Below are 72089 nucleotides of genomic sequence, written 5' to 3'. Positions count from 1 at the left end.
GAGCAGGATCAAGAAAGAAGAGACTCACACCAACTGGGTTCTGGGCCTAGCGATATTCCACAATCTTTCATGATGCAGGTCCCAAGCAGAAGAGGACAGTCACATTACTTAGAAGATGGGCCCAGTAATATGTAACAATGCCCACTGTGGGCAAGGCCCAGGCAAGAGAGGATTGTTGCATTATCCTGGTTTCAGCAATATGTTGTAATTCTCACGGTTAGCAGGGCTTAGCAAAAGAAGTGAGTCACAAAATTTATGTGCTAGTTTAAGCAATAGTTTAAAATTCCTTCTGTTGGCAGGGGCCAGGCAGCAGAGAAGACTCAAATTACCTAGGTGCCAGTTATGCATAAATTTTATAAACCTCTGTGACCTTTCTAAACGTAGGTGATCCAGGACTCTACCCACTGTCCAAAGTCTAGCTAAGAGAGTCAAAATTACTCTTATTGACTGGGTTCCCATATAAGCTTGACTATAATGTCTAAGAGCTTGAAAATACATATGTCTAAATTTAACCTGTGTGAATGGACCAGGCAAGGGATTCAGATCACCTGAATGCTGCACCAAAAATATGTCAATGTCCACTCTATGGGCAGGGCTGTGGCAGTAAAGTCACATAACCTGGGTACTGGGCCCAGGATTATTTCACAGTGCCTTCTGTGGGCAGGGTTCAGGCAGGAAAGTCACATTATCTGCATGCAGGACACAGCAATATGTCACAATCCACCCTGTGTAAAGGGCCCAGGCAGGAGAGAATATATAACCTAGGCAATGGGTCCAGCAATATGTCACAATTCTCCCTGAGGACAGGGTCTATGCAGGAGAGTAAAATACCTTAGAAGCTTGCACCAGGCATGTGTCACAATTCCATTTTGAGACTTTACGCAGGTAGGGTAGTCAAATCACTCAGGTGCTGGACCAAGGTATATGTTACAATCACGCCTGCAAGCAGGTCCAGAAATGAGATTCAAAATTCCATACATTTTCTGGGTCCAAGTATGAAAGTCAAGACCTCCTTTAAGTTTGGTCCAAGTACATGAGTCACAATCTTAATGGTGGACTGTATTCCTGCATGAAGACACAATTTCAAATGCAAACTGAGTCTCAATATCTGAATCACAGCTTCACAGCTGTGCTGAATCCTGTTCATTGAGTCACCATTCTACCTATGGGCCAGATCCATGTATGAGAGTCACAATCCCAACTTTTGACTACCTGCACGTGGGAGATTCACAGCCTCAACAGTGGATGGTTTCCATTTAGGAGGGTGACAATGTTTAGTGTTGGCTGAGTGTGCATAGGAGAGTCACAGTTTTACCTGTGTTCTCAAAAGTGGGCTCTGTTCATATGTGAGGGTGACAATTCTAATGGTTCACAGAGTGTGCATATGAGAAACACCGTATCACTTGTGTGCCATGCTGGGCCATATGATGACACTTTCTGTACCATCCAACTGCTTTATACCATAAGCAAGAGAGTGGTAATTTGATATTATTTTTATGCAAACAGGAGACCCAGGATCTTACCTGTTTCTCTAAGCCTAGCTAGAAGAGACAGTATATCTCTTATTGGATGGTTTGAGGTATTAGAGTCATTATTGCATCTATGATCTGAACAAAGACATATGTCACAATCCCACCTGTGGATAGGAAGGAAGCAGGAGAGTCACATTACCTGGGTCTTGAGTCAGGAATATATTACAATATTCTCTGAGAGAAGGGACCAGGAAGAAGAGTCACATCATCTGGTTTTCTGCCAGGGATATGTGACTATCCTCTAATGAAAGCAGGGCACAGGCAGCAGAGTCAAATCACTTGGGTGCGGAGTCCAGTGATATGTCACAATTCTCCCTGTGAACAAGGCCTAGGCAGGAGAGACATACCACCTGGTTTGGGGGCCCATCAGTATTTCACAATCTTTCCTATGGGCAGCGTGCAAGCAGAAAAGGGTCACATCTTTTAAGTGACACGTGCAGAGATATGTCACGAGGTCCACTGTGAGCATGGCAGAGGCAGGAGATTTCCAACCCCTAGGTGTTGGGCCCAGCCATATATCAGAATACTAAAAATATGCAGGGGCCGGATAAAATAGGAGAGTCACATCGCCTAGGTGCTTGGTCCAGTGATATGTTACAATCCTCCCTTTTGGCATGGCCCAGGCAGAAAAGGAGAGTCACATAACACAGGTAATAAATGAAAAGACATGTCATAGTACCCTGTATGAAAGCCCCATGCAGAAGAGTCGAATCACCTAGGTGTTTGACCCACACACATGTCACAATACACAATGTATGCAGGGCCTGGGAAAAAGAGGAGAATCACTTCACTTAGGTGTTGACCCTAGTGATACATCACAGTCCCATTTTGCTCAGAGCCCATGCAGTATGGGACAGTCACATCACCTAGATGGTGGGTCCAGCAATATGTTACAACACCCCCTGAAAATAGGTTTTAGGCAGGATAGTTACATATTGTACGTCAGAGGCCAAGAGATATGTTGCAATGCTTTCTGTGGTTAGGACTCACAAAGTAAAAAAGAGTGACATAATTTAAAAACTGGGATCAGCTGTATGTCAAAATCATCCTAGATGACAGGGGTCAGTTATGAGAGGAGTCACATCACCATAGGTGCTGGGCCAAGTGACATATCACAGTCCTCTCTGTCAAAAGGTCCTAGGAAGAAAACTATAGTCATATCACCTAGGTGATGAGTCTAAAGATATGTCATAATAAACCCTGTGAGCAGTGATCAGGAGGAAGAATTACATCACCTGTGTTCTGGGCCCAGTGAAAAGTCACTCTCCCTTTTGTGAGCATGGCCCAGGCAGAAGAGGACAGTCATGTAACCCACGTCATGGAGATATATCACAATCTCTCCTATGCCAAAAGCCCAGGCAAAAGAGTAAAGTTACATCAGATTGTTGATGGACCCAGAGATAAGTCACATTGCCTCCTGTGGGCAGGATTCAGGCAAGAACTGGGCATCACCTTGGTGCTGGGCTCAGCAATACATCACAATGCCTTTCGAGGGCAGGGCCAAAGCAGAAGAAAAACATCACCTTGGTGTTGAGCCCAGTGATATGTCACTATCTCCCCTACAGGCAGGACCTAGAAAGAAGGTCATATCAGCTAGGTGCTAGGCCTAAGAATTAGTCAAAATCCCTCTGGTGTGCAGGGACTATGCAGGAGAAGAGTCACATCCCCTGAGTAATAGATGCAGAGATATGTCACAATTCCCTCTGTAGGCAGAGCTCAGGCAAGAGAGTTACATGACCATAGTGTTGGATGCAGCAATATAGCACAATGGCATATCTGGGCAGGGCACAGGCAGAAGAGTCTCATAACCTGGGTGCTGGGTTCAGTGATACATCACAAAGCCCCACTGCAAACAGCACCAAGGGAGAAAAATATAATTGCGTCACCTAGGTGCTGGGTCCACTGATATGTAACAATCACATCTATGGGCTTGGGTCATGCAGGAAAGTAAAATCACTCAGGTACTGGGCAGAAACATATGCCAAAATTACACCTGCAAGAAAGTCCATAGATATGACTAACAGTCTCCCAAATGTCCTGGATTTAGGTATGAGAATCAACATCTCCTGTATGTCAGATAAAAGTACATGAGCCACAATTTCAATTGTAGACTGGACCCTTGCATGGAAGACTCAATCCCTCCTGCAGACTGCGTCCCCTTGGTGAAGTTGCAGCCTCTAAGGTGTGTCTATCTTGGTCTTAGTCATCAATACACCTGTGGACTGGATCCATGTATGAGAGTCAATTATTCAATTTGTGAGTTCTTCTAGGTGTGAGGTTTAGAACCTCAACTGAGGGCTGTATTCATGTGGAAGGATGACAATTTTTACTGTCATCTGTGTGTGAATATGTGTGTCACAATTTCACCTGTGTGCCGGGCCTTGTTAGGGCAATCTGTGTACCACCTGATGAGTTTATATGATATACATGAAAGTGGCATTCCACTCTGAGACCTTTATGCTGCTATGGACCAATGACAGTACCTGTGAAATTAAGCCCAGGTATGAGAGTCAACATCTCTCCAAGTAACTGGGTTTACATAGAAGAGTTCTCCCCTTCCTATTAGCTAGGTTTAGAAATGAGTAACCATCTCAACTGTGGCTGGATGTTTACATATGACCATCACAATTCCAACTTTGAACTGCATCTGTGTGTGAGATTTAGGACCTCATAAGTGTGCTGTTTATTCATGAAAGTATCAATCCTAATGGTTGGCATGGTGTGCACATGAAAAACACAATCTCACCTGTGTGCTGGGCCCTGTGATGACACTGTATGCCACCCAAAGGCATTATATGACAGGTGAGACAGTGGTACTCATCTACAACCTTTGTATAAAGAAGAGACCAAAGGATTTATCCATTTCCCTTAAGCCTTTCTGTGAGAGATAGTATTTCTTCTATTGGCTAATTCAAGGTATCAATCATAATCATACCTATGAGCTGGGCAAAATACATGTCACAATCCTACCTGTGGTTATAGAGTAAGCAAGAAAGTTTCATCACTTTGGTTTTGGGCTAGCAATATGTCACAATTCTTCCTAAAGGCAGGGTCCAGAAAGGAGAGTCACATCACCTCAGTGATGGGCCCAGCAATGTGTCACAATGCTCCCAGTGGGCAAGGTCCAAGCAGGATAGACACCTCGCCGAATTGCTGGGCCCAGTGATGTCATAATCTTTCTATAGAGAGAGTGCAAGCGGAAGAGGAGAGTCACATCTCATACATAATGAATTCAGAGATATGTCACAAGGGCCACTATAGGCATAGCCTAGGCAGGAGCTTCTTATCTCTTTGGTGTTTGGTGCAGTGATATGTCACAATACCCAAAATATGTAGGGCCCAGGCAGCAGAAGAGAATTACATAACTTAGGTACTGGGTCCAGTGATATTTCACAATTCTCAAATTAGGCAAGGCCAAGGCAGAAGAAGATAGTCACACCACCTAAGTAATAAATAAAAAATGCATCATAATACACCTCTAGGCAGGGCCTTTGTAGGATAATTGCATCACCTAGCTGTTGGATTCAGCCATATTTTCAAATACGCAATGTATGCAGGGCCCAGGAAAAAGAGGAGAGTCAAATCACCCAGGAACTGGGCAGAGAGATATTTCACAATTCCTCATTGGGCACAGCCCAAGCAGTGGAAAATAGCCACATCACCTAGGTGCTGGTTACAGCAGTTATGTCACAATATCCCTTGAAACAAGGGTGAGGCAGGAGAGTCACATCACCCATGTGAGGGAGCCAAAGATATGTCACAGTGTCTTGTGTAGGCAGAGGAAAGGCTGGAGGATCATATCACCTGGGTGCTGGACTCAGCAATATGTCACAATGGCCCATGTGGGCAAAACACAGGCAGGAGAGTCACATAGCCTATGTGCAAGGAGCAGTGATATGTCAAAATTCTCTCTATGGTCAGAACCAAGACAAGAGTGTAGATTCGCATTGACTAAATGCTGGATGCAGCAAGATGTCACTATCCAATCTGTGGGCTGAGCCCAGGCAGGACAGTAAATTTGCTCAAGTGCCAGGCTGAGGTATATGTCACAATCACAGCTGCAGGAAGGTCCAGAGAAGAGATTAACAATCCTGCACATCTTGGTTTTATGTATAAGAGGCGCCACCTCCTATATGTTGGGTCTAAGTGTATAACCCACAATCTCAACAGTTTACTGAATCTGTTCATAAAAGCCTTAATCCCTCCTGCAGACAGTGTCCCTTTAGTGAAGTCAATGCCTCACAGATATGCTGAATCTTGGTCTGAGAGTCACCAACCCATCTGTGAACTGAATCCATTTATGCACCAATTTTTCAATTTCAACTTACTTTGGGTGTGAGATTCAGAACCTAAACAGTGGCCTGTGTTTATCTGGAAGAATGACAATATTTACCGTCAGCTTGGTGTATATATGAGTGTCATAATCTCACCTGCGTGCTGTGCTCTGTTAGGACACCCTCTGTACCACCATAGGGCTTTCTACAATATACATTAAAGTCACAATATGCTCTGAGACATTTGTGCTCATATAGACCCATGATCCTACCTGTGGTCCCAAGCCCAGTAATGAGAGTCAACATCTCTCCAGCTGGATATGTCCAGATAGAAGAGATCTAACATGCCAGAATTAGAAATACATCACCATCCCAGTTGTAGCTGGGTGTTCACATATGACAGTCACAATCTGAACTGTGGGCTGTGTCAACATGTGAAATTCAAGACCTCTCCAATGGGCTCTGTCCTTGTGTGAAGGTGACAGTCTTAACAGTTGATGGGATTTGCATACAAGAAACACAATCTCACCTTTTATTGTGCCCCATGATGACATTTTCTGTACCCCTCGAGAGCTTTATATGATATGTACAAGAACAGTAATCCTTTATGGCCTTTACGCAAAGAGGAGACCCATGATCTTACTCATTTTCCTAAGTCTAGCTATGGGAGGTAGTATCTCTTCTATTAGCTGGTTTGAGGTATGAGGTAACCAATGCACCTGGTAGCTGGCCAAAATATATGTCACAATTCTACCTGTGGCTAGGGAGCAAGAAGGAGAGTCACATCAAGTAGGTTTTTGGCAAGGATATGTCAAAATCTTCCCTGAGGGCAGAAACCACGCGGGAGTCATATCACCTAGGTACTCAGCCACAGATAGTAAAATCCCCTCCTGAAAGCAGAGCACAGGCAGCAGAGTCATATCACCTGGGTGCTGAACTCAGTGATATGTTACAATGCTCCCTCTGGGCACAGCCTTAGCAGGAGAGACACATCACCTGGTGCCTGGGTCCAGCGATACATCACAACATTTTCTGTGGACAGGATGCAGGCAAAAGAGGAAACTCACATATCTTAGGTGTCAGATACAGAAATATTTTACAAGGCCCCTTGTGGGCAAGCCAGAGCATCCCAGCCCAAAGGAATGACACCTAGCAATATGTAACAATACCTAAAATATGTGGAGCTGAGATCACGCCACTGCACTCCAGCCTGGGCGACAGAGCAAGACTCCATCTCAAAAAAACATAATAAAATAAAATAAATGAAAATAAATTATCTGGAAGAGTTGATAAAATAATCTCATTTTATGTTTTGTGAGTGAACATATAAATATCTAGACAATGTAATAAACTAACTTTGATAATACATTTCAAATGCTTTTTTAAATCACTCTCTATTTTAAATCCATCCTTTTTATACATTCTATAAATGAATGGCTGAAGAATACATAGACAGATACTATATAAATCTATGTGTAGATAAATGTAGATGCAAATTCACATCTGTTTGGACAATGCTGCTTTCAAAATCACTGAGAATGGCCACTTTTTTTTTTTTTTTTTTTGAGATGGAGTCTCGCTCTGTCACCCAGGCTGGAGGGCAGTGCCGCAATCTCGGCTCACTGCAAGCTCCGCCTCCCAGATTCGCGCCATTCTGCTTCCTCAGCCTCCCTAGCAGCTGGGACTACAGGCACATGCCGCCATGCCAGGCTAATTTTTTGTATTTTTAGTAGAGACTGGGTTTCGCCGTGTTAGCCAGGATGGTCTTGATCTGCTGACCTCAAGATCCGCCCGCCTTGGTCTCCCAAAGTGCTGGGATTACAGGCGTGAGCCACCGTGCCCAGCCACATTTTTTTTTTTTTTTGAGACAGTCTTGCTCTTGTCACCCAGGATAGAGTGCAACGGCACGATCTCGGCTCACTGCAACCTCTGCCTCCCCGGTTCAAGTGATTCTCCTGCCTCAGCCTCCTGAGGAGCTGTGATTACAGGCATGCACCACCATGCCCAGCTAATTTTGTATTTTTAGTAGAGACCGGGTTTCACAATGTTGGCCAAGCTGATCTTGAACTCCTGACCTCAGGTGATCCGCCTGCCTCAGCCTCCCAAAGTGCTGGGATTACAGGTGTGAGCCACCACGCCCTGCTCACTTTTTAACCTTTTTAAATAAAAAAAAGATTTTCTATTTTTAATTACATTTACAGTTTAATAACACAATACATAAATATACAACATATTATTTTTTAATAAAATTCTGGATTCCATTTAATATTATATTATTAGAACTTCTGTATCTATTCTGACACTTGAGATTAACTTTAAATTTCCTTTTGCTGCTGGGCGGGGTGACTCATGCCTGTAATCCCAGCACTTTGGGAGGCTGAGGCAGGCAGATAACCTGAGGTCAGGAGTTTGAGACCATCCTGGCTAACACGGTGAAATCCCATCTCTACTAAAATACAAAAAATTAGCTGGGCGTGGTGGCGGGTGGCTGTAATCCTAGCTACTTGGGGGGCTGAGGCAGGAGAACTGCTTGAACCCGGGAGGCGGAAGTTGCTGTGAGCCAAGATCACTCCACTGCACTCCAGCCTGGGAGACGAGAGCAAAACTCCATCTCAAAAAAAAAAATTTCCTTTTGCTGAGTTTGCCCAGTTTTTATGTCAAGTAGTACTACATACCTTAGAGGCTTTCTATATTTATATGTTTTGCATCAGTTTCTAAAACCTGGAAATTATCTCGTTTTGAATTTCTTATGGAAATAGAATCTTCTCCACTGAAAATATCCCATTGGTAAACTCCACTTCGAAGTCATGAAAACTAAATGTTTCTCTTTCTGGTCATATTATCTATACAATATTTAGTTATTTTTTATTTATTTTAATTTGCTTTTAATGTTAGTATTTGCTTTTGAAATTACTTTTTAAATTTGCATAATATTCTCTTGGAGTCTATTAATGAACGTCAATGCTCTTTTTTATATTTTGATATAAAAAATAAACCCTCGCTGTGGATGTGATGGCTTATGCCTGTAATTCTAGCATTTTGGGAGGCTGAGGTGGGAGGATTACGTAAACCTAGGAGTTTGAGACCAGACTGGGCTACATACTGTGGCTGCCTGTTGTCTAAGTCATCTGAACTCCCTGGTGGAGGGGCAGCAGCTATCCCTGCAGCTGCTAACTACCAAAGACACTAAGCCCCTGGGGTGTAGGGGAGGGTAGCAGCCATCGCTATAGCTCCAGGCCATGCTATTTCCCTGTTGGAGCCAGGGAGGCTAGACAACTTGGTCCCAATTTGCAGACAATGGCCAGACTGCCTCTTTAGGCCAGACCCTGATCCATCCCTTCTCACTGAGTGGGGCCTCCCTGCAGAAGCTCCAACAAATCCAGCTAGGAGCTCAGGAACAGAACCCTGATCTTCCTGGGCCTGACCCCCTATGGGGAGAGGTTGCCATAGCCTCCATTGACCAGCAAACTTAGTCTTTCCTCTTGCTAGCTCTGCAGAATCCAGGCAGCCCAGACAAATGGGTTTCCCTCCGGCACAGCACACACCTTCCACCAAGGGACAGCCAAAATTCTTCCTTAAATGGTTCCTGGTTCCCATGCCCTCAACTGTGTGAGACCCCCAATGGGAGTCTCCAGATACTTTATACAGGAGCGTTCCTACAGACATTAGGTCACTGTTCCTCGAGATCAGAAATCCCAGAGGAAAGAGGAGGCACCTATCTTTGCTGTTCTCCAGCCTCCTCTGTGGGCATCTCCAGATGCAGGAGTGACCTGGATAAATAGGCCTGAAGTGAACCCCCAACAAACCACAGCAGCCTTACAGAAGAGGAACCTGACTGTTGAAAGAAAAACAAACAGAAGGTAACAGCAACAACATCAACAAAAAAAGTCCTGACAAAAACTTCATCCAAGGGTCAGCAGCCTCAAAGATCAAAACCAGACAAACTCATGAAGATGAGAAAGAATCAACCGAAAAATGCTGAACACACAAAAGGCCAAAGTGCCTCTTCTCCAAATGATCACAACACCTCTCCAGCAAGGGCACAGATCTGAACAGAGAAAAAGATTGATGAATTGACAGAAGTAGGCTTCAGAAGGTGGGTAATAACAAACTTCAAGGAGGTAAAGAAGCATGTTCTAACCCAATGCAAAGAAGCTAAGAACCATGGTAAAAGACTACAGGAGTTGCTAACTACAATAACCAGTTTAGAGAGAAACCTAAATAACCTAATGGAGCTGAAAACACAGCATGAGAAATTTGTGAAGCATACACAGGTATCAGTAGCCAAAGCAATCAAGCAGAAGAAAGAATATCAGAGCTTAAAGACTATCTCACTGAAATAAGGCAGGCAGACAAGATTAGAGAAAAAAGAATAAAAAGGAATGAACAAAACCTTTGAGAACTGTGGGACTATGTAAAAAAGACCAAACCGGCTGGGCGCAGTGGCTCATGCCTGTAATACCAGCACTTTGGGAGGCCGAGGCGGGTAGATCACCTAAGGTTGGGAGTTCGAAACCAGCCTGACCAACATGGTGAAACCCTGTCTTTACTAAAAATACACAAAAAATAGCCGGATGTGGTGATACACACCTGTAGTCCCAGCTACTTGGGAGGCTGAGGCAGGAGAATCGCTTGAACCCGAGAGGCAGAGGTTGCAGTGAGCTGAGATTGCGCTATTGCACTCCAGCCTGGGCAACAAGAGTGAAACTCCATCTACAAAAAAAAAAATCAAACCTATGACTGATTGGAGTTCCTGAAAGAGACAGGGAGAATGAAACCAAGTTGGAAAACACACTTCAGGAGGTCATCCAGGAGAAATTCCCCAAACTAGCAAGACAGGCCAACATTCAAATTCAGAAAATACAGAGAACCTCAGTAAGATACTTTATGAGAAGATCAACCCCAAGACACATAATCATCAGATTCTCCAAGGCTGAAATGAAGAAAGAAATGTTAAGGGCAGCCAGAGAGAAAGGTCAGGTCATTTACAAAGGGAAGCCCATCAGACTAAAAGCAGATCTCTCAGCAGAAATGCTACAAGCAGAAGAAAGTGGGGCCAATATTCAACATTCTGGATTAAAATAATTTTCAACCCAGAATTTTTATCCAGCCAAACTAAGCCTCATACGCAAAGGAGTAATGAAATCCTTTTCAGACAAGCAAATGCTGAGAGAATTCATCACCACAAGGCCTAGACTCATTTCACATGCAAAGACACATTTATGCTCAAAATAAAAAAGATGAAGAAAAATTTACCAAGCAAATGGAAAGCAGAAAAAAAGCAGGGGTTGCAATCCTAGTTTCCTACAAAACAGGCTTTAAACCAGCAAAGATCAAAAAAAGCAAAGAAGGGCATTACATAATGGTAAGGGAATCAATTCAACAAGAAGTCCTAACTATCCTAAATATATATGCACTCAATACAGGAGTACCCAGATTCATAAAACAATTTCTTGGAGGCCTACAAAAAAACTTAGACTTCCACACAATAATACTAGGAGACATTACCACACCACTATCAATATTAGACAGATCAATGAGAAAGAAAATTAATAAAGATATTCAGGGGACGGGCGCAGTGTCTCACACCTGTAATCCCAGCACTTTGAGAGGCCGAGGCAGGTGGATCACGAGGTCAGGAGTTCAAGACCAGCCTGACCAACATGGTGAAACCCCGTCTCTACTAAAAATACAAAAATTAGCCAAGCATAGTGGCATGCACCTGTAATCCCAGCTACTCAGAAGGCTCAGGCAGGAGAATCGCTTGAATCCTGGAAGCGGAGGTTGCAGTGAGCCAAGATTGCACCACTGCACTCCAGCCTGGGTGACAGAGCAAGGCTCCATCTCAAAAGAAAAAAAAAAAAAGATATTCAGGATGGGAACTCAGCTCCGGACCAAGTGAAACTGATAGATATTTACAGAACTCTCCACCCCAAAACAACAGAATATACATTCTTCTCAGTGCCACATGGAACTTACTCTAAAATTGATTGTATAATTGGAAGTAAAACACTCTTCAGCAAATGCAAAAGAACTAAAATTATATCATACTGTCTCTCAGGCCACAGTGCAATCAAATTAAAACTCAAGATTAAGAAACTCACTCAAAACCACACAACTACATGGAAATTGGACAACCTGCTTCTGAATGACTTCTGGGTAAATGATGAAATTAAGGCAGAAATCAAGAAGTTCTTTGAAGTCAGTGAGAGCAAAAAGACAATGTACCAGAATCTTTGGGATGCAGCTACAGCAGTGTTAAGAGGTAAATATATAGCACTAAATGCTTACATTGAAAAGCTAGAAAGATTTCAAATCAGCACCCTAACATTATAACTAAAAGAGCTAGAGATGCAAGAGCAAACAAATTTAAAAGCTGACAGAAGACAAGAAATAATTAAGATCAGGGCAAAACTGAAGGAGATAGAGACACGAAAAATTCTTCAAAAAATCAATAAATTCAGGAGCTGTTTTGTTTGTTTGTTTGTTTTGTTTTTGTTTTTGTTTTGGGATGGAGTCTCACTCTTGTTGCCCAGGCTGGAGTGCAATGGCGAGATCTCGGCTCACTGCAACCTCTGCCTCCCAGGTTTAATCAATTCTCCTGCCTCAGCCTCCTGAGTAGCTGGAATTACAGGAGTGCGCTACCATGCTTGGCTTTTTTTTTTTTTTTTTTGAGATGGATTTTGTTCTTGTTGCCCAGGCTGGAGTGCAATGGCGTGATCTCGGCTCACCACAACCTCCACCTCCCAGGTTCAATTGATTCTCCTCATTCAGCCTCCTGAGTAGCTGGGATTACAGGCATGTGCCACCACTCCTGGCTTATTTTGGGTTTTTAGTAGAGATGAGGTTTCTCCATGTTGGTCAGGCTGGTCTCGAACTCCCAACCTTAGGTGATCCGCCCGCCTCAGCCTCCCAAAGTGCTGGGATGACAGGCATGAGCCACTGCGCCTGGCCCTAATTTTTATATTTTCAGTGGAGACGGGGTATCACCATGTTGGTCAGGCTGGTCTCCAACTCCTGACCTCATGATCCACCCACCTGGGCCTCCAAAAGTGCTGGGATTACAGGCGTGAGCCACCGTGCCTGGCCTAGAATCTGTTCTTTTTAAGAAATTAACAAAATACATACACTAAAGGAGGTGACCACCCCTCATATTGTCTTATGCCCAATTTCTGCCTCCAAAGAAAGAAGAAGTAAAAACTAAAAGGCAGAAATAAAATCCACAGACAGACAGCCCAGCGCCATGCCCTGGGCCTGGTTAAAGATCCACCACTGACCTAACCAGTTATGTTATCTATAGATTCCAGACATTGTATGGAAAAGCATTGTGAAAATCCCTGTCCTGTTCTGTTCCGTTCTGACTTCCTGTGCATGTATCCCCCAGTCATGTACCCCCTGCTTGCTCAACCGATCATGACCTTCTCAGGCAGACTCCCTTAGAGTTGTAAGCCCTCAAAAGGGACAGGAATTGCTCACCTGGGGAGCTCAGTTGTTGGAGATGTGAGTCTTGCTGAAACTCCCAGCCGAATAAAGCCCTTCCTTCTTTAACTTGGTGTCTGAGGGGTTTTGTCTGCGGCTTGTCCTGCTACAACACCACTAGCTAGAGTAATAAAAAAGAAAAGAGAGAAGAATCAAATAGACACAATAAAAAATGATAAACGGGATATCACCAGTGACCCCACAAAAGTACAACCTAACAGAGAATATTATAAACACCTCTACGCAAATACACTAAAAAATCTAGAAAAAATGGATCAATTTCTGGACACATACACCTTCCCAAGGCTAAACCAGGAAGAAGTCGAATGCTTGAACAGACCAATCAAGTTCCGAAATTTAGGCAGTAGTAAATAGCCTACCAACTGAAAAAAAAACAACAAAAAAGGCCCAGGACCAGATGGACTAACAGCCGAATTCTACCAGAGGTAAAAAGAGGAGCTGGTGAAGCAGCATCGTTGTCTGGGGTAAATACCTGGGGTTGATTATCTCATGCTGAGAAGATTAATGACACGGACACACACCCTTGGAGTGGGTTTTAAGAGCAGGAAGTTTAACAGATGAAAGAAAGAAGAGCGGGAGAGAAAGCGGGACGCCCAAGAAGTTTTTCCAGGTTTGGAACAGGATGCAATTGATTTTTTAGAAAGGCTTGAGGAGGGGGTGATTGACTTACATCGGGCTCGAAGGATTGGTTTGACCAGGTGTACTATTTACATAGCCCGCAAAAAAACTGGCCCTCCCATCCCAATCTTTTATTATGCAAATGTGGCCTCTACCTGGCTGGCTCCACGAAACTGCATACGTGGGGACAAAGAAAAGGAAGGGGGAATTGCCATACTGGGTGGTCCTGGCTTTTAGTACAGCTGCCCACATTCATCTATGCAAACTTCCAGCTTGCTTATTAATGCTTGCAGCTTGACTTTTCAGGCTGCTTTATGTTAGAAAAGAAATGGTTTTTGGCTGCTTTCTATTAAAGAAAAAATTCACTGAGAACTTTTTTACCCTTGCTAACTGCCTAAAATAATTTCTTAATAATTCCTATACTACTGGTACCATTTCTTCTGAAACTATTCCAAATAATTGAAAACAAGAGACTCCTCCCTACTCATTTTATGAGGCCAGCATCATCCCGACAACCGAAACCTGGCAGACACAACAAAAAAGAAAACTTCAGGCTAATATCTCTGAAGAACATTGATGTGAATATCCTTAATAAAATACTGGCAAACCGAATCCAGCAGCACATCAAGAAGTTATCCACCACAAACAAGTCACCTTCATCACTGGGATGCAAAGCTCACTTACCATATGCAAATCAATACATGTAATCTATCACATAAACAGAAGCAATGACAAAAAACACATGATTATCTCAATAGATGCAGTAAAAGTCTTCAATAACGGCCGGCTGGTGACTCACGCCTGTAATCCCAGCACTTTGGGAGGCTGAGGTGGGCGAATCACGAGGTCGGGAGTTCGTGACCAGCCTGACCAATATGGTGAAGCCTCATCTCTACTAAAAATACAAAAATTACCTGAGCATGGTGGTGCATGCCTGTAATCCCAGCCACTCGGGAGGCTGAGGCGGGAGAATTGCTTGAACCCGGGAAGTGGAGGTTGTGGTGAGCTGAGATTATGCCACTGCACTCCAGCCTGGGTGACAGAGCGAGACTCTCTCTCTAATAATAATAATAATAATAATAATAAAGTCTTCAATAGAATTCAACATTCCTTGGCCGGGCGTGGTGGCTCATGCCTGTAATCCCAGCACTTTGGGAGGCTGAGGCAGGTGGATCACGAGGTCAGGAGTTTGAGACCAGTGTGATCAACATGGTGAAACCCCGTCTCTACTAAAAATACAAATATTAGCCAGGCGTGGTGGCAGGTGCCTGTAATCCCAGCTACTGGGGAGGCTGAGGCAGGAGAATCCCTTGAAACCAAAAAGCAGAGGTTGCAGTGAGCTGAGACTGTGCCACTACACGCCAGTCTGGGCAACAGAGTGAGACTCTGTCTCAAAAAAACAAACAAAAAACAAAATTCAACACCCCTTCATGTTAATAACTCTCAATAAACTAGGTATTGAAAAACCATACCTTAAAATAATAAGATGTATTTATGACAAATCCACAGCCAATATCATATTGAATAGGCAAAACCTGGCAGCATTCTGGAAAATCAGCACAAGACAAAATGCCCTCTCTCACCACTCCTATTCAACATAGTATTTGAAGTTCTGGCCAGGAAAATCAGGCAAGAGAAAGAAATAAAGGGTGTTCAAGTAGGAAGAGAGGAAGTCAAATAGTCTCTGTAGATGATATGATGCTGTATCTAGAAAATCCCATTGTCTTAGCCCAAAAACTCCTTAAGCTGATAAGCAACTTCAGCAAAGTCTCTGGCTACAAAATCAATGTGCAAAAATTACAAGTATTTTTATACACCAACAGTAAACAAGCAGATTTTGAAATCATGCATGAATTTTCATTCACAATTGCTACAAGAGAATAAAATACCTAGGAATACAGCTAACAAGGGATGTGAAGGACCTCCTCAAAAAGAACCACACACCAGGCTGGGCATGGTGGCTCATGCCTATAACCCCAGCACTTTGGGAAGCCGAGGTGGGCAGATCACCTGAGGTCAGGAGTTCAAGATCAGCCTGACCAACATGGAGAAACCCCGTCTCTACTAAAAATACAAAACTAGCCAGGCGTGGTGGTGCATGCTTGTAATCCCAGCTACTCGAGAGACTGAGGCAGGAAAATCGCTTGAACCCAGGAGGCGGAGGTTGTGGTGAGCTGAGATCGCGCCACTGCACTCCAGCCTGGGCAACAAGAGCGAAACTCTGTCTCAAAAAAAAAAAAAAAAAAAAAGAACTACACACCACTGCTCAAAGATATAAGAGAGGATACAAACAAATGGAAAAACATTTCATCCTCATGGATAGGAAGAATCAATATCATGAAAATGGCCATACTGCCCAAAGTAATTTATACATTCAATGGTATTCCCAACAAACTACCATTGAGATTCTTCACAGAACTAGAAAAAACTACTTTAAAATTCATATGGAACCAAAAAAAGCCTGCATAGCCAAGAAAATTCTAAGTGAAAAGAACAAAGCTGAAGGCATCATGCTACTTGACCTCAAACTATACAAGGCTACAGTAACCAAAACAGCGTGGTACTGACACATTGACCAACGAAACAGAATAGAGACCTCAGAAATAAGAACACACATCTACAACCATCTGATATTTGAGAAACCTGACAGAAACAAGCAATGGGGAAAATATTCCCTATTTAATAAATGATGCTGGAAAAACTGGCTAGCCATATGCAGAGAACTGAAACTGGACCCCTCTCCTACACCTTATACAAAAATTAACTCAAGATGAATTAAAGGCTTAAATGTAAAACCCCAAACCATAAAAACTCTAGAAGAAAATCTAGGCAATACCATTGAAGACATAAGCATGGGTGAAGATTTTATAATGAAATGTCTGAAAGCGATTGCAACAAAAGCAAAAATTTACAAAGAGATCTAGTTAAACAAAAGAGCTTCTGCACAGCAAAAGAAACTATCATCAGGGCGAACAGGCAACTTACAGAATGGGAGAAAATTTTTGCAATCTACCCATTTGACAGCAGTCTAATATCCAGAATGTACAGGAAACTTAAACAAATTTACAAGAAAAAAACAACCCTGTCAAAAAGTGGGCAAAAGACATGAATAGACACTTCTCTAAAGAAGACATTCATTCAGCCAACAAACATATGAAAAAAAGCTCAACATTACTGATCATAAGAGAAATGCGAATCAAAACTACAATGAGATACCATCTTATGTCAGTCAGAATGGTGATTATCAAAAAGTGAAGAAATAACAGATGCTGGTGAGGCTGTGGAGAAATAGGAATGCTTTTACACTGTTGGTAGGAATGTTAATTAGTTAAACCATTGTGGAAGACAGTGTGGTAATTGCTCAAGGATCTAGAACCAGAAATGTCATTTGACCCAGCAATCCCATTACTGGGTATATACTCAAAGGAATATAAATCATTCTATTACAAAGATACATGCACACTTATGTTTATTACAGCACTATTCACAATAGCAAAGACATGGAACCAACCCAAATGCCCATCAATGATAGGCTGGATAAAGAAAATTTGGTACATGTACACTATGGAATACTGTGCAGCCATAAAAAAAGAATGAGATCATGTCCTTTGCAGGAAGATGGATGAAGCTGGAAGCCATCATCCTCAGCAAACTAACACAGGAAAAGAAAACCAAACATTGCATTACTGACTCAGATGTGAGAGCTGAACAATGAGAACACATGGACACAGAAAGAGAAGCAATGCACACCCGGGCCTGTCAGAGGGGCAAGGGGAGGGACAGCATCAGGACAAATAGCTAATTAATGTGGGGCTTAATACTGAGGTGATTGGTGAATAGGTGCAGCAAACCACCATGGTACATTTACCTATATAACAAACTGCAGGTTCTGCACATGTATCTTGGAACTTAAAGCAAAATAAAATGTAAATAAATAAATAAAGTCAGGCTGGGCGTGGTGGCTCACACCTGTAATCCCAGCACTTTGGGAGGCCGAGGTGGGCAGATCATCTGAGGTCGGGAGTTCGAGACCAGCCTGACCAACATGGAGAAACCCTGCCTCTACTAAAAATACAAAATTAGCTGGGCATAGTGGCACATGCCTGTTATCCCAGCTACTGGGGAGGCTGAGGCAGGAGAATCACTTGAAACCAGGAGGTGGAGGTTGCAGGGAGCCGAGATCGCGCCATTGCACTCCAGCCTGGGCAACAAGAGTGAAACTCCGTCTCAAAAATAAATAAATAAATAAATAAAAGAAATTAAATAAAGTCAAGAAAACTAAACGTCTTTCTTTCTGGTCATATTATCTATATAATATTTAGTTATTTTTATTTCAATTTGTTTTGAATTTTAGTATTTGCTTTTGAAATTATTATTTTTTTCTTTTGAGACAGTCTTGATCTGTCTTCAGGTTAGAGTGCAGTGGTGCGATCTTGGCTCACTGCAACCTCTGCCTCCCGTGTTCAAGTGATTCTCCTGCCTCAGCCTCCCGAGTAGATGGGACTACAGGCGCAAGCCACCACGCCCAGCTACTTTTTGTATTTTTAGTAGAGACAGGGTTTTGCCATGTTGGCCAGGATGGTCTCTATCTCTTGACCTCGTGATCCGCCCACCTCGGCCTCCCAAAGTGTTGGGATTACAGGCGTGAGCCACCGCGTCCGGCAAAATTACTTTTTTAATATGCATAACATTTTCTTGAATTCTATTAATGGACATCAATGCTATTTTTCATATTTTGATATAAAAAATAAAACCTCAATGTGGATGTGATGACTCCTGCCTGTAATTCCAGCACTTTGGGAGGCTGAGGTGGGAGGATTCCTTTAGCTCAGGAGTTTGAGACCAGCCTGGGTTATATAGTGTGACCTCATCTCTAAAAATAATAATAATAAATTAGCTGAGCATGGTGTGGTCCTAGCTACTCAGAAGGCTGAGGTGAGAAAAACTGCTTGAGCCCAGATTGTTGAGGCTGCAGTGAGCTGCAGTCATGCCACTGCATTCCTGCCTGGGTGAGAAAGAATCTGTCTCAAAAGAAAGAAAGAAAATGAAATTCAAGTCAGGTGGATCACTTGAGGTTAGGAGTTTGAGACAAGGCTTGCCAACACGAAAAACCCTGTTTCTGCTAAAAATACAAAAATTAGCTGGGCATGGTGGCATTTGCCTGTAATCTCAGGTTCTCGGTAGGCTGAGGCATGAGAATTGCTTGAACTCGAAAGGGGGATGTTGCAGTGAGCTGAGACTGCGCCACTGCACTCCAGCCTGGGCAGCAGAGCAAGACTTTGTCTCAGAAAAAAAAAGAGAAGAAAAGAAAAGAAAAGAAAAAGAAAACCACAGATAATAAACTACACATTTTTTTTTTAATGTTTGTAAAGCTCTAATTGCATAGTAGATTTCTGGAAGTCAGTTTCCAGAATCCAAGGCTAATGCCTAAGTATTTTATACATTTCTTTCTGCACTGATTATATAATTCGGGTTTCCCAACAGAAATGGAAAAAAATAAAGCATGAATAACGAGATCACACACAAATATGATAATGGCAATCACAAAAAGAAAAATTTCAAAGACAGTGTGGATGAAAATTTGGGTTAACTAGAACTAGAAATATGAAATGATATTGTAACTTTGGAAAACACTTTAGTGGCTTATTATAAAGTTGAACATACACTTATTATGTTACCATGACATCCCACTGCTAGGTCATTACTAAAGCAAACTGAAAACTAATGTAGAAATGAAATCTTTTTGTAGATGTCTATTGCTCACTTTATTTGTAATTGCAAAAAGCTAGATGTAAACCAGATGCTTCTCAACAGGTGAATGAATAAACAAACCGGAGCATCCATACAATAGAATCCTAGTTGTCAATAAACAAACAAACAAACAAACAAAAATTATTGATCGACATCACAGTATAGATGAGTCACAAATGCATTTCTTTAAGTGAAAAAAGTAAGGTCCGATAGGGTACAAACTATATAATCCAATTATATGGCATTGTAGAAAAATAAAGTTGTAGGGATTGATAATAATCAGGCCACGCTTGATGGCTCAAGCATATAATCTCAGCACTTTGGGAGGCTGAGCTGAGAGGATTGTTTGAGCCCAGGATTTTGAGACCAGCCTGGGCAACATAGAAGACCACCCTACAAAAGAAGAATAAAAAGAGAATAATCACTGATTGCCAAAGAATAGATGAGGTTAGAGTTAACTACAAATAGGAAGCATCAGGTAATTTTGGGGGCAATGAAACAGTTCTGTGTGGTACTGTGAAGATGGCTATGTGACTCTAGACAGTTTTCAAAACTTATGGAACTGTACATCACAAAGAATAAATTTTCCTCTCTGCAAATTATAAAAAACAAGGATTTGGGGAAAATTCAGGTAAAATGCAGGTAGCAAAAAGAAGAGTTTAACCTTACTAGAAATGTATCACCTAACCCTATTGAAAAACGTTGGAATAAAAGGACTTGGTGTAAATCACTTTGAATAACAGTATTTTGATTAAATACTGCAAGACTCAAGAACTGAAAACAAACATTGTGTTCTGGTAAGTATTGCTTGTCTATAAGCATATAGATTAGCAATTATTTATTTATTTATTTATTTTTTAAATGGAGTCTCACTCTGTTACCAGGCTGGAGTGCAGTGGTGCTATCTCAGCTCACTGCAACCTCTGACTCCCTGGTTCAAGCGATTCTCCTGCCTCAGCCCTCAAGTAGCTGGGATTACAGACACATGCCACCACGCCAAGCTAATTTTTGCACTTTTAGTAGAGACAGGGTTTCACCATGTTGGCCAGGATGGTCTCGATCTCCTGACCTCGAGATCCTCCTGCCTCAGCCTCCTAAAGTGCTGGGATTACAGGCGTTAGCCATCGCGCCTGGCCTAGATTAGCAATTTTTAAAAGCACTCTCTATGTTAGTATATATGTGTAACATAATTAGTGCCTGCTTCTAACTGAAGTTGAAAAAAAAGATAATTCTAGACGAGTTGAGAATATTTGGATAAATGCATGTATCATAACATATCCATTGAGAGAGAGAGAGAGATGTGTTCATACAGGAGTCAATATTAATATGTACCTTTCCAAACTCTGTTTGCTGAGAGGTTGCAGAAGCAGTGACACCCCAGTATTAATGGGCACACCTAGCTCTATATCATGGTTTCTAAGTACTATTCTTCAAAAAAAAAAAAAAAAAAAGCAAGACTACTTGTAATAATAGATAATTCTAGCACTGGAGTGGAAAATCCAAATTAAGCTAGAGTATTGTGAAGTCAGAAAGTTTAAAAGTGGTTTATAAACAACAGAAGCAGCCATGTCAGAGAAAATCAACCTGAAAGACTTCTCAGGAGTCCAAGGTGGAAAAATGTGAAAAACACAATATATATTAATAGCATTGGATTAAAACCTAGAGAATAAAAAGAATTCATGAATCCATACAGATAGAGAAAAAAAACAAATAAAAAAAGAAAGAGAAAAAATGTTTTGGCCGCAGGGACCTCTGCCTAGGAAAACCAGAGACCTTTGTTCATGTGTTTATCTCCTGACCTTCTCTCCACTATTATCCTATGACCCTCCCATATCCCCCTCTCCGAGAAACACCCAAGAATGATCAATAAATACTTCATAAAAAAAAATGTTTTTTACAAAATTCCAAGTACTAATCAATGTAGACACATAATGCAAAATAGAAAATCATCACTAAGACACCACAGTAATAATTACTGTAGACAAGATGTACTTTAAAATGCAAAAATTGTGGGTAAGATTTAAAGGATAAATAGTATATTTACATAGCCCCAAAGTACCTGCCTCGAAATATTTATAAATACTATTTACTGTCAATTTCTCTATAAGACTTATGACTATTTAAGGAAAAGTTATAACACAGTATTGTGAGATATATAATGTGTAGATATAAAATATATGAATAAAAAGAGGTAATTGAAACTCTTAAACAGCAAGGTTTTCATATTTTACATTTATTAAAATAGTACAGTATAAACTCTAGGTAGATCGTGATGTGTTACAGATGCATATAGTAATCCCTGGAGAAACCGCTAAGAAATGTAAAGAGGTGTCACTTAAATGCTAATAAAGGAATTTAATTATATACCAAAAAGTATTTGTACAAGAATGTTTATAGGCCTTTTTGGTCATATAGCTTACAGCAGGGAATAAACTAAATATCCATCTCTATAAAAATAGATGAACAAATTGTATCTCATTCATACAAGAGAATACCATCCAGCCACAGAAAAAAATGAACTACTAAATCACACACTCTGGATGTATCTCATAAACCTGCCAGATAAGACAAGCTTGAAATAAAATAATACGTATTAAATGATGTCAGGCAAAATGAACCAATGGTTAAAAAAAAATTTTTTTTAATTAAAAAAAGAAAAAGAAAAACAACCAAAAAATAGCCTGTGGTGAAGAATAAAATTATCTGGAAAAAAGCATGAGGAAATTATCTGAGAATTTTTAAAAAATCCATTATTGTATGGAGTCACTCATGCTAAATATGACATAATCAAACTAAAAATGTAAGGAAATAAGTAGATCCTAAAGCAGTCCATGTTTTGCTTTCTTCTGTAAACAGCAGATTTTAACACAAGGAGTTTCCCTCTACTGTAATTCCTTTTTTAAAAAAAATAGGGCCAAGCACGGTGGCTCACTCCTGTAATCCTAGCACTTTGGGAGGACAAGGAGGGCGGATCACCTGAGGTTGGGAGTTCAAGACTAGCCTGATCATCATGGAGAAACCCGGTCTCTACTGAAAATACAAAATTAGCCGGCCATGGTGGTGCATGCCTGTAATCTCAGCTACTCAGGCGGCTGAGGCAGGAGAATCGCTTGAACCTGGGAGGCAGAGGTTGCGGTGAGCCAAGATCATGCCATTGCACTCTAGCCTGGGCAACGAGAGCAAAACTCTGTCTCAAAAAAAATAACAACAATAATAATAGTAATAATAATAACCTGAAGTCCTTGTTTTCACTTTACAAAACCCACAGTTCTGCTATTTCACAGTGGGATTTGAGACTAAATAAGTACACTTTTGATGGTGACACAGTGCTATCAGTGTCTGAAGTTTTGGTCTATCTCTCAAAATTGAAAAGATGACCAAAAGGGAGAAATTGTTAAATCAGTTATAGCCTAAAACTGCCATCTTTTCTGTTTAATTTTTGTCAATAGGTTTTCTGTACATAGTAAACTGAAACCTAACTGGATATGTAAATAGACTGTAACCCACTCTTCTACCAACTACTGTGTTTTTGGCAGTAAAAGGACATCAGCTGTTTAAACCATGTTCGAGTAAGGCAAATCTCAAGCTGTAATCAATCTGGCTGTTTCTGTATCTCACCCCTATTTTCTGTATGTCACTTTGCTTTTTCTGCCCATAAATCTTTTTCCACCATGTGGCTATGCTGCAGTCTCTCTGAGCCTACTCTGGCTCCACAGGCTGCCCAATTTGCAAATCATTCTTTGCCCATTCAAACTCTTTTAAATTTAATTTTTCTAAAGTATTTTTCTTTTAAAAGTTTTCAAATTTTTTCTATGATGAAAAATAATCTGTGGTTGGGCTTTGATTTTCTAAACTTATCCATCAGCTACAAATACAAAGTATTCTATGTCTTTTTTTTTTATTTTTTGAGATGCAGTTTCGCTCTTGTTGCCCAGGCTGAAGTGCAATGGCGCAATCTCGGCTCACTGCAACCTCCGCCTCCTGGGTTCAAGTGATTCTTCTGCCTCAGCCTCCTGAGGAGCTGGATTACAGGCACCCGCCACCACGCCTGGCTAATTTTTTGTGTTTTTAGTAGAGACAGGGTTTCATGATGTTGGCCAGGTTGGTCTTGAATTCCTGACCTCAGGTAATCCACCCACCTCGGCCTCCCAAAGTGCAGGGATTACAGGCTTGAGTCACCATGCCCGGCCAGTATTCTATGTCTTTTTATCTTTTTTTTTTTTTTTTTTTTTTTACTTTTTCTGGAGAACGGGATCTTGCTATATGGCCCAGGCAGGTCTCCAACTCCTGGGCTCAAGCTATCCTCCCGCCTCTTGCCTCCCTGAGAGCTGGGATTACAGGTGTGAGCCACTGTGCCTGGCCAGTATTCTATGTCTTTTTAAAATGCTTCTGCAATTTCTTTTTCTTTTTTTTTTTTTGAGACAACGTCTTACTCTATCACCCAGGCTGGAGTGCAGTGGTGTATCCAAACATGGCTCACTGCAGCTTGACCTTCCAGGCTGAAGTGATCCTTCTGCCTCTGCCACCTGAGTAGCTGGGGCTACAGGCATGTACCACCATGTCCGGCTAATTTTTAAATTTTTTTTTGTGAAGACAGATTCTTACTATGTCACCCAAGCTGCACTTGAACTCTTGAGCTCATGTAATTCTTCCACATTAGCCTCCCAAAATGCTAGGATTACAGGTGTGAGCCACTGTGCACTTCTGCAAATTCTTGAGAGGATTATTCCCAATGATAAACAGTACTATACTGGCACAAATGTAAAAAGAATGTGGGCTGGGCGCAGTGGCTCATGTTAGTAATCCCAGAACCTTGGGAGACCAAGGCAGGCAGATTACTTAAGGTTAGGAGCTTGAGACCAGCCTGGCCAACATGCTGAAACCCCGTCTCTACTACAAATACAAAAATTAGTCAGGTGTGGTGGCAAGCACCTGAAATCCCAGCTACTTGAAAGGATGCGGCAGAATTACTTGAACTTGGGAGGAGGATGTTACAGTGAGCCGAGATTGCACTACTGCATTCCAGCCTGGGGGACAGAGCGAGACTCTGTCTCAAAAGAAGTTAAATAGATTAATAAAAAATAAAATAAAAGGAATCTGGCTTCTACTGTGGAAGTGTCACCCTCCAGGACACTTCAAGGGTCTAGGGCAGCTACTTTAGTAGTGTCATCTATGGAGGTGCATGGGCTTTGGAGTCAGAGTTGATCCTGAGTCTCAGCCCAGCCACTTAGTAGCTGTGTGTCTTTGGACAAGATTCTTGATGTGAAAGAGTTCTATAAACCACATATGCAAAACAAACAAACAAACAAAGGCAGAATGATACTGATTTCAAAAATGGTAGCAATTTCTAGTTTTTCCTGTATCCATGCCCATTGGAGGTACTTTTAAAGCTGTTCCCATCAAGATCCAGAATGCTTTTCAAACCCTAGATTTTGCTGGCCTTATTCACTCAGGGCAGTAGAAACCTGTGAACATGACAATGTACTAGTTTGGGGCCTAGGCTCAAAAGGTCTTGAATGCTTCTGTTTTTCTTTCAGAATGCGCCATCTCCATGAATAAAGCCCATGTTAGCCAGCTGGAGGATAAGGTACCACGGGGAGGAGAAGCAAGGTGCCCCTGTTGACAGCCCCAGAAGCAGAAGCTCATCCCCAGAAGCACAGCTGCCTATTCAACAAACAACTGAAGATACATGTCTGGAGGAGCTCAGCTGAGACAAAAAGAATGGCCTCACTGAGCCCAGCCTAAATAGCTGACCATCTCAATTATGAGCAAATAAGTTTTGAATGATTTGTTGTGCTGCAATATCTAATTAATACATCTACCCAGTGCAGATAGGATGCCAGGATTCATTGAAAAGTTGATTATTTCAACTTGACCATTAGGGCCAAGGACAAATAGAAAAGTAAGTTTTCCCTTAATCTATTTTCTTCATATCTAAACATTGGAGGTCAAGACTGTGCACAGATTTGAAGACATAGAGATTTCTTCTCCTGTGGCCTTACCATCCTTAGTTCACCTTCTGATCTCTGGAATAAAGGTAGGCAACAGGTGGCCAGCAGTGGTCTACCTGTGGTTGTTTTTTCCTGCTGTCCTGTGCTTTATTTATGGCTACTATCTGTTCCTCCCACAGAGATGAAGAGAGATGTTGGTAGGGAAAGGCTCTTTTTCCACCTTTGGCAGAAAAGGTTTGTTCAGGCCCTTCCCTCTCCTAACGTCAGAGCTGCACTTCAATGTGGCAGCTACTGGCCATGTGTGGCGACTGAGTGCCTGGAATGTGGTTGGTCTAAACTGTGATGTGCTGGAAAGGTAAAATACAGAGTTAGTTTCAAAGATGAAGTTCCAAAAAATATCTACACTTCATTAATAATTTACATTTTGCTTACATATTAAAATGATATTTTGGATATATTGGGTTAATTAAATTGCTACAATAAATTCCACCTTTTTAAAAAAAATTTTTGAAGTTTGGCTATTAGAAAATTTAAAATACAATTTTATTTCAGAAGATTGCCTTCTTTTTAAAACCTTAGGCAATCTGATGAAAAAACCAGAAGCTAGGAAGGTCATAAACTCTGAAAATTTTAGATAATTGTTATATTCTTTTCATTTGTGAATAACCATATAATATATTATTTATAAAAGAATATGACCTTATACAAAAGGTTAAATGCAAATACCCTCTGGGGTTGGCCTGGCTCAGCTCAGGAAGGAAGCCCTGCCTGAAAAGCCTGCAGCCTAGACTGTCATCCTTTTCTTTCTTTTTCTTTTCTTTTCTTTTTTTCGTGACAGAATCTCGCTCTGTCATCCAGGCTGGAGTGCAGTGGCGCGATCTCGGCTCACTGCAACCTCCGCCTCCTGAGTTTAAGCAATTCTCGTGCTTCAGCCTCCGGAGTAGCTGGGATTACAGGCGCCCGCCACCACGCCAGCCTAATTTTTATTTTTAGTAGAGACCGGGTTTTGCCATGTTGGCCAGGCTGGTCTTCAACTCCTGACCTCTGGTGATCCACCCACCTCGGCCACCCAAAGTGCTGGGATTACACGCGTGAGCCACCGCGCCCGGCCCGTCACTCTTCATTCAGCTCAGCATCAGATCACATCTTCTGTCACTCAGGGCCTGAGGAGGCGGGGATTTAAACATTATCCAATCAGGGACTCGGGCTGGGAACCGTCCAATCAGGCACTCAGCTGGAGCGGAAAGGGCGGCTTGTGGGATGTGGCGGGGCCGTTGTTTCTGGTTCCAGCTGGAGCTCCGGATCTCGTTTTCACTGCTCTGTGTCCTCAGCCTCTGTGGCCCTGTGACCTGTAGGTACTTGGAGATCCACAGCTAGGACGCCAGGACCCCCTGGAAGCCTAGAAATGGTGAGAGTGCCGGGTCCGACATCCTGTGAAGGGGAAGGGGCTTACTGGAACCAGTGGGAAGTGGCTGTGGCGGGACTCAGGCATTCCCGCAGTGAGCTCCACAGTCTGCGCCCCGAGCTCTTGCCCAGCTCGGCCTCAGTCCCCTTCAGCCATAAGATGGCGGCTGCGCTGACTGCGGGACCCCGGGCGACCTGTCTTCTTCCTGCGCTGTGACTATGCCCTGGCCTGGAGCCCTCTCTGGGCCGCTTTGCAACCGCAGCGCCTCGTCTCTCACAGATTGTGCAGGGACCAGGGGGAGGGGCGTCAGGGGAGAATCCTGACTCCGGGTGCGGGTTCATGAATGGGAAGAGCTTTAGTCCAGTGAGGTTTCCAATCCCTCTTTTCTCCTATTAAAAATTGATGGCAGTCACCACTAAAGTAATAAAGAATTTAATCAAAGAGTGATTCAAAAATGGCAGAGCACCCAGCTATGGTTTGTAGTTTATGGACTATGGAAGGGATTCGACGGAAAGAGTTTTATAAGGTGCATAATGAAGAAAACCAAATTCAGTAGTGGGTTATGTACACAGTTACTTAGTTTCTTAATTTGTACAATCAAGATGGAAATTTCCCGTTTATGTAATCAGAGGTTAATTGTAGTTTCTAGTTGGTTAAGCCTGAATTTTGTTTTCCCCAATGTAGTAATTTACAAAAAAAAGGCACTTGAATTATTAATATTTTTTTCTTTCTTTTTTTGAGACGGAGTTTTGTTCTTGTTGCCCAGGTTGGAGTGCAGTGGCGCGATCTCGGCGCAGCGCAACCTCCGCCTCCCAGGTTCAAGCGATTCTCTTGCCTCAGCCTCCCGAGTAGCTGGGATTACAGGCATCCGCCACCACATCCGGCTAATTTTTGTGTTTTTAGTAGAGACGAGGTTTCTCCGTTTTGGTCAGGCTGGTCTCGAACTCCCGACGTCAGGTGATCTGCCCTCCTCCGCCTCCCAAAGTGCTGGGATTACAGGCATGAGCCACCGCGTCCGGCCGAATTAGATTTTTTAAAAAGTAGATTATCAGGCCTGGCGCGGTAGCTTACACCTGTAATCCCAGCACTTTGGGAGGCCGAGGCGGGTGAATCACGAGGTCAAGAGTTCTAGACCAGCCTGGCCAACATGGTAAAACTCCGTCTCTAATAAAAATACAAAAATTAGCCGGGAGTGGTGGCAGATGCCTGTAATCCCAGCTTCTCGGGAGGCTGAGGCAGATAATCGCTTGAACCCGGGAGGCAGAGGTTGCTGTGAGCCGAGATCGCGCCACTGCACACCAGCCTGGGCAACAGAGGGAGACGCTGTCTCATATTAAAAAAAAAAAAAAAAAAAAAAAAAAAGAGCAGGTGCGGTGGCCCATGCCTGTAATCCCAGCACTTTGGGAGGCTGAGGCAGGCGGATCACCTGAGGTCGGGAGTTCAAAACCAGCCTGACCAACATGAAGAAACCCCATCTCTACTAAAAATACAAAAATTAGCCAGGCGTGATGGCACATGCCTGTAATCCTAGCTACTGGTGGGGCTGAGGCAGGAGAATTGCTTGAACCCAGGAGACGGAGGTTGCGGTGAGCCGAGATCGCACCATTGCACTCCAGTCTGGGCAACAAGACCGAAACTGTCTTTAAAAAAAAAAAAACAAAAAACAAAAGTAGATATCAGGGACTAGAGCCACCTCAGTCTATTTGCCTGCCACTTAATTATTCTTAATTATTTTCACACTCCTCAGATGACTGATTTTCTCCTCCATTTTTTACAGATATCTCAAGCAGAGTATTATGTCTACTCCCAAACACCAATTCCTGCAGCCTAACTCTAGCTTGCAATAAAATACTAAACTTCCAGTTCATAATGTCAATTTTCCCTCTCTGATTCACATTACCATTTGTCCTTAGTGTACATTTTGATACTGTATTTTAATTATTTTTTAACAAAGCATTGGATGGCACTTTTCATAATATTTGTTTTCTGTTTGTAAATATTTCCTATGAGAAGAAAGCAAAAAATAATCACCTGACACTGTGTTGTAAAAAATCTTTGTACCGCTTTTTTTTTTTTTCCTCCTTGCTCCACAGATTTTAGCAGAATGTTTTGGGGTAAAGCTTTTCCTTTGGAAACTTTATGATGTGTTTTCAGCCATTCTTCAGTTTTTTCCCTGGTCCTGGGTTTCAGTACTGTTTGGGAATTAGCTAAAATACTCCCCATGGCTATGTCTGCTAGAGTGTCTAGTGAATATCAGCTCCTGGTCATTTTCTCCCATAGGACAACCTGAGGTATGGAGTGTAGCCTTTCAGTGAAGCAGGCAGATGCCCTGGGGTTGAGAGGTCTCTCCTGGTATACTCTTCCTTTGAAAAGCTAACCCTTGAGACATTAAGATTGTCCTCACCCAACCCAGCTTCCATTTTTTGAAGACACATTGCTGGTCAGCCAATCAGATGCTGGTATTGCGGGGAAAACACTGAAATAATTTCTGCCCCCTGCATTCTTTAATGGAGCAAAACGATAGTGAAATATAATGAAAAATAGTGAAAGAAAAATAGAATCTGTGAAATAAAAAATAGTGTCCCAAACGACAAAAAAAAAAAAAAGTGACCCCAATGAGATGGTGTAAGAACTTGAAAAGTTCTGGGGCACTCACTGGGGCATAGTTCAGAGTCTCCTGAGAAGGGGTTATTGGGCACTTAAGTGAGGAGAATGGGGTGGGAGAATCTCTTAAGTGATTGGATGGCATGACTTGACACATGAATCAGACACATCTGTACCTTGAAAAGATTTGTTCACTTATTTTGACCTCAGTTTTTTAACTGTAAATTGCATTTTGTTAGTAGGGATTGAAAGGTAAGAAAATACTAACCAAGGGCAAAAAAGAGATGGGTTTCAGAATAAAATTAATATTGAATTGTATATTCCATTTGTTAAAAATTTTCATTTACCTTTTTCCCAGAATGACTTTAGGAATTTTCTCTGGTGTGTTTTTTATGGTTGGGTGATTTTAAACAGAATTTTTAAATTCTTTAAGGGCTTTAAAGCCTCTAAAAGGCTTGACGTTTCGAATGCTACCAAGGAAGAAAAATAGGGAAAATCTCTCTTCCATTTTGGCTTCAGAAAATGCACACATTTCCACAAGAAAAGGTGGTAATTGGTGAGTTCCTCATATTCATGAAAACATTTCCTCCTTTTGCAGGGTAAATTTGTAACAGTGACTATCTCTATTCTGTATCCTGTTACATTGGTATCTCAGTTTCATGCTGAAACTTTGTACCTTCTAGAAATGTTCCCATATGACTAATTGTTTACTACATGATTTTTTTTTTTTTTTTTTTAAACAGAGTTCCATTCTTGTTGCCCAGGCTGGAGTGCAATGGCACGATCTCGGCACACCGTAACCTCTGCCTCCCGGGTTCAAGTGATTCTCCTGCCTCAGCCTCCCGAGTAGCTGGGATTACAGATATGTGCCACCACGCCCGGCTAATTTTGTATTTTTAGTAGAGACGGGGGTTTCTCCATGTTGGCCATGCTGGTCTCGAACTCCCAACCTCAGGTGATCCACCTGCCTCGGCCTCCCAAAGTGCTGGGATTACAGGCGTGAGCCACCGCGCCTGGCCTACTACATGATTTTTAATGGAAATAGTAAAATAATACATTTATTGTCTGAAAGGAATAGATACTTTGTTTCTCTTATTGAGATATAAAGTGTAAGCACCATAAAATTTCCTTCCTTTATATGAACAGTGTGTTAGAGTGATTTCACTGAATTTTTCAAACACTTACTTTCAAAAACCAAGGGAATAACTCTGACATGGAAATTAAAGCCTGAGCCCAGTGACTCTAAGCTAAGGCTAATACTGAGCCTGCAAAAGGAGGTTATTAAAGGATCACTTAGTTTTTTCTGGGGAGCCTTCTCTGCAGATATTCCAGCCTGCTCACCCCAGTCATAGAAGGAGACTTTATCCTGAGGGAAGCCACAGAGCCCTGGAAAGCTGGGGACCCACAGGCAGATGCAGTTAAGGTTAAGATGAAAGGGGATTGGGAGGGTCTTACTGAAGATGAAATTGTTACTGTTTTGAGATAATTTCTAGACTTTGTAAAATAAAACAAAGTTAGATTTATGTTGAAAAAAGAATTGAATTCCAAAAGGGTATTGCAAGAGGAGGAAGTACCAACTATAAGATCTTTAAGGATTGCTAAGTTTAGGCAGACAAGGGCCTTGTTTCATATGGAAGAGCAAACAGTATTAGGAGGTGGGAGGGGATGGTGAATGGAGGGTGAAAGAAGGAGATTTTAGATCAGAGAATGTTTTACCCTGAAGTCAGCATGTTCTTAGGAACTACATAAAATGGGGTTGTATGTTGACTCAGACTGAGGGTAGCTCAAAGTTCAGAAGCCTGTCGAAAGGAAATAAACTTAAGTAATGTTTGATTAAGAAATATTTTAGGTTGACCACTGAAAACAAATTCAGCTGATTTATTTATTTATTTTTATTATTATTATTTTTTGAGAGAGAGTCTCACTCTGTTGCCTAGGCTGGAATGCAGGGGCATGATCTTGACTCGCTGCAGCCTCCGCCTCCCGGGTTCAAACTATTCTCCTGCCTCAGCCTCCTGAGGAGCTGGGACTACAGGCACCTGCCACCACACCTGGCTAATTTTTGTATTTTTAGTAGAGACCGTGTTTCACCATATTGGCTAGGCTGGTCTCGAACTCCTGACCTTTTGATCCGCCTGCCTCAGCCTCCCAAAGTGCTAGGATTACAGGCGTGAGCTACTGCGCCTGGCCCGATTTATTTATTTATTTTTTAATGAGGGAAAGGAGACAATGTGCGAGTCTGTGTCTGGCTATGTGATAGGTAAGAAAAGAGAGCACCATCTAAGTAATAATGGGAAGGGTGTTTCTTTCCAGAAACTGTTCCTGGAGCACACAAAGGATGGAGAATTTTATTAGTCACAGCTATTTACCAGGATTATCTATATGCTTTATCTTTCCCCACCTCTTTTCTTTCTTTTTTTTTGAGATAGAGTTTTGCTCTTGTTGCCCAGGCTTGAGTGCAATGGCACAACCTTGGCTCACCGCAACCTCCACTTCCTGGGTTTGAGTGATTCTCCTGCCTCAGCCTCTTGAGTAGCTGGGATTACAGGCATGCACCACCACGCCCAGCTAATTTTTTTGTATTTTTAGTAGAGACGAAGTTTCTTCATGTTGTTCAGGCCGGTCTCGAACTCAAACCTCAGGTGATCGCCCACCTCGGCCTCCCAAAGTGTGGGATTACAGGCGTGAGCCACCGCACCCAGCCTCCCCACATCTTTTCTTTGTCCTATACATTTCTTCCATTTGACTTTTCCTGGATTGTATCTTTTCTAATAAACTGATAAATGTAACTGAGTTCTGTGACTAGCTCTATAAAATTATTGAATTTGAGGAATGTTATGAGAGTTCCCAGTTTTTAAACAGTAGCTCAGAAGCAAAAATGGGCCCATGGGGTTTGTGACTGGCTTTTTCAGTAAGAACAATGTTGTAAGACTGAGCCCTGAATCAGGGTGTATGCTGACTCTGGGTGGTGTCAGAATTCAGATGTCAGACAGTGAGTTGGTGTTGGAGAATTGCTTGGTGTTTAGCAAACTCTACAAATTTGGTTCCAGCTGAGAGATATCACAGAGGCCTGGTCTGGAATGGATCTCTGGGTGTCTGGGAATGGGAGGCTCTGCTTTTCTGTACACAGGCCGTCACACTGCCCATTACCTTGTGATTTCAGGTCTCCTCCCAGGGTGAGAGAGGATAAAAACTTAGAGGAAAAAAGTTCTGATAACAGACCGCCTTTTTCTTTTTTTTTAAATTTAAGTTCTAGGATACATGTGCACAACGTGCAGGTTTGTTACATATGTATACATGTGCCATGTTGGTGTGCTGCACCCATTAACTCATAATTTACGTTAGGTATTTCTCCTAATGCTATCCCTCCCCCCTCCCCCCACCCCACGACAGGCCCTGGTGTGTGATGTTCCCCAACCTGTGTCCAAGTGTTCTCATTGTTCAATTCCCACCTATGAGTGAGAACATTTGAACAGACCGCCTTTTTCCACTGCTGCCATCACAGGATTCCCACCTTCTTACAAGCATATCCACTAGACATTGACTTATCCATACCCCTCTTAGAACTAGGTACCACCCTCAGGAATTTCACTACGGCATTTTTGATCCTAGTGTTTCCTGCCAAATCTCACTCAAGTGTCTACAAGTCTCCTGGCATATCCCAATCCCCAGACACTGAATCTGCAGCAGCAACCTGTTTTTTCCACCAACATGAGGTTCTGGACAACCTGTTCATAATATCATCTGCCAGCATGAACCCAAAAATTAATCAGAGTAGAGCCGTACCTGGGCCACTATCTGTGGCACAAACCAGTCCTTCTACCTGCATTGCACTCTCTTTCACCCATAGTTTTTTTGTTTTAAGTTTTATTTTCGATTCAGAGTACATGTGCAGGTTTGTTACATAGAGGAAATTGTGTCGGGCGGTTGTTGTGCAGATTATTTTGTCACTGAGGTATTAAGCACAGCACCACACAGGTATTATTTTTCTGATCCTCTTTGTCCTCCACCCTAAACTAGAAGGGTGTCTGTTGTTCCCCTCTTTGTGTTCTCATTATTTAGCTCTTACTAATAAATGAGAGCATGCATTTGGTTTTCTCTTTCTGCATTAGTTTTCTAAGGATAATGGTCTCCAGCTCCATCTATGTTGCTGCAAATGACATAATCTTGTTCACTTTTTATGGCAATGCAGTATTCCATAATATTTATATACCATGTTTTGTTTTTACTAAATACTTTATTTTATTTTTTGAAAATGGGTCTCTGTCACCCAGGCTGGAGTACAGTGACATGATCTCGGCTTATTGCAGCCGCAAATTCCCGGGCTCAAGCAGTTCTTCTCCCTCAGCCCCCTAACTAGCTGGGACTACAGGTGTGTGCCACCAAGCCCAACTAATTTTTCTTCCTGTATTTTTTGTTGAGATAGGGTTTTGCTATGTTGTTTAGGGTGGTCTTGAACTCCTGAGCTCAGGCAATTTACCTGCTTCAGCCTCCCAGAGTGCTGGAATTACAGGCATGAGCCACCAGACCTTACCTGTACCATATTTTCTTTATCCAGTTTACCATTGATAGGCATTTAGGTTGATTCCATGTCTTTGCTATTGTGAATAGTGCTTCAGTGAACATGCATGTGCATGTGTCTTTATGACAGAATAATTTTTATTTCTTTGGGTATATACCCAATTATGAGGTTGCTGGGTCAAATGCTAATTCTGTTTTTAGTTCTGTGAGGAATCGCCACACTGCTTTTCACAATGGTTGAACTAATTTACACTCCCAGCAGCAGCGCATACACTTTTCTCTGCAACTTTGCCAGCATGTTATTTTTTGACTTTGTAATAATAGCCATTTTGACTGATACGGGATAGTATCTCATTGTGGTTTTTCTTTGCATTTCTGTAGTGATGAGTATTTTTTTCATAGGCTTGTTAGCCACATATATATCTTATTTTGGAAAAAGTTTGTTCATGTTTTTTGTTTACTTTTTTTTTTTTTTTAATTGAGACGAAGCCTCACTCTGTCACCCAAGCTAAAAGCGCAGTGGCATAATCTCAGCACACTGCAACCTTCGCCTCCTGGGTTCAAGTGATTCTCCTGCCTCAGCCTCCTGAGTGGATGGAATTACAGGTGCCCGCCACCACACCCAGCTAATTTTTTTATTTTTAGTAGAGATGAGGTTTAACCATGTTGGCCAGGCTGGTCTCAAACTCCTGATCGCAAGTGATTTTCCCTCCTTGGCCTCCCAAGATGCTGAGATTACAGGCGTGAGCCTTTAATCTTACTCTTAGCCTTTTGTCTACTAGGTTTTTGTTTTGTTTTGCTTTGTTTTTGAGATGGAGTTTCACTCTTATTGCCTAGGTTCGAGTGCAATGGCACAATCTCGGCACACTGCAACCTCCGCCTCCCGGGTTCAAGAGATTCTCCTACCTCAGCCTCCCGAGAAGCTGAGATTACAGGTGCCCACCACCACGCCCAGCTAATTGTGTTTTTAGTAGAAACTGGGTTTCACACTGTTGGCCAGGCTGGTCTCGAACTCCTGACCTCAGGTGATCCACCCGCCTCAGCCTCGCAGAGTGCTGGGATTACAGGCATGAGCCACCGTGCCTGGCTGCCTTTTGTTTACTTTTTAAGGAGGTCGTTTGTTTCTTGTAAACTTCAGTTTTTTATGGATTCTAGATGTTAGACCTTTGTCAAAAGCATAGTTGGCAAATATTTTCTTTTATTCTGTAGGTTGTGTGTTTACTCTGTTGATGATTTCCTTGCTGTGAAGAAGATATGTAATTTAATTAGGTCCCATTTGTCAGTTTTTGCTTCTGTTGCAATTGCTTTTGGTAATTTCATCATAAAATCTTAGTTAGTTCCCATGTGTAAAATGGTATTTTCTAGGTTATCTTCAAGGGTTTCTTATAATTTCAAGTTTTACGTTTAAGGCTTTAATTCATCTTGAGTTGATTTTTGTATATGATGTAAGGAAGGGGTCCAGTTTCAATTTTTTTTTTTTTTTTTTTTTTTTTGAGACGGAGTTTCACTCTTGTCGCCCAGGCTGGAGTGCAATGGCACAATCTTGGCTCACCGCAACCTCTGCCTCCTAGGTTCAAGTGATTCTCCTACCTCAGCCTCCCTAGTAGGTGGGATTTATAGGCATGTGCCACCACGCCCGGCTAATTTTTGTATTTTTAGTAGAGACGGTGTTTCTCCATGTTGGTCAGGCTGGTCTCAAACTCCCAACCTCAGGTGATCCACCCGCCTCGGCCTCCCAAAGTGCTGGGATTATAGGCATGAGCCACTGCGCCTGGCCTCAGTTTCAATTTTCTACATAATGCTAGGTGGTTTCCCAGTACCATTTATTAAATAGGGATTTCTTCCCACATTCCTCTTACTAGTTTTGTCAAAGATCAGATGGTTTTAGGTGTGTGGCATTATTTCTGGGCTCTCTATTCTGTTGCATTGTTCTGTAAGTCTGTTTCTTGTACCAGTATTATGTGGCTTTGGTTACTGTAGCCCTGTTGTATAGTTTGAAGTCAGGTAATGTAATGCCTCCAGCTTTGTTCTTTTTGCTTAGGATTGCCTTGGCTACTCAGGCTCTTTTTTGGTTCCGTATGAATTTTAAAATAGTTTTTTATAGTTCTGTTAAAAATGTTTTTGGTGGTTTGATTAGAATAGCATTAAATCTGTTCTGTTTTTGGGTAGTATGGCCATTTTAATGATTTTGATCTTTTCTACCTATGAGCATAAAATGGTTTTCCATTTATTTGTGTTATCTCTGACTTTTGTTTTCTTTTTCTTTTTCTTTTTTTTTTGAGTCAGATCCTCGCTCTGTCGCCCAGGCTGGAGTGCAATGGCACAATCTCGGCTCACTGCAACCTCTGTCTTCTGGGTTCAAGCGATTCTCCTGCCTCAGCCTCCTGAATAGCTGAGATTACAGGCGCCCACCACCATGCCCAGCTCATTTTTGTATTTTTAGTAGAGATGGGGTTTCACCATGTTGGCCAGGCTGGTCTCCAACTCCTGACCTCAAATGATCTACCCACCTTGGCCTCCCAAAGTGCTGGGATTACAGGTGTGAGCCACCGTGCCTGGCCTGTTTATAGTGTCTTTCATTTCACTTAATCAGAATGCTACTATTACAGGACAAATAAACACAGATGATGTGGCCACCCAAAAACCATAATAGCTCTTTAGTTAGCTGTGTAGCAAGCTTAAATATATTCCAGTATATGAACAAAGTCAGATTATAAATCTTCATCAAAAAGTGCTGGTGGAAATTGTGAGCTGTATTTCAATATGGAACCCCCATTCAATGGCTAGGAGATGAGAGAGCAGCAGAGATGGAAGAGAAACCTAAAATTCTGCTGAGAATGTGCCCCTTTTCTTTGTAATGCTCATGTTTCTCATGCTGAGAGTAGTTGTGTATTTTGCTTGTTGAGAGAGAAATTCTTTTTAAGATAATATTTTCTGGCTGACTCAATCAATCTTATATCTAAACTGAGTTTTTACTTAAGATGGTTTTAACTTCTTTTTTCCTCTCAGCATAACCTTGCTCAGACTGAGAGCTGTTTTTCTGTCCAATGCTTTGGGTGTCTGCATTGTAAGTATTCCCTGGTGTCTGTAAAAGAGGTGGGCTGTCACAGTGAGAACTTTTGGAGCTATCTCTGTCTGGACTCATGTTGGAAATCCAGCAGTGGTTTTTCCATGTCACCAATGTAAATAAAAACTGAGGCTGAATTACTGTTCCAGTTTCCATTAATGTGAAGGTGCAGTTCTCCCCAGGACACCTGCAGGCTCTCCTCCTGCAGCTCAGGCTTCCCTCTCTGGGGTGACACTGGAGTGCTGCTGTGGCAGTTGTGGTTTATGTAAGATGTGAGCTTTCAGCTGTGAGCTTGCCTCAATGGCAGATGGTAGGGGTCAAGAGAGGACACCAGCTAACAGCAGAGTGCAAGCGGGAGAGCAGTAGCCCCAGTGCTCAGGGAGTAGAGAGCCATTGCTTTAAAATGTAAATAGCCAAAAAGATAGCACCTTATTCAACCATTTTTGTAGGAGATTGAGAGCCTACCTTCAGCAGGCACCTGGCTTCAAGTTGCAAAATTACCTCCTTTCATGAAGATATGAAAAGTTTATTTTGTCATTGAACATAACTGATTAGCCTACATGGCTAGCCTTTTCAATTACCAGGTGAATTTAGGAAGAACTATGTATGACATGGTGCTATAAATTTTTCTACTTGTTAACTAATTAAGGTGACCATCCTTTTGTTTTTGCAGTCTCTTAAGCAGACTGACTGTGATGCATGTCACGTTTAGGTTTAATTGTGTAATACAACAGTTTTATGTCTGTTCTATTATTGTGGAGTTTCTCCGGGGCTGAAGAAAATTTGTCTTTTATGATTCACAAAAACTCTAGAATTATCAGACATGATACAAAAATATAAGGTGCCACCCAAGCTTTAAGCTAGAGGAAACTTTCCCTCTCAGGCTATCATTCAATTCACAATTGTGCTGCAAAGTGCATGCTGTCCCCTAAATATGCAGGCAGAATTGTTTCTCTGCCAATTTGGTATCTATAGTCCTCTACAGTAACTTTTAGAGAGGCTAGATCAGAATTCTACAAACTTCACAGGGCAGCAAACAGCCATTTTACCTTTTTCAATGACTCGGTATCTTCAGATCTGAAACTGATTCACAGACCATGGGGCCCAGAAACCCAGTCACAGTAACATGTGTGCATTGAGTAGATATGTACACATGGGAATCTCTACTTCCTTTTTCTTCCTCTTGTTAAAATGCCCACAAATGTGCAGGGAACACCTGCTGCTACTCCATCCATTCAGGACCTAAAACTGCAACTTCAAATTCTGAATCCAGTTTTCAGATTTGAGAAAAAAGAAAAACTTTCTTTCTGAGATATGCAAGTCCTTTTAGTTGTCAAACTTATAGAGACATTAAAATGAGAGTAGAATTCTCTTTCTCTCTCTCTCTTTTTTTTTTTTTTTTTTGAGACAGAATTTCGTTCTTGTTGCCCAGGCTGGAGTGCAATGGCACCATCTCAGTTCACCGCAACCCCCGCCTCCTGGGTTCAGGTGATTCTCCTGCCTCAGCCTCCCAAATAGCTGGGATTACAGGCATGCGCCACCATGCCAGGCTAATTTTGTATTTTAGTAGAGACCGGGTTTCTCCATGTTTGTCAGGCTGATCTTGAACTCCCAACCTCAGGTGATCCGCCCGCCTCCCAAAGTGCTGGGATTACAGGCGCGAGCCACCGCACCTGACCCTCTTTTTGTTTTTTGAACTATGTATTCATCTTTTGAAGCTGTTCACTATTGCCACAAGTAGCTATATATTAATAATGCCACACTGGACACTATAACTTGTACCTTAAAACTTAATGGTGTATATCCAATCAATAATCAATGTTATTCCTGTAAATAAATAAAAATTTCTGACAGACAACTTTGTATCAACTCACTCTCTGTCCATCTTTTTTAGCCTTTACAAATCAACTTGTAATCACACTGCTAATCAAGTATATATTTCAGGCAACTTGAATATTTGCTCCCAGGTTACAGTCCTCAAGCTTGGCCCAAATAAACTGTCAACTTATATCTATGTTTCCTCAGCTTTTTCCTAGGTAGACATATTATTTAGAATGTGCCAGAGCAGGCTGGGCGCGGTGGCTCACGCCTGTGATCCCAGCACTTTGGGAGGCCGAGGCCGGCGGATCACAAGGTCAGGAGTTCAAGACCAGCCTGGCCAATATGGTGAAACCCCACCTCTACTAAAAATACAAAAAATTAGCTGGGTGTGGTGACGGACACCTGTAGTCCTGGCTACTTGGGAGGCTGAGGCAGGAGAATCGCTTGAACCCAGGAGGTGGAGGTTGTAGTGAGCCGAGATTGGGCCACTGCACTCCAGCCTGGGAGACAGAGCTGAACTCTGTCTCAAAAAAAAAAAAAAAAAAAAAAAAACGTGCCAGAGCAGCCTCTATGAGGGGATCTCTGCTTGCTCTAACACCCAAGGATGCAGAGCCATGTTGATCCCACCTGGAATCCGCACATAAGGTCTAGCCTGTGCCTAAGATTTACGAGACAGGGCCAGACTTTGAATTGAGAATGTACAGAAAACCAACAGAAGACATTTTCTGTATTGTGAGATGTCAACATAGACATCTTAAATCTTTCCTTTGAGAATGTGGCTCTTTGAGCTTTTCAGATCTTCTCCAGTGACCTGTTACAGGTATGTGAGAGACTCCAGGTATAAATAAAATCTGATGACAGAATCTGTAAGTATAAACAGACATCTTAGGAGTGAGAGACCAAGGCCACAGAGTATCCAGATCCATGACCACAGCTATACTTACCTGTAAATTGTGATACTGGAGTAGAGTATTGTTATTTCTCTTACCCAAGAGCTAACAAATCAGGAGAGGTGGTCTAGATTCTGGAGCTTAACTAGGGCAGTTCCATTTTTTATTTATAATCAACCTGAGTCTCTTCTGTCTGACTTATCATTGGGTCATTAGCCCAGAGTCACTGGAAACCCTCTCACAATCACCTAGGCATCTTTGAGACATTTGAGGATGTCCAGAGCAGAACTGGGTTAGGCTGACAGGAGTAGTTAATTCTACTTTTGTCTCAGTGTAAGAGAGATAAGTCATCCTGTGTTTGTTCCTACCCTCATACAAGAGATATCTTTGGTTGGTACCCAGATGAGAGTTTCTCCAGTTTCTTGGTACTTGGGTGAAAAACAAGAAGGAGGTCCTGAGACTCAAACAGATAAACTAATAGCTTCCATTTCATATGGCCATTAAAAAAATAGATGAAGCAGTTATGGTCCCTACCACCCAGGAACTTATAGTCTAGACTAGCAACTGGATACATGGTTGAATTAAACATCATATGGTTGGTACAATAAACAGATGTGTGCAGAAACACTTGGGCTTTATTTGGACTACTTTCTTTATATTCTTGTGACTTCTGTCATCACTTGAAGGGATGTTTATGAACAGAAGAATTATTTCTTTTACCTTGGTAGAATACATATATTTTAATAAAATTACCCTAGGAACTTGTTTAAATTGCTTATTAGTACATGTCATAAAATTGACAGGACAGTAGCTTAAAAATTTAAATTACACAAACTCTGGGATTTAAATTTCTCTTAGGTAAGCTTAGGAAAAACAGAACTGGAAGTACACCTAGTAGCATAGAGAACAGAATTCTACATAGGGTCCACTTCCTGGCTCAGTTCTGTTTAGATCCACCATTTTCGGAGGCCTTATTTAGGTCAGGTCCCACCGTGGAGTCTTGCCTCACAGAACTGATTAAAAGAGATTGGAGTTTTGGCTGGTGAATCCTGCTGCCTTTCTGGAGCTGGTGCTCACAATTTTCTGAAACTAAAAAGGTAAATGGAAAAGATAAAGTATGTTTTTTAGGGTTCTAATTTTTAAATTTTTTATTAAAACCAGTGTTTGCAGAGACATTCCATTTAGTAACTTGTTTTCTATTCCTGCAGATCCAGTAGTTTCTCTGCAAGTCACAAATAAGTAAATATAAACAAAGTTAGAATTTTTTAAAAATTATATTAAACTCTTCTGTATTCCTCTCATCTGTCTACATTTAGCTTTTATTCTATACATTTTAAAAAAATCAATGACAGAGAAACAGAAGAAGAAATAAAACTGTTGGGCGCTGTATCTAAATCCTAGGAATTATTAAACACTTAGTACCAACTCCCAGGGTGTTATGAGGATTAAGTCACATGATATGGTATTCCCAGCACAGTGCTCTGTAACATACTCTTGAGCACATAGTACCTACTTAGTAAACATTGCACAGTGCAAGTGTACATGTTGTTTTCCAAATGCAAAACTATTCAGACATTGCTGCCTTCTGTTTAGTTTGTAAACTTTAAAGAGCCAGGAAAAAATATAATACTTTATGATGGAGATTGGTTGTCTTTATTTGTACCAGAAGTATTTGTGTTGTGACAAGAGTGCTGAGTGTAAGGGACTGTGAGCTGTGCCTGCTTTCTCTAACTAATGCTAATGTTGAGCCCAGAGTGTGCAACATCAGCATTGACAGGGAACTTGTTTAAAACACTCATTTATGGACCCTTTCAAAACATGCAGAATCACATTACATAGAGTGGGGCCAAAATTACCAAGTGATTTATAAGCTTGTTAAAGTTTCAGAGGCAGTGCTTAGCTAAGTGGTTATGAGCCCAGGCTTCTAATTAAAATTACATGGTCTATTTGCAGAAATCTCCAGTTGTGCCCTCCCCACAGATTCTATTTATTGTCCTGGAAGCATCCATGTTATTTTAATTAAGGGCCTCCTGTGACTTGAAGGTGAGGCCAGAGTCAAGTATGAGAGATTTAAAATACGTCAGTGGGAGTTAAGTTCCACCTTTTCGCTACACTAAAGGGTGGTCACTGGGCCTGTTCTGTTTGGGTTTGGTAGGGACAGGACAGCGTGGCCCATATTTCCATTTATGTAGCAAAAATTGCTCATGTCTGTGACAGGGGAGGGCACCTGAGGACAGGAAAGGAGAAACATTTTTAATTCCATAGGGCAGCTCATTGTTCTGGAATCTCTTCTCTTATAAAGGAAAAAAATGGATGGTCTTGGTCCTTCTGCCTGTGGGTGTGGTGGTAGCAGGTAAGAAGGTAGTGGTGACACCTTTAAAGGCATGTTCTCAAGATGCAGGTGTATAATTTGTCCAGAGAATCTTATCTGAGATAGAATCCAACAGAAAGAAGAGAAAGAGAAAAAAAATGGCTTTTTTTTCAGCTAAACATTTTTCAAATGAAGAGTCGTGTCCACTCTGCCTCCTGGAATGCCATGCATTTAGTCCTTGCAAAACTTTACTTCTCTACTTGTGCTTTTCATCCCTAATGAGTTTGTTTTAACTACTTTTTAAAATTCTTATGATAGTCAAGAATCTCTGAAAAATAACTTCTTTCCTGTATACCAGAGACTTCTCTACATTCTCTACATCATGGATTTTTTTTATATGCCATGCAGGACTGTAATGATGAATTTATGATCTGCAACATTAAAAATGTGCCACTTGTGGCCAGGCGTGGTGGCTCATACCTGTAATCCCAGCACTTTGGGAGGGCGAGGCAGGCAGATCAGGAGTTCGAGACCATCCCGGCCAACATGGTGAAACCCCGTCTCTACTAAAAATACAAAAATTAGCTGGGCATGGTGTTACACGCCTGTAATCCCAGCTACTCAGGAGGCTGAGGCAGGAGAATCGCTTGAACCAGGGAGGCAGAGGTTGCAGTGAGCCAAGATAGTGCCATTGCACTCTAGCCTGGGTGGCAGAGGGAGACTCCGTCTCAAAAAAAAAAAAAAAAAAGTTTCACTTGTGGTTGTTGAATATGGGAAGGTGTGGATACTCAAGATTCCTATTGGGGAAAAGCTGGGGTCCTTACGGAAAAAGTAGAACATGTAATGTTGAGGCTCCATCTGTGTTCTCCATTAGCTCTATGCAGAACAGCTTTAAGAAAATGCTTTTTAGCCTGGCGCAGTGGCTCATGCTTGTAATCCCAGCACTTTGGGAGGCCAAGGCGGGCGGATCACGAGGTCAGGAGATCGAGACCATCCTGGCTAACACGGTGAAACCCTGTCTCTACTAAAAATACAAAAAATTAGCCAGGCGTGGTGGCGGGTGCCTGTAGTCCCAGCTACTCGGGAGGCTGAGGCAGGAGAATGGCGTGAACCCGTGAGGCGGAGCTTGCAGTGAGCCAAGATCAGGCCACTGCACTCCAGTCTGGGTGACAGAGCAAGACTCCGCCTCAAAAAAAAGAAAAAAAGAAAATGCTTTTTAAAGGCAAGTTGCAGTGGCTCACACCTGTAACCCCAGCACTTTAAGGCGGGTGGATCACCTGAGATCAGGAGTTTGAGACCAGCCTGGCCAGCACGGTAAAACCCTGTCGGTACTAAAAATACAAAAAATATCTAGGCGTGGTGTGGGGCACCTGTAATCTCAGCTTCTCGGGAGGCTGAGGCAGGAGAATCGCCTGAACCCGGGAGGTGGAGGTTGCAGTGAGCTGAGATCACACCATTGCACTCCCGCCTGGGCAGCAGAGTGAGACTCCATCTCAAAAAAAAAAAAAGTTCTGAAAAAAATGATTAGGAGATACCTGCTCTCTAGTGTGCTAAAGAAAGTCTGCTTAAAATGGCTATTAAAAATTACAAAAAAATGGGAGTTATCTGTGTCTTGACGTTTGCATAAACTGATGTTTCTTTATGGTTAAATTCAGATTATAATTTACTTTGGGGGAGCAATATCACAGCAGTAATGCTGTGTCCTTCTGTGTGCCCTTCTGTGTGCATCAGCACATCATAAAAATTTGTCCTACTGCAGTTGATGTTAATGATTGACTTGGTTAAAGAGCTCTCTGGGCTGGGCGTGGTGGCTCATGCCTGTAATCCCAGCACTTTGGGAGGCCGAGGTGGGTGGATCACGAAGTCAGGAGTTTGAGACCAGCCTGGCCAAGATGGTGAAACTCTGTCTCTACTAAAAATACAAAAATTAGCTGGGCGTGGTGGCACACGCCTGTAGTCCCAGCTATCCGGGAGGCTGAGGCAGGAGAATTGCTTGAACCCGGGAGGCGAAGGTTGCAGTGAGTCGAGATCGCGCCACTGCACTCCAGCCTTGGTGACAAGAGAGAAACTCTGTCTAAAAAAAAGAAAGCTGTCTGACAGATTTTTTCACTATAGAGTTAACTATTTTTCTCCTCGTTATTAAGTATCTTTATGTAGCTGATGTGCACCAATGATCACATTTAATCTGGCACCTGCCTTTCTTAGATTTTCTCTGCATATATCTATCTTTGGAAAATGAGGGCTCTCGTCTTTGTTTATAGGCCAGAAAAACTGGGAAAAATACAGGCTCCTCCACTTGCTGAATGTTTGACAAAAGATTCTTTTGGGGCCCAAAACAGGCATTACTGGTGAGCGTGTCAAATTTAGAAACTCAGACTTTATTCCAGATCTTCTAAAATAAATATGCATAACAAGATCTCCAGTTAATTGTACACATTAAAATTTGAGAGGTGTCTTCTAACTCAACATGTCTTTTTGGTCTGAAAAATGTACAAGACTTATACTGTATGATTTAAAAATAGCACTAAAAAATGTACATGTTTGTTTTCATGCCCTTAATTTTATATTTTATTATCCAGAAAAGTATCTTGTCTATGTTGGTGTTGTGGATCTTATGCCATTCTTTTTTTCTCAGAGTTTGAGAATACATTAGAGAATATTTCTTTTTTTCTTTTTTTTTTTTTTTGAGACGGAGTCTAGCTCTGTCGCCCAGGCTGGAGTGCAGCAATCTCAGCTCACTGCAAGCTCTGCCTCCCGGGTTCATGCTATTCTCCCGCCTCAGCCTCCCAAGTAGCTGGGGCTACAGGCACCCGCCACCATGCCTGGCTAATTTTTTGTATTTTTAGTAGAGACGGGGTTTCACTGTGTTAGCCAAGATGGTCTCGATCTCCTGACTTCGTGATCTTCCCGCCTTGGCCTCCCAAAGTGCTGGGATTACAGGCGTGAGCCACCGCGCCCGGCCGAGAATATTTCTGTGTTGAAAATTATTTTATTGAATACGTTCAGTCATCCCTGTAAGTTAGAACCTGTTCTCTTTACTCTTTCATTTCACCTTGAGTCAAATTAAAAATTCTGTCCATGGCAAATTGGGAAATATATATGTATCTTTGTTGTGTTTTTCAGGGATCATTGACATTTAGGGATGTGACCATAGAATTCTCTCTGGAGGAGTGGCAATACCTGGACACGGCTCAGCAGAATTTATATAGGGATGTTATGTTAGAGAACTACAGAAACATGGTCTTCCTGGGTAAGGATGATTTTAATTAAACAATTCCTATTATATTCTATAGGTTTCATTTCTCTTTCTGTAGGATGTGTTTTGGTGATTTATGCTTAGCATAAATAAGTTTCAGATACCTGTTTTCTGAAAACAGGTATTTGTAAGTGTAGAAAAGAATTTTTTTTTTTTTTTTTTTTTTTTTTTTGAGACAGAGTTTCGCTCTTGTTGCCCAGGCTGGAGTGCAATGGTACGATCTCGGCTCACCACAACCTCCGCCTCCCAGGTTCAAGCAATTCTTCTGCCTCAGCCTCCTGAGTAGCTGGGATTACAGGCATGCACCACCACACCTGGCTAATTTTGTATTTTTAGCAGAGATGGGGTTTCTCCATTTTGAGGCTGGTCTTGAACTCCTGACCTCTGGTGATCCGCCTGCCTTGGCCCCTCTAAGTGCTGGGATTACAGGTGTGAGCCACCACACCGGCCAGAAAGGAACTTTTTAAAGATGTTTCATTTTTACCTGAACTTTCCACATTTCTAAGCAGATCTGCATTTTTCACTCTAGATTAGTGAAAATTGAAGAAATTTAGTGGCATAAAATGTAGTTGCCACACCTTAAAATCTCATTGCCACCACCAATTTTTGATTCAGTAGTACCAGGTAGTAAAATTAAGGGACTGTACAAATTGAAAATATTTTCTAAATATTTAGAAATCTATGTTATAAATTAGTATTGAGGGATCAATTTACTAGAATATTCTATTACATTCTCTTTAATGAGCATATTATTTGGGGAATATGAGCAATATTTATGTTATTTATTTTTAATAAAACAGGTATCGCTGTCTCTAAGCTAGACTTGATAACTTGTCTGAAGCAAGGGAAAGAGCCTTGGAATATGAAGAGACATGAGATGGTAACTAAACCCCCAGGTATGTGAGAGTGAATACAACAAACAACACGGATGAGAGGTCCAGAGGTCAAGGAGAAAGCCAGTTCTCAAAATGTGACCTGAGAAGCTGTGCTCCAAAGGAAGTAGTTTCAGGGAAGACTGAGATTTTTTAAATTTTGCTCTCATGTAGGGCATCTTCTGTCTTATGCTTTAAAATTCTCTAAGGATTCTATTTTCATTTTGGTGATTTCCCTTCAAGTTTACAATGAGAGCCAAAGTTGTGTTCATGGCATATAAGGGACTGCACAATCTGACTGCTTTTCCATATTGGGGACACACAAATATCTGTAGAGTTTTGAGAAACTATGTTAAAAGAACTTGGCTCTTTTACCTCACGCTTCCTCTGTCTCTTACCATGTGATATGTCCAGTTTCTCTTCGCTTTCCACTATGATCATAAGCTTCCTGAGAACACACCAGAAACAGATACCGGCATACACTTCTTGTACAGTCTGTTGAACTGTGAGCCAAATAAACTTTTTTCTGTTATAAATTATTTACTCTCAGATATTTCTCTGTATGTAAAATATTGCAGTCTATAATGTTATCTACATTTTCTGTTTTCTTAATGTTTTATATGAATTTTCTATTGTTGAAAATGGAGTCTCAGTGTCTGCAACTGTTAAGTTGGTATGTATTTCTTGCTTCACCTTTGTCAATATTTATATATTTTGGAGCCCTGTTGTTATACATACCTGTACATATAAATATAATAGTTATAGATTCCTGGTAAATTGACCCATTTTACTATTATATAATATCAGTCTTTCTCTCATACTAGTACTTGACTTAAAGCATATTGTGCCCAATATAATTATGACTGCCTCACCCAATTGTGGCTACTATTTGCATGAAATATAGATTTTTTTAAATTCTGTTACTTACAGACTATTTGACTCAGTGCTAAAATTGGTCACTTGTAGAGAACATATTGTATGCTTTTTTTCTTAAGCCACTCAGGCATCTTCTTTCTTTTCCTTTTAATTAATTAATTAATGAAATAGGGTCTCACTCCGTCAACCAGGCTGGTTTGCAATGGTGTAATCATGGCAGTGAACTGCAGCCTCAGCTTCTCAAACTTAGATAATCCTCTAGTTTCAACCTCTTAAGTAGCTGGGTTACAGGCCCGTGCCATTAAACCCAGCTAGTTTTTTGGGGTTTTTTTTTTTTTTTTTTGGTAGAGACAGGGTTTTGCTTTGTTGCCCAGGCTGGTCTCAAACTCCTGGAATCAAGTAATCAGCCCACCTTGGCCTCCCAAAGTCCTGGAATTAAATTTCTTTTTATTAAGTAGTTTAATAAATTTATATTTAAAATGATTTCTTAAAGAAATAAAGTTACGCCAGGCATGCTGTCTCACCAGCACTTTGGGAGGCCGAGGCGGGCAGATCACCTGAGGTTGGGAGTTTGAGACCAGCCTGACCAACATGGAGAAACCCTATGTCTTCTGAAAATATAAAATTAGCCAGGTGTGGTGGCGCATGCCTGTAATCCCAGCTATTCGGGAGGCTGATGCAGGAGAATTGCTTGAACCCCGGAGGCGGAGGTTGTGGTAAGCCGAGATTGCGCCATTGCACTCCAGCCTGGATAACAACAGCGAAACTCCGGCTCAAAAAAAAAGAAAAAAGAAATAAAGTTACGTCGGGCGCAGTGGCTCATGCCTGTAATCCCAGCACTTTGGGAGACTGAAGTGGGTGGTTCACGAGATCAGGAGTTTGAGACTAGCCTGGCCAACATAATGAAACCCTGTCTCTACTGAAAATACAAAAATTATCCAGGCATGGTGGCACGTGCCTGTAGTCCTAGCTACTTGGGAGGCTGAGGCAGGAGAATCACTTGAACCTGGAGGCGTAGGTTGTGGTGAGCTGAGATCGTGCCACTGCACTCCACCCTGGGCAACAGAGCGAGACTCCATCTAAAAAAAAAAAAAAAGAAAAGAAAAGAAATAAAGTTACATACCAGTTTCATTGTTATGTTTTATGGTTTTTTTTTTAACCTGTTTTTTTCTCATTTCTTGTTTAACTATTTTTTGTTTAATTTTGTAGTGGCATGCTTTGCTTATTTTTTTTATTTTGTTTTGCGTAGTTTCTATAAAATTTTTGTAGTTATCTTGAAAAATGGACATTATGTAAAACATCTTAAGATTAAATCAGTGTTTTAATCTCATAACAACTTCAATTGAATACAAAAACTATATTTCTATATTTTCCAGTTTGTTATTAATATTACAAATTATTTTATATTGTGTATTCAGATTTATGCAGATTTATATATATTTTTTATATTCTATGGAAGAATTTAAAGGGTATTATGCCTATTATTATAGTAAGAAATATTATATGTGTCTGTATATTTACATTTAATAGAAAGCTATATATTTATATATGGTTTTTTGATGCTGTCTAGCATCATTTTATTTTTCAACGTAAAAGACTCATTTTAACATTTCTCTTGTTATATATGCACAGTCTCACTCTGTTTCGGGGCTGATCTTGAACTCCTGGTCTGAAGTTATCTGACTACTTTGGCCTCCTAAAGGTGTAGGATTACAGGCATGAGCCACTGTGCCTGGCCACCATGTAGCTTTTTTTTTTTTTAACTGTGCTAGTGGTGATGAACACCCTTACCTTTCATTTTGGAAAGTCTTTATTTTTTATTGATTTTTAAAGTAAAATAATTTCTGATCAAGTATTATGGATTAATAATTTTTTATTACATCAAAATTTGGAAAGCTCTTTTTTTTTATCTTCAAGTAACCTGTGTACTACTTTATTTTTATTTATTTATTTTATTTTTTCATAAGTTATTGGGGTACAAGTGGTGTTTGGTTACACGAGTAAGTTCTTTAATGGTGATTTGTGGGATTTTTGTGCACTCATCACCCGAGCTGTATACACTGCACTCTATTTGTAGTCTTTTATCCCTCGTTTTCCTCGCACTCTTCCCCCCAAGTCCCCAAAGTCCACTGTATCATTCTTTTTTTTTTTTTTTGAGATGGAGTATTCGCTCTGCCACCCAGATTGGAATGCAGTGGCAGGATCTCGGCTCACTGCAAGCTCTGCCTCCCGGGTTCACGCCATTCTCCTGCCTCAGCCTCCTGAGTAGCTGGGACCACAGGCGCCCGCCACCATGCCTGGCTAATTTTTTTTGTATTTTTTAGTAGAGACGGGGTTTCACCGTGTTAGCCAGGATGGTCTCGATCTCCTGACTTAGTGATCCACCCGCCTTGGCCTCCCAAAGTGCTGGGATTACAGGCGTGAGCCACCAGGCCTGGCCTCACTGTATCATTCTTATGCCTTTGCATCCTCATAGCTTAGCTCCCACATATCAGTGAGAACATACGATGTTTGGTTTTCCATTTCTGATTTACTTCACTTAGAAGGATAGCCTCCAATCTTATCCATGTTGCTGTGAATGCCATTAATTTATTCCATTTTATGGCTGAGTAGTGTTCCATTATATATATATCTCACAGTTTCTTTATCCACTCATTGGTTAATGGGCATTTGGGTTGGTTCCATGATTTTGCTATTGTGAATTGTGCTGCTATAAATGTGTGTGCAAGTATCTTTTTCATATAATGACTTCTTTTCCTCTGAGTAGATAGATACCCAGTAGTGGGATTGCTGGATCAAATGGTAGTACAACTTTTACTTCTTTAGGAATCTCCACACTGTTTTCCACAGTGGTTGTACTAGTTTACATTCCCACCAGCAGTGTAGAAGTGTTCCCTGATCACCACATCCATACCAACATCTACTGTTTTTTGATTTTTCTTTTATTATTATGGCCATTCTTGCAAGAGTAAGGTGGTATCCTTTGGTGGTTTTGATTTGCATTTCCTTGGCCATTAGCAATGTTGAGCATTTTTTCATAAGTTTCTTGGCCATTTGTATATCTTCTGTTGAAAATTGTCTATTTGTGTCCTTAGCTCAGTTTTGATGGGATTTTTTTTTTCTTGCTGATTTATTTGAGTGCATTGTAGATTCCAGATATTACTTCTTTGTCAGGTGTATAGATTGTGAAGATTTTCTCCTACTCTGTGGGTTGTCTGTTCACTCTGGTGTTCCTTTTGCCATGCAAAAGCTCTTTAGTTTAATTAAGTCCCTGTTTTGACACTATTCCACAAGATAGAGAAAAAACCCTCCCTAATTTATGTTTGTTTTAATTGCATTTGCTTTTGGGTTCTTGGTTATGAAATCCTTGTCTAAGCCAATGTCTAAAAGGGTTTTTCCAATGTTCTCTTCTAGAATTTTTATACTTTCAGGTCTTAGATTTAAGTCCTTAATCCATCTTGTGTTGATTTTTGTATAAAGTAAAATATGAGGATCCAGTTTTATTCTCCTACATGTGGCTAGCCAATTATCCCAGCACCATTTATTGGAAAGAGTCCCTGGCCAGGCGCGGTGGCTCATGCCTGTAATCCCAGCACTTTGGGAGGCTGAGACAGGTGGATCATGAGGTCAGGAGTTCGAGACCAGCCTGGCCAATGTGGTGAAACCGCATCTCTACTAAAAATAACAAAAATTAGCCGGGTGCAGTGGCAGGCACCTGTAATCCCAGCTACTTGGGAGGCTGAGGCAGGAGAATTGCTTGAACCTGGGAGGCAGAAGTTGTGGTGAGCCGAGATCACACCACTGCACTCCAGCCTGGGCAATGGAACAAGACTCCATCTCAAAAAAAAAAAAAAAAGAAAAGAGTATCCTTTCCCTACTTTATGTTTTTGTTTGCTTTGTCGAAGTTCAGCTGGCTGTAATATTTGGGTTTATTTCTGGGTTCTCTATTCTGTTCCATTGGTTTACGTGCCTATTTTTATACCAGTACCATGCTGTTTTTGTGACTATGGCTTTATAGTATAGTTTGAAGTCAGGTAGTGTGATGCCTTCAGATTTGTTCCTTTTGCTTAGTCTTGCTTTGGCTATGCAGGCTCTTTTTTTGTTCCATATGAATTTTAGAATATTTTTTTCTAATTCTGTGAAGAATGACAGTGGTATTTTAATGGAAATTGCATTTAATTTGTAGATTGCTTTTGGCAGTATAGTCATTTTCACAGTATTGATTCTACCCATCCATGAGCATGGACTGTGTTTCCATTTGTTTGTGTCATCTGTGATTTCTTTCAACAGTGTTTTGTAGTTTTCCTTGTAGAGGTCTTTTACCTCCTTGATTAGGTATATTCCTAATTTTTTTTTTTTCTCACAGCTATCGTAAAAGGGGTTGAGTTTTGATTTGACTCTCTGCTTCGTCGCTGTTGGTGTATAGAAGAGCTACTGATTTGTATACATTAATTTTGTATCTGAAAACTTTGCTGAATTATTTTATCACTTCTAGGAGCTTTCTTGAAAAGTCTAGGGTTTTCAAAGTAAACAACCATATCATCAGCAAACAGTGACAGCTTTACTTCTCTTTACCAATTTTGCTGCCCTTTATTTTTTTCTCTTTTCTGCTTGCTCTGGATAAGACTTCCAGTACTATGTTGAAGAAGTGCAGTGAAAGTGGGCATCCTTGTCTTGTTCCATTCCTCAGGGGGAATGCTTTCAACTTCTCCTCATTCAGTATTATGTTGGCTCTGGGTTTGTCATAGATGGCTTTTATTACCTTGATGTATGTCCCTTGTATGCTAGTGTTGCTAAGAGTTTTAATCATAAAGCATTGCTGGATTTTATTGAATGCTTTTTCTGCATCTATTGAGATGGTCATGTGATTTTTGTTTTTATTTCTTTTTATGTGGTGTATCACATTGAATTCCACTTTTATTCCACTGTGGTCTGAGAGAGTGTTTGATATAATTTCATTTTCTTAAATTTATTGAGGCTCATTTTGTGGCCTATCATATGGTCTATTTGGAAAAAGTTTCGTGCGCTGTTGAATAGAATGTATATTCTGCAGTTAATTGGATGGAATGTTCTGTATATATCTGTTAAGTGCATTTGCTCCAAGGTATAGTTTAAATCCATTGTTTATTTGTTGACTTTCTGTCTTGATGACCTGTCTAGTGCTGTCAGTGGAGTATTGAAGTCCTCACTATTATTGTGTTGGTGTCTATCTCATTTATTAGGTCTACTAGTAATCGTTTTATAAATTTGGGAGCTTCAGTGTTAGGTGCATATATGTTTAGGATTGTGATATGTTCCTGTTGTACAAGACCTTTTACCATTGTATAATGTCCCTCTTTGTTTTTTTTAACTGCTATTGCTTTAAAGTTTATTTTGTCTTATATAAGAATAGCCCTTATGAACCTCTTGTTTAGCATGATATTGTGGGGTTCTCTGGCTTAGGTGAATAGCAAGCCATTTTCATGAATTACCTCACGCCATTAGGGGAAGAGGTATCCTCATTTTTAAAATTTTTTATGGTGGTCTGTGTTCCTATGTCTCTTATTCAGTATTATTTAATTTATTTGAAATTTTTAAAATTAATTTATTAATCTTCATTGTTTAATGGTTGTTTTCCAAAAATTTTATACTTTTTTTGACTGGGCCATGTTGCCCTAATATTCCATATACATTGTAATCATTAATTAAAATTTGTACATCAAAAAAGCTACCTGTTAAAATCTTCATAATGTAGCCTTGTCCTGGAAGTCTGAAACCAATTGTCTTGGCTAGAGATTCTGGGAGTATGTCAAACATGTTCTTAGAATGCATCTTGTTTGAAAATTTTTTTTTTTTTTTTTTTTAGGTAAAGAATGTTATTCATGTTTCTTCTCAATAGTAATCTATTTTTTGTGTGTGGTACTACATTCTCTGCTGCTGTAACATTTAACTTTGGTTTCAGCAGATTCAAGCTGTCATTTTATTTTATTCATTTATTTTTTTTTTGAGACGGAGTCTCGCTCTGTCACCCAGGCTGGAGTGCAGTGGCATGATCTCGGCTCACTGCAAGCTCTGCCTCCCGGGTTCACACCATTTTCCTGCTTCAGCCTCCTGAGTAGCTAGGACTACAGGTGCCCACCACCACACCTGGCAAATTTTTTGTATTTTTAGTAGAGACGAGGTTTCACTGTGTTAGCCAGAATGGTCTCGATCTCCTGACCTTGTGATCCGCCCACCTAGGCCTCTCAAGGTGCTGGGATTACAGGCCTGAGCCACCGTGCCCGGCCTCAAGCTGTCATTTTAAAGTATGCCACCATTTCTTTCAGCACTTTGTGTCATGAGAAACAAAAACCAGTCTGGAAAGGCCCCTAGAAGCCAGAAATAAATATATATGTGCCACTGTTTTATATGTCTTTAGAAATGAAACCAGGAGTTGGCAATTTACTTTTTTTGTTTTGAGACAGAGTCTCACTGTGTCACGCTGGCTGGAGTACAATAGCATAATCTCATCTCACTGCAATCTCTACATCCCAAGTTCAAGTGATTGCCTCAGCTACCCAAGTAGCTGAGACTACAGACGTGTGCCACCATGCCTGGCTAATTTTTGAATTTTTAGTAGAGATGGGGTTTTTCCATTTTGGCCAGGCTGGTCTTGAACTCTTGATCTCAGGTAATCCACTTGCCTCGGACTCCAAAAGTACTGGGATTACAGGTGTGAGCTGCCATTCCCAGCCAGCAATTTACTTCTAAAGACACTATGTCATTTTGGGGAGCAGGAAGAGTTGAGTTGGGAAACTGTAACAGACTTCTCTTTCCTTTTATGTGGCTGTTTGCATTGTACTTACTTGGGGCACTCTACACACTTAACTCATTTATAAATTTTCAACAAATATATTTTGGTCAGTATGTTTTTATTACATTTATATGTCTATGAAGAAATTAGGGCCTGTCTTATTTTGCTGTGCCATCTTGCTTATGCGGTTTGTATAATTTTAGAGGTTAGGTTTGTAAAGTATATTCATCTGACTCTAGCAAGTGACATAATTTATTATTTTCATTTCTTCCAGTTATTAGTTCTCATTTTACACAAGACTTTTGGCCAGATCAGAGCATAAAAGATTCTTTCCAAGAAGTAATATTGAGAACATATGCAAGATGTGGGCATAAGAATTTACGATTAAGAAAAGATTGTGAAAGTGTCAATGAGGGTAAAATGCTCGAAGAAGGTTATAATAAACTTAACCAATGTTGGACAACTACCCAGGGAAAAATATTTCAGTGTAACAAATATGTGAAAGTCTTTCATAAATACTCAAATTCAAATAGACATAAGATTAGACACACTAAAAAGAAAACTTTCAAATGTATGAAATGTAGCAAATCATATTTCATACTTTCACACTTAATTCAACATAAGAAAATTCATACTAGAGAGAATATCTACAAATGTGAAGAACGTGGCAAAGCCTTTAAATGGTTCTCAACCCTTATTAAACATAAGATAATTCATACTGAGGACAAACCCTACAAATATAAGAAATGTGGCAAAGCTTTTAACTTCTCTTCAATGTTCACTAAACATAAGATAATTCATACTGGAAAGAAACCCTGCAAGTGTGAAGAATGTGGCAAAGTTTTTAACAATTCCTCAACCCTTGTGAAACATAAGATAATTCATACTGGGAAGAAACCGTACAAATGTGAAGAATGTGGCAAAGCTTTTAAGCAATCCTCACACTTTACTAGACATAAGGCAATTCACACTGGAGAGAAGCCCTACAAATGTGAAGAATGTGGCAAAGCTTTTAACCATTTCTCAGCCCTTAGAAAACATCAGATAATTCATACTGGAAAGCAACCCTACAAATGTGAAGAATGCGGCAAAGCTTTTAGCAATTTTTCAGCCCTTAGAAAACATGAGATAATTCATACTGGAGAGAAACCCTACAAATGTGAAGAATGTGGTAAAGCTTTTAAGTGGTCCTCAAAACTTACTGTACATAAGGTAATTCATACTGCAGAGAAACCCTGCAAATGTGAAGAATGTGGCAAAGCTTTTAAGCATTTCTCAGCCCTTAGAAAACATAAGATAATTCATACTGGAAAGCAACCCTACAAATGTGAAGAATGTGGCAAAGCTTTTAGCAATTTTTCAGCCCTTAGAAAACATGAGATAATTCATACTGGAGAGAAACCCTACAAATGTGAAGAATGTGGTAAAGCTTTTAAATGGTCCTCAAAACTTACTGTACATAAGGTAATTCATATGGAAGAGAAACCCTGCAAATGTGAAGAATGTGGCAAAGCTTTTAAGCATTTCTCAGCCCTTAGAAAACATAAGATAATTCATACTGGAAAGAAACCTTACAAATGTGAAGAATGTGGCAAAGCTTTTAACAATTCCTCAGCCCTTATGAAACATAAGATAATTCATACTGGGAAGAAACCCTACAAGTGTGAAGAATGTGGCAAAGGTTTTAAGCAATCTTCACATCTTACTAGACATAAAGCAATTCATACTGGGGAGAAACCCTACAAATGTGAAGAATGTGGCAAAGCTTTTAGCCATTTCTCAGCCCTTAGAAAACATAAGATAATTCATACTGGAAAGAAACCCTACAAATGTGAAGAATGTGGCAAAGCTTTTAGCCAGTCCTCAACCCTTAGAAAACATGAGATAATTCATACTGGAGAGAAACCCTACAAATGTGAAGAATGTGGTAAAGCTTTTAAGTGGTCCTCACACCTTACTAGACATAAAGCAATTCATACTAAAGAGAAACCCTACAAATGTGAAGAATGTGGCAAAGCTTTTAACCATTTCTCAGCCCTTAGGAAACATAAGATAATTCATACTGGAAAGAAACCCTACAAATGTGAAGAATGTGGCAAAGCTTTTAGCCAGTCCTCAACCCTTAGAAAACATGAGATAATTCATACCGGAGAGAAACCCTACAAATGTGAAGAATGTGGTAAAGCTTTTAAGTGGTCATCAAAACTTACTGTACATAAGGTAATTCATACTGCAGAGAAACCCTGCAAATGTGAAGAATGTGGCAAAGCTTTTAAGCATTTCTCAGCCCTTAGAAAACATAAGATAATTCATACTGGAAAGAAACCCTATAAATGTGAAGAATGTGGCAAAGCTTTTAACAATTCCTCAACCCTTAGAAAACATGAGATAATTCATACTGGAGAGAAACCCTACAAATGTGAAGAATGTGGTAAAGCTTTTCAGTGGTCCTCAAAACTTACTTTACATAAGGTAATTCATACTGGAGAGAAACCCTGCAAATGTGAAGAATGTGGCAAAGCTTTTAAGCATTTCTCAGCCCTCAGAAAACATAAGATAATTCATACTGGAAAGAAACCCTACAAATGTGAAGAATGTGGCAAAGCTTTTAACAATTCCTCAACCCTTATGAAACATAAGATAATTCATACTGGGAAGAAACCATACAAATGTGAAGAATGTGGCAAAGCTTTTAAGCAATCCTCACACCTTACTAGACATAAAGCAGTTCATACTGGGGAGAAACCCTACAAATGTGGAGAATGTGGAAAAGCTTTTAACAATTCCTCAACCCTTAAGAAACATAAATTAATTCATACTAGGGAGAAATCATACAAATGTGAAGAATGTGGCAAAGCTTTTAACAATTTCTCAGCCCTTAGGAAACATAAGATAATTCATACCGGGGAGAAACCATACAAATGTGAAGAATGTGGTAAAGCTTTTAAGTGGTCCTCAAAACTTAGGGAACATAAGGTAATTCATACTGTAGAGAAACCCTGCAAATGTGAAGAATGTGGCAAAGCTTTTAAGCATTTCTCAGCCCTTAGAAAACATAAGATAATTCATACTGGAAAGAAACCCTACAAATGTGAAGAATGTGGCAAAGCTTTTAACAATTCCTCAACCCTTATGAAACATAAGATAATTCATACTGGGGAAAAACCGTACAAATGTGAAGAATGTGGCAAAGCTTTTAACAATTTCTCGACCCTTATGAAACATAAGATAATTCATACTGGGGAGAAACCCTACAAATGTGAAGAATGTGGCAAAGCTTTTAAGCAATCCTCACACCTTACTAAACATAAAGCAATTCATACTGGAGAGAAACCCTACAAATGTGAAGAATGTGGCAAAGCTTTTAGCCATTTCTCACGCCTTACTAAACATAGGATAATTCATACTGGAAAGAAACCCTACAAATGTGAAGAGTGTGGTAAAGCATTTAGTCAGTCCTCAAACCTTACTAAACATAAGATAATTCATTCTGGAGAGAAACCGTACAAATGTGAAGAATGTGGCAAAGCCTTTAACCAGTCCTCACACCTTACTCGACATAAAACAATTCATACTGGAGGGAAACCCTATAAATGTGAAGAATGTGGCAAAGCTTTTAACCATCTTTCAGCCCTTACTAAACATAAGATAATTCATACTGGGGAGAAACCCTAAAAATGTGAAGAATGTGTCAAAGCTTTCAACCATTTTACAAACCTTAATACACATAAGATAATTTATACTAGAGACAGACCCTCCATATGTGAAGAATGTGGCAAAGCTTTTAACCAGTCCTCAAGCCTTAATAGACAGAAAACAGTTCATACTGGAGAGAAACCCTACAAAGGTAAAGAATGTGGCAAAGCCTTTAATCAGTCCTCACACCTTAAATACACATAAAATAACTGATACTGGAGGAAAACCCTACAAATGTAATAAAGGTGGCAAAGCTTTTAACCATTGCTCAGCTGTTACTCAAAATGAGAGAATTCCTAAAGAAGATAAACTCCACAAATGTGTGTAATATGGCAAAGCTTTTAACTGGTCCTCAAATCTTACTGACATACTGAAGAGAAAGCCTTCAAATCTGAGGAATGTGGCGAAGCTTTTAATCAGTCCTCAAATCTTACTTAACATAAGATAATTCATACTAGAGACAAACACTACAATTGTGAAGAATGGGCAAAGCTTTTAACCAGTCCTCAAACTTTACTCAACATAAAATAATTTATCCTGGAGAGGAACACTACAAATGCAAAGAATTTGGCAAAACTTTTAACTGCTTCTCAAAACTTACTGAACATAAGATAATTCATACTGGAGAGATACTTTACAAATGTGCAGAATGCGGCAAAGCTTCTAACGGGTTCTCAAATCTTAATATAAGATAAATTAGAGAGAAACCCTCCACATGTGAAGAGTGTGGCAAAGCTTTTAACTGGTCCTCAAACCTTACTGAACATAAGATAATTCATACTGAATAGAAACCCTACAAATATAAAAAGTGTGGCAAAGCTTTTAACTGGTTCTCAGACCTTACTCAACATAAGATAGTTTATACTGAAGACAAACTAGAAATGTGAAGAATGTGGCAATGCTTTTAATCAATTCTCAAACTTTACTAGACATAAGAAAATTCATACTGGAGAAAAACCCTACAAATGTGAAGAAGGTGGCAATGCTTTTAGCCAGTCCTCAACTCTTGCTAAACGAGATAATTCAATGGGAGAGAAACCCTACAAATGTGAATAATGCCATAAGCATTCTTCAATTCTTTTTTTTTTTTTTTTTTTGAAACAGAGTTTCGCTCTAGTTGCCCAGGCTGGAGTGCAGTGGCACGATCTCGGCTCACCGCAACCTCGGCCTCCTGGGTTTTCAAGCGATTCTCCTGCCTCAGCCTCCCGAGTAGCAGGGACTATAGGCATGTGCCACCACGCCTGGCTAATTTTGTATTTTTAGTAGAGATGGGGTTTCTCCGTGTTGGTCAAGCTGGTCTCGAACTCCCAACCTCTGGTGATCTGCCCTCCTCGGCCTCCCAAAGTGCTGGGATTACAGGCATGAGCCACTGTGCCCAGCCTAATTCTTCAATTCTTAATAAGCAATTTATACTGAAGAGAAACCCTGCAAACGTGAAGAATGTTGCAAAGCTTTTAACGTCCTCAAACCTTACTGAACATAAGATAATTCATAATGGAAACTAGCCCTACAAATATGAAGAACGTGGCAAAGACTGTAACCATTTCTCACATCTTACCACACATTAAGATAATTCATACTGAAGAGAAACCCTACAGATGTGAAGAATGTAACAAAGTCTTTAACTGGTCTTCAACTCATACTAAATATAAGAGAATTCATAGAGAAGATAAATTTTATAAATATGAAGAATGTGACAAAAGCTTTAAAAACGTTTCAACGCTTATTACACATAAGATAATTTATGTTGCAGAGAAATTCTACAAATGTGAAGAATGTGGCAAAGTTTTTTTTTTGAAATGGAGTCCACTCTGTCGCCCAATCTGGAGTGTAATGGCGCAATCTCAGCTCATTGCAACCTCCGCCTCCTGGGTTCAAGAGATTCTCCGGCCTCAACCTCCCAAGCACCTGGGATTACAGGCGCCTGCCACCACGCCCAGCTAAATTTTGTATTTTTAGTAGAGACGGGGTTTCACCATTTTGACCAGGCTGGTTTTGAACTCCTGACCTCAAGTGATCCACCCACCTTGGCCTCCCAAAGTGCCCCAAAGGGCTGGGATTACAAGCATGAGCCATTGCGCCCGGTCGAATGTGGCAAAGTTTTTAATAAGTTATCAAATCATACTGGAGAAAAACTCTACAAACCTAAAAGACATGACAGTGCTCTTGAGAACACCTTACACTTTTCTAAACATAAAAGAAATCATAGTGTCAAGAAACCCTAGATGTGAGTCATGTCACAAAGCCTTTAAATGGTTGTCACACTTGAGTGTAAGATAATTTATCCTAGAGAAAACTCTATGAAGAATGTGGCAAAATATTTAACCAATACTCACACCTTGTCGCATAGGAAAGCATTTATACTTGAAAAAAATGTACACCTATGAAGAATGTGGAAAGGCCATTAATATCTGCTCACATCTTAACATCACAGAGTTTATACTTAATACAAATATTAAAAATGTAATTACTGTCAGAATATCTTTTAGAAAATATATAGCCTTAGAATGGTGAAGAGTATTTCTTTTGATGACAAACATTACAAATATAAAGACGGTTGTAGTACTATATTTGTATCACAGATCTTATTATGCATACTTTGTACTAGAGAAAAACCCTAAAGTTGCTCAAACTTTGTTCACTATCAGGGAATTTATAATAGAGAAAAAAACCTGCAAATGTAATAAATTTGGAAAAAAGTTTATAAACTACAGCTTAGAAAACAGTATACTAAGTTTTTTTTGTAGATGCAGTAAATATGAAAAATATTCAATCCAAAATTAACTCTGTAAATGTCAGAGAATTCACAGTAGAAATCATAAGGCACTGGTACTTCAGACTACACTAAATCAGAGTGTTGAGTTTAAAAAATAATTTCAATCTAAAATTTAGATAAGTTATTTGCATATAACTTTAAAAAGAGGAGATGATTTTTTGGAGAGTTATAATTACATTTGAAGTATACTTTTTGTATGCTTCAAATATCAAAAAAATTAACATTGCAATATTAAAAAAATTACAGACTCTTTGAAAAGCAAATAAGGATGTAATTCAACTCTCAAATTACTTCATGCTCTTCATTCCTACTTTATTTACATGTGAAAGCATGTGATCAATTGTTGCTGCATCAGAGATATCAGAGATTCTTTTTTATTAGGTGGGCATTATTTATGACGTTTTTCATAAAAGAGAAAGGATATTAAAATATAAAATGCATGATAAAAATCTAAATGGAGAGGCTTTTTGTGGTTAACAAAATATTGAGTGATGTATGAGGTAGGTGTTGAGTAATATATTTTTGTGCATTATAGTGAGAGAAAAACATTTTAAAATTTTAGTTAAAATTAAAATTAAATTAGTGATGTATTATATTAATTGTGCTTTTATGTAATGCAGTACATTCATAAATTTTTAGATTATATGTAAACTTAATTTTAAAACATTTTTTGACATGTTAAGTCTATTGTACATTCAATGAAGTGTTATTATGCCACTCACTTTAACCTATCCCACCTTACTCAAGGGTGTAGGTAAGAGATGGCAACAGTTTACTATTTGGTAAGAGCGGAATAACATCTCCAGTAATTTTTTTTCAGTGGCTTTAACCTGCAAATAAATTAAAGAATATTGTTCTTGTAGGTTAAATTTTTATATTTTTAATCTTATTTAAACTTCTTTTTCTTTTCGCCTTGACAAATTTAAACTTATTTTTCTTAACTTTTGTGGGTACATAGTGTGTAGATATATTTCTGCCATATATAGCATATTTTGATACCAGCATAAAATATGTAATAATCACATCAGGGTAAATGAGGGATTCATCACCTTCAACATTTATTCCTTGAATTACAAGCAATCCAAATCTACACTTTTAGTTATTTTGAAATATAAAACTAAATTGTTATTTATTATAGGGTCATTTTTGTGGTCATAATAAAAATCATATAGGAATGTAAATAAAATCTATACATATCTGGGTCCTGAGTAAATATTTTTTAAAATTTGTTATCTATTTTTCTTTGAACATGTGGCCACTATGCCTGCAAACACATACCTACAGACTTTTTTTTTTTTTTTTGCAGTTGCAAGATTTAATAGAGTGAAAACAGAGCTCTCATACAAAGGGAGGGGACCCAAAGAGGGTAGCCAGTGCCGGCTCAAATGCCTGAGTTTATATCCTGATCATTGTCCCTCCCCCTGTGCTCTCAGGGTATAGATGATTGGCTATTTCTTCACCTCCCATTTTTGCCTAATTAGCATTTTGGTGAGCTCTGTTTACTACCTGATTGGTCGGGTGTGAGCTAAGTTGCAAGCCCCGTGTTTAAAGGTGGATGCGGTCACCTTCCCAGCTAGGCTTAGGGATTCTTAGTCAGCCTAGGAAATCCAGCTAGTCCTGTCTCTCAGTACCTCCTCTCAACAGGAAAACCCAAGTTCTGTTGGGGAGGTTGGCTGATGACCGCTCTAACTGCTTTCTGCTGAATTGGGGCATAGTAGGGGTCGTGCAGTTGAGATTTCCTCAGGAGGGGTGCCTTTGATGTCATCAACATCGGAGCATGGGCTAGCAGGCCGGTCCAGGGGTCCGCGGTAGATCTTAGTCATGGACTGCATCTGGGCCTCCATTTGAAGAACAATTTGTAGCTTTACAGCTTGGATTCTGGAAGAGACAAACTTAACAAGGAGGTTAAAGATACAGGGATTGAAATGTATGGCCTGCAGCGCAGGGGATTATTTCTTTGGCACACTTCACAGGCCCTGACTATCTGCTTGATGGTTTTAAAAAGGCCTTGTCCAGTAAATAATAATTTGGCCATCTGATAGGTGCTATTAATGCCTAAGTGAAAGGTTTGGTGAAGGGTTTTAAGTAATTTCCATTGGTTAGCTGCAGGCAAAAGTATTTTTCCTTCTTCGATGGCTAGCCATCCTGAGGGGAGGAAACTGTCCTCGTGAGGTTCCCCATTGTTTCTTCTGCTGAGTACTGGGGCTTGGTTTCCTGGAGGGAATTACCCCATACTAGGGGTCCTTCTATCAGCATTTCTAATGGAGGATCCTGCCTTGTGGCTCTTTTGGCTTCAATATCCGCTTGGCGGTTCCCTTCTATTTCCCTTTCCTTTCCTTTTTGATGACCCCAGCAGTGTAAGACTGCCACCTCTTTGGGTTTCTGTACAGCCAATAATAATCTAATGGTTTTCTGATGTTTGGTAGGTGTTCCCTCAGAAGTTAGGAATTCCATTGCTCTTCATATTGCTGTGTGGGCATGGAGGACTAGGTAAGCATACTTAGATTCTGTATATATATTTACCCTTTTTCCTTTTCCTAATTCTAGTGCCCGAGTGAGGGCTATTAGTTCTGCCAACTGAGTGCTAGTTCCTGGAGTGAGGGGATTACTTTCAAGTATTCCATTATCACTGACCACTGTATACCGTGCTTTTCAAAGTCCTTTTTCTATAAAGGAACTTCCATCAGTATATAAGTTGAGGTAGGGATCAGTCAAGGGAATCTCTAGAAGGTCCCTTTGAGCGACATAGGTTTGAGCAATCACCTGTTGACAGTTACGTTCTATCTTCATTGTCTGGAAGAAATGTGGCTGGGTTGAGTTGTACAAGTGCGCAGTCGCAGCACTAGTCCTTCAATTAATAGAGCCTGATTTTTAAGCAAACGGTTGTCTGACAGCCACAAGTTTCCTTTAGCAGTGAGTATACCATTTACATCATGAGATGTCCACACAGTAAGATCTCTTCCCTGTATTATTTTAACTGCTTCAGATACTAAGACTGCTACTGCCGCCACTACCCGTAAACAATGAGGCCAACCCTTTGCCACTACATCAATTTTCTTACTCAGGTATGCCACAGGTTGCAAGCTGGTCCCTTGAACCTGTGTAAGGACTCCTAGAGCTATTCCTGTTTTTTTCTGTGACATATAAAGAGAAGCCTTTATATGTCGTTTCATATGGAGAGATACTTATATGACCAGTTATATGACATATAAGCTTGCCCTGTTGGCAAGCTTAACACTGGGGCTTGGGTTAGGGCCTTCTTTAGGGCCTGGAAAGCCTCTTTTGCTTCAGGTGTCCATCTTACTAAATGGGTATTGGCTTTCTGAGTTTACTTAATTAGTGTATATACTGGCCTGGCTGTTTCACCGTACCTGGGAAACCATATTTGGCAGAAGCCTGTTAGGCCAAGGAACCCTCTTAGTTGCTTTTAGGGTTTTGAGATGAGGATAAGCCAGTATAGGCTGGATATGTTCCTCACTGAGGGACCTAGTGCCTTTGAATAATTTTAGCCCTAAGTATTTAACCTGCTGTAAGCAGAGCTGAGCCTTTGGTTTGGAATCCTTGTAGCCACAAGTGGCGAGGAAGTTTAAAAGTGCTTTGGTGGCTTGATAGCACAAGGTTTCCGAACGGGCGTCTAGAAGTAAATTATCCACATACCGAAGGGCAGGAGTGTCCAGGTATGAGAACTGGCTCAATTCTTGGGCTAATGCCTGGCCAAATAGATGGGGGCTATCCCTGAACCCTTGGGGTAAAGCAGTCCAGGTGAATTGAGATGTTGGGTTCAAAGGATCTTCAAAGAAAAACAAGAATTGAGAGTCAGGATGTACAGGGATGCAGGAAAAGGCATCCTTAAGGTCCAGGACTGTAAAACACTGCTTCCTCTGGTATTTGGGAAAGCAGAGTAGAGTATAAGGGTTAGATACAGCTGGGTATAGAGGGACAACGGCCTCATTGATAATCCTGAGATCTTGCACTAACATGCACTGTCCGTTAGGTTCCTGTACTCCTAAAATTGGAGGATTGCAGGGGCTATTGCATGATTTTACTAGGCCTTGGGCTTTTAGGTCCTTAACAATCTTTTGGAGTCCTTGTTGGGCCTCGGGTCTAAGGGGGTACTGCCTTTGGTAGGGAAAGGAGGTGGACTCTTTTAGTTTAACTTGAACAGGACGGGGATTCTTTGCTTGCCTATATTGTCCTTCTGTTGTCCAGACTTCAGGATTAATTCCTCAAGCAGGGGACAACAAACAGGTGTTCCTTCTCCTATGTTCAGGTGTATAATGCCCCCTGCTTTTGCTAGAATGTCTCTCCCTAAAAAGCGAGTGGGGCTTTCAGGCATAATTAGAAAAGCATGTGAAAAGAGTAAAGTTCCCCAGTCACAAGTTAGTGGCTGGGAGAAGTATCTAGCGACTGGCTGTCCTAAGACCCCTCAGATAGTGACAGATCTGGAGGACAGTTGTCCGGGACAGGAGAGTAAGACTGACACGCCAGTGTCCAGGAGATGGTTAACCACCTGGCCTTCAATGGTTAAGCATACCCGGGGCTCTGTGAGGGTGATGGCATGGGCTGGTGCTTGCCCCGGGCACCCTTAGTCCTGCTGCTGGATCATCTGGTTAGTGGCTTCTGACTCAGAGGACCTTCATCCCCTGGGGCAGTGGGCCTTCCAGTGATTCCCTTGACATAAGGGGCATGGATGACAGGGCGGCTTATTTCTATTTGGACAATCTGTTTTAAAGTGTCCTTGTAGACCACACTGGAAGGAAGCCCTAATAGGCATTCGATTTGCCCAGGCTTTCCATGTTCCAGAGCCTCCAAAGTCTGTTTGCCTGAGGGCCATGACTAAAGTGGTGGCCTTTTTTTTTTTTTTTTTAATCTCGTTTGTCCCATTCTGCCTGTTCCTCCTGATCTCTATTATAAAAAACCGAGGTTGCCAAGTTCAATAGGGTTTCTAAGTTTTTCTCCAGGCCTAAGGCAGACTTTTGAAGTTTTTTCCTAATGTCTGCAACTGACTGAGTGATAAACTTATCCTTTAAGATTAGTCGGCCTTTAATAGAGTCAGGTTACAGAGAGGTATGCTTCCTTAATGCCTGCCTTAGTCTCTCCAGAAAGGCAGTAGGATTTTCTTCCTTTCCCTGTGTTATAGTGGACATCGTTGAATAATTCATAGGCTTCTTCCTAGTTTTCCTTAGTCTTTCTAGCATGCAAGTTAGCAAATGTCTGCAGCATCAATCTACATGTTCTGGTTCTGCGTCCCAATGAGGGTCTACACTGGGAATTACCTGCTGGCCTGTGGGGAATCATTCTCTTTCCTCTGCTGTCATACTATCATTGACCTGACTGACATACCAGAGATCACCCAACTCTCAGGCTGCAGTTATGGCGGCACTTCTCTCATTTGGGGTTAGTATCTGATCTAACAGTAACATTTTATCTCTCCATGTCAGATCAAAGGATTGTCCTAACCCTTGTAAAACATCAATATAGCCATCAGGGTTATCTGAGAATTTACCTAGGTCTATTTCAATTTGCTTCAAGTCTGACAGGGAAAAAGGTACATATACTCTGACTGGGCTGAATTCTCCAGAATACATCTTAGGGGCATTTTTGCCTTGGAGGGAATGTTTCCCATCTGAAAAAAAAACATAAGGATGCTAGTACCCTTAGTCATTTTCCAATGAGCATTAGTCCTACAGCATCCTCTATGGTCCTAACGCTTATTCCTTTCCAGAGTGCGTAACCACCCATGGACTTCTGCTTATTGGATTAGTTACATTTACCGATGTAGCAGTCCTGCACCTGTTTTCCCAACTTTCTTGACCACAAAGAAAGGGGTCTGGGCTGCTGGATTCTAGTGGTCCTTTACCAGCGTGCCCAACGTTGCCTTTGTGCTCATAGGTGAGTTCTAGAGCTAGGCTGGGTTCCTGAGTATTTCATAACAACCCAGCTGCCCCATCAAGATGCATTCCTACAAACAATGGTTCATATGCAAATTCACTTCAGAGAGGGTGTGAGTAACCTTTTGAGTCAGGACCGAGATAGAGTTTTTTGATTCTGTAAGTACTTTAAGGCTTGGCTGAGTGCAAACAGCTTGCACGTTTGAGCAGACCAGTTGTTAGGCAATTTTCCTAACTCTGCTTCTACAAGAGTTTACCTCAATTACTGAATACCCATTGAGGTTTTTTTTTTTTTCTCAATCACCTGGGAGGAACCATCTATGGTCCTGTCCTAAAGGGAGTTCCTCCTAGGTCTGGTTGGACCTTTGTATAGTAATTAAGATTTAAATCCCCTGTTAGGAAATCTGCTGGGTTAAGGGAATTTTCAGTGATCAATGTTAAATCACCTTTTTCTAACAGAATAGTCCCATACTTTAAGATTTGAGTTAGTAAGCTACCTTTTTGGTTTTTTTTTTTACTTAGGATAGCTCTGAACTGGCAAGGTGTGCTCACAATGAGGTTTCCTCTAAAGTTTTTCTACTTATACCAAAGCAGTGCTGCTACTAACTGAATGCATTTGTCCCATCCATGGGTTACTGGGTTAAGAATTTTTGATAGGAAGGCTATGGGTTGTCAGTGGCCTCAGTGCTTTCAGGCTACGCCCTTGTTTACACTGACAGCCAAGTGGTATTAGAGTGTTATAAGGTCATGGAGAAGACTTTCAATGATCAATTATAGGTTTTAAATTTACCTTGGCTTTTAAAGGAATAGGGCACACTGTTTTTTCTTTACTACTTCTATCTTTCTCTTTCTTTCTCTCTTTGTCTCTCTCTCTCTCTCTCTCCTCTGTCTCTCTCTCTTTCTCTTTTCTCCTAGCTCTTTACAAACTTGGGGCCCTGGCAAAGGTGGTGGGGAATGGGTCCTACATAACTGCCCATGCTGAGAGCTGTATGCCTAAATTGGGAGGGACACCAGGGACAAGACTCTGGGTTCATAGCCTAGGGGCCTAAGGATGCAGTGTAGAGCTTCCTTACATCCCTTTGGAGATACAACTTGCTAGAGTAAATGAAAATCTGAACCATTAGTACCTAGGAGGCAGGGATCAGAGGAAGTAGATTCAGAGATAAGGAGAATTTTGGGGCTACACTTTCAAGAAAGTCATAGTCAGGACCCAGGAGATATGGGTCAGAAGGAAAGGTAGGGGTGCACGCATGGGAGACTGTTGAGTAGAGACTTCTGGCTGCACCATGATCTCAACCGGCTAACGCCGGGATTTCGGGATGACAGCTTTCTGCCCTAGTCAGCCCTCGGCTTCGTCAGGAAAATTGAAAGCGGAAGCTGGTTCCAGGCAGACCAACGCTGCCAACCCAGAAGGGTTGGGGGTTGTTGGAAAGCCCTTTCCCAGACAGCCTCACACCTGAGTCTTAAGTCTGGTGGCCATGCTAATCATTTTTAACCGGCTGACAGGTGCCCAGTATTTTCCTCCAATTCTAAGGAAGGATAGGACAGAATAGCAAGGTGAAAGTGGTCCAATATTACTCACCGCTTTGGAGGTCCCTTCGTGGTTGCCAAAATGTTACCCGGGGGTCTTTGCTCCTAGAGGTCCCAAGGTGGTGGTGGGCTGCTTCCAAGATGGCGGCAAGCCTCTTACTCTCTGACCTGGGGTTCTTGGCCTCACAGATTCCAAGGAATGGAATCTTGAGCCATGCAGTGAGTGTTATAGCTCTATTAGAAGCCGTGGGAAGAGAACCATGCAACTCAGTGACTCAGTGACTAGTGTTCAGCTCAATTAGGACAAACCCAGGCACTTAGCCATGCAGGAACAATGGCAAGCCTTTAGCCCTATTGGGATTCGCAGTGGGCACTTCGCTGGATCAGGAGCACAGCAGACACCCTGCTGTATCTGGAGGGGTGGAAGTCAGCAGCAGGTCTGTGACAGCAGCAAACAGCAGTGGTGGATGGTGAGCAAAAGTTCAGCTCGAGCCATAACAAACACGGACCAGAAGAGTGTGCAGTTGCAACATTTAATAGAGTGAAAACAGTGCTCCCATACAAAGGGAGGGGACCCAAAGGGGGTAGCCTCGTACAGACTTTTAGTTTTGATTTACATAGGGTTAAATATACATATATATTACTCTAAAGCTATACCTTAGAAGAAAATTATGAAGTAAGTGTGTTTGTGTAATTATGAGTTTGTACCTATTTTCAGAAAAAAAATTATTAGAACAAAACAAATTACTGTGATAAGGTGACTAATTTACTAGAAAACCAAAAACCTCAAAAATCTGGAAAGCAAATCTATACTCTCTGGTTTGTATTGAATTCATTACTGTAAAATCTTACATCTTATGATTCAGAATCTCAGAATCTCCCCATGAAATTGCTTTGTTTTTACTTGCCTGGTACTCAATGCAAGACCCATAATTTTCTTTTTTCATATATATATATATGTTGTTTTGTAGTTTATGAAGTATACATTATGTGAGCTGGTCATGGACTATAAGAATAATTTTTATGAAATTTAGTAGTGTACACAAAATGATTTTTAGATGTAATTCCACAATTAGTGTATTGTTATATTTTATTTAGTTAGAAGATTTCATTTATTTCTTTTACTTGGAGAACCCTATATAAGCTCACTTTTACTTAGTTATTGTTCTTCTCTATTTTTAAAATTGTCCTAAGTTAATTTATTTACTGAGCAAGTTTGTTCAGGTAAGTACTAGGAAGGCTTCCATAAGTCAAGAGGATGTTTTTGTATATAAGTGCAGCAAACAAACATGGCAGTGCTTGCTGTGTAGCAGATGCTTCATGATAAGCCATAAGTATTCCTCCTGGAGTTAGTTTGTAACTTTAAGTCAGAATGGAAAATATCAATGGAGAATAAATTACATTGATTCCTCATGTTGAGAGGACATTTTTCCCAGGATGCAAAGTTCACTCTTGCTGAATTTAAAGAGAAATTCTGCTGCTTTATTTTTTAATTATCTTCAGTTTTGTTTGTCATATATTCATTTCAAGTATGTATGCATCACAGCTCTTCTCCTTCTTTTCTGTGTTACAGCTACAATTGTCTCAGTTGTCTTCCTACCATGTTATTTTCCATGGTATTTTGTAGGTTCTGATGAGAAAGTTGGTTGGTTTTGCTTTGTTTTGTTTTGTTTGTTTGTTTTCTGAGATGGAGTCTCATTCTGTCACCCAGGCTGGAGTGCATGGTGTGATCTTGGCTCACTTCAACCTCTGCCTCCCGGGTTCAAGTGATTCTTTTGCCTCAGCCTCCCAAGTAGCTGGGACTACAGGCATGCGCCACCATGCCTGGCTAACTTTTCTATTTTTAGTAGAGACGGGGTTTCACCGTATTGGCCAGACTTGTCTCGAACTCCTGACCACATGATCCCCCCTCCTCAGCCTCCCAAAGTGCTGGGATTACTGGCATGAGCCACCACCCCTGGCCAAAAGTTGCTATTTTTAACGTGCTAAAAAATGGGTTTTAAGTGGAGAATTTGCTTACCATTATTACTTTCAGATTAGTTAATTAAAATAAGAGACATACACTGTCCACACGTGAAATAATTAAATCAGTTAACATTGTTTTTCTTTGTTTGTAAAAGAAGAATCTTATTGAATTCTTACACAAAGTGTGGCAAGCATAAAATTTGTTACAAAATATATCTTATAAATTATATTTAAAAGAGAGTTAGTGGTAAGTAAAGAATTCTAAATTTAATTTTCTATGATACAGCACAACTTACATTTTTATACAGACTCCTATTTTTAAGTGTAAATGTTAAATGTTGAAAAATAATAAAATGTACTCTGTTGATTAGACATTTGAAATGTTTATTTTTCATACTGATATTACAATTTGGAGAAAATTTTTACTGTTGTATAATTTTTGAAGTGGGTGAAGTTCAGTCTACAGTTTTTATTTTTAGTCACCTCACTGTAAGCAACTCTTTGGTCTTTTTCTCTGGAAAAATTTTGGAGATGAGGTTATAGTGGCTTTCAGATTAAAACATTTCCTGTTATTTTGCATGCAAACTTGTTTACTGTGTTCAAACAGTGGCCAGTCTTGAGAACATAAACAACACCTGCCCTTTTAATGTCTTTCATACCATTGCAATTAGCACCAGAAACTCCTGCTGTCCCAAGCTTAAAATAAAAACCCTAATGTACATTGGCTCCTCCTATGCACTGTACTGCGTTCAGAACATGCTGTTAAATGTCAGAGCTCCTATGGTTATGACTGAAAAATTAAATGACAAAAACAGCACAAAAATATATTTTTGATACTATTTAGCCAAGTAATGACAAAGACAGAGACTATTTAAAAAATTGGTATCCTTCTATAATGTTTCAAATATATATTTTTCAACTTGATAGATAAAACATGTATTCTGTAAAACATGTTTTGAAGTATATATATACATTGTCAAATGCTTAATTTTAGGTAATTAATGTTTTACCTCACACAGTTAACATTTTTGTGGTGACAACACATGATATTGTCCTAGCATTTTTCAAAAATACATTACTAGTAACTGTAGACACCATGCTGTACAATCAGCCTTTTGAATGTGTTACTTCTATGCTATTATAATTATGTATTCTTTGACAAACATCTTTCTAAAGCCCTCTTTCTTCTAAATACCTTGGCGTCTGGTGATTACAATTTTACTCTCTACTTCAGTTAAGTTTTATATCATTCATGTGTAGGTGAAATCATAAAATTTTAATCTTTCTGTTCCTGGCTTATTTAAACTAATATAATATCCTCCAGGTTAATCCATGTGATTGAACATAATAGAGTTTTCTTTCTAAAAGATAAATAGTATTCCATTGTGTATATATACTACATTGTCAATATTTACTCATTAGATGTTGAACTGTTGATTCTATATTTTGGCTATTGTGAAGAGTGTTGCAAACAACATAGAAGTGCAAATGTTTCTCATTCTGATTTCATTTGTTTTTAAATATATATATCCAATAGTGAAATTGCTGTATTATATCGTAGTTTGATTTTAAATTTATTAAGAAATCTCTATTTCAGTTTTCCTAATGGTTTTCCTCATTTACACTCAAACCAGCAGTGTGCAAGCATTCCCTTTTCTTCACATCTCTACCAATACTTTTTTTTTCTTTTTAATAAGAGTCATTCTAATATGAGTGACTTTATATCTCATAGACTTTTTGGCTTGCCTTTCTCTGATAATAAGTGACATCAAGCATTTTTAAATATCTGTTGGCCATATGTATGTCTTTTTTTGAAAAATAGTTAAGCCTTTTGCTCATTTTTAGTAGTTAGTTTTTTACTTTCTTACATAATCTTGATATTCACCCCTTGTCACATGTATGATTTGCAAAAATATTCTCCCATTTATTAGTTGTCTTGTTGATTATATCAGATTCTGTGCAGCAACTTTTTAATTTGAAGTAATCTGACTCATCTATTTTTCCTTTAGTTCCCTGGGATTTTGAGGTTAAATAAAAAAAATCACTGCCCAAACCAATGTTATAGAGCTTTCAGTCTATATTTTTTGTAGTAGTTTCAGAGCTTCAGGCTTTACATTTGGGTATTTAATATATTTTGAGTTGATTTATATATATGGAGTAAGATGAGGGACTCATTGCTCTGTATGTGGCTATAGTCTTCTCAACATCAT

The 72089-nt window shown here is 40.4% G+C and overlaps 2 protein-coding genes and 1 pseudogene across 2 annotated transcripts; all 3 read left to right on the top strand.

Moving 5' to 3' along the window:
* Positions 1–26872: 26872 nt before the first annotated feature.
* LOC100448036 (zinc finger protein 99) lies at positions 26873–58834 on the top strand. Its single transcript, XM_024237290.3, has 4 exons — positions 26873–27034; positions 45369–45495; positions 46302–46397; positions 54296–58834. Exons 1-4 carry the CDS (start codon positions 27032–27034, stop codon positions 57694–57696), a joined length of 3627 nt encoding a protein of 1208 aa, XP_024093058.3. The 5' UTR covers positions 26873–27031; the 3' UTR covers positions 57697–58834.
* Positions 58835–58972: 138 nt separating this feature from the next.
* LOC112130116 (zinc finger protein ENSP00000375192-like) lies at positions 58973–71776 on the top strand. The gene is given in 2 exon segments (XM_054540079.2): positions 58973–59521; positions 59524–71776. Coding segments are annotated over 2 exon segments (729 nt in total). The 5' UTR covers positions 58973–59211; the 3' UTR covers positions 59943–71776.
* On the top strand, positions 70300–70788 carry PONPYGV1R-PS1901 (vomeronasal 1 receptor ponPygV1R-ps1901 pseudogene; annotated as a pseudogene).
* Positions 71777–72089: the final 313 nt, after the last annotated feature.

This window comes from Pongo abelii, chromosome 20, assembly GCF_028885655.2.
Source record: "Pongo abelii isolate AG06213 chromosome 20, NHGRI_mPonAbe1-v2.0_pri, whole genome shotgun sequence".
Taxonomy (NCBI): domain Eukaryota; kingdom Metazoa; phylum Chordata; class Mammalia; order Primates; family Hominidae; genus Pongo; species Pongo abelii.
This window is presented reverse-complemented; position numbering and strand designations above follow the sequence as displayed.

Bases quoted from the DNA above. Each gene is read 5' to 3' on its own strand.
- LOC100448036 (XM_024237290.3), top strand. The intron at 45,496-46,301 runs GTAAGGATGATT...TTAATAAAACAG, and splicing joins CAGAAACATGGTCTTCCTGG to GTATCGCTGTCTCTAAGCTA. The intron at 46,398-54,295 runs GTATGTGAGAGT...CATTTCTTCCAG, and splicing joins GATGGTAACTAAACCCCCAG to TTATTAGTTCTCATTTTACA.